The 72,089-nt window shown below is 41.9% G+C and overlaps 1 protein-coding gene across 1 annotated transcript; it reads left to right on the top strand.

The window, feature by feature from the left end:
- The first annotated feature begins 24,130 nt into the window (after positions 1-24,130).
- Positions 24,131-40,592, top strand: SLC38A4 (solute carrier family 38 member 4). Its single transcript, XM_009479337.2, has 15 exons — positions 24,131-24,268; positions 25,140-25,230; positions 26,480-26,595; positions 29,650-29,723; positions 29,848-29,940; positions 31,592-31,673; positions 31,766-31,848; positions 31,954-32,012; positions 32,401-32,679; positions 32,798-32,877; positions 34,001-34,101; positions 35,091-35,215; positions 37,839-37,983; positions 38,976-39,073; positions 40,491-40,592. Exons 1-15 carry the CDS (start codon positions 24,150-24,152, stop codon positions 40,590-40,592), a joined length of 1,647 nt encoding a protein of 548 aa, XP_009477612.1. The 5' UTR covers positions 24,131-24,149.
- Positions 40,593-72,089: the final 31,497 nt, after the last annotated feature.

Below are 72,089 nucleotides of genomic sequence, written 5' to 3'. Positions count from 1 at the left end.
TTTCAGCAATTTGATGACAGTACCCTTTTAATCCTAATCTGTGTCTGTTGGCATGTATTTCTCAGTAAAAGTGAGGACAGTGTAGCCAGGGACATACTGATAGCCTTACTCCTGCTAATTCACTCTACTTCACCTCTGACAAACCAGAAGCCCTAGAGAATAATTTGCCAGAACCTGTTCCAAACAAATCTTCTCATGTCTTTTCTATTTAGGAAGATCCTGATTTCTTTAAAGCACATCCATATATTTTGAAGATATTACAAAAAATAGGTTATACTGCTTGCTAGGACTCATTCTAATAATTATTATAGAACATAGAATTTTTGCATTTTAATAACTGTATTAATTCTTCTGATATTTCTTTATTTAGATGTAAGCAATTGGAGCTGTCTCTGAGCACTACAAGAGTTGTTTGATTTCACATTCTTTTCCTGGAAAAAATACAGGCATTTTCATAATTCTCAGTTGACATTTTAACATATTCATTTGTTTTCATATAGCTCAGGATTTTTCACTCTTCATTCCTGAGACATGTATATTGCTAACACATAATTCAGAATACTGAATGGAAGGATATCAATATAGAATACATCTGAACAACAACTGTTGGATCTTATAATTTCACCTGCTCTGCTGGATTTCAACATTACAGAGAAATTTCATATATTGAAGATATCCGAAAATTTTTGCGGTAACATCTTCTTTTCTCTTCTTATTAGTCCCAAGAACATGGATTTCATTCATTTATTGTTTTGTTCAGGTGGCTGCATTCTTCATGCAATTTATTCTGCTGAAGTTTGGAAGGCTTGAAATATTATTAAAATGCAAATTAGAGTGGTAGGTGAACACCTACAGTAAAAATAATGCTTGTCATTGATTTAGAAAAATAGCAATATTAAATTATGTCATTTTAACATAGTTGCAGACACAGGTCTATTGGTATAGCCCAAGATTCAGTGTCTATTCTCTCATAAAAATAAATAGGTGTTAGAGGGTGGCAGTCTTCTTAAGGGAGGCACCTCTCTGTTGGCCTGACACCAATGTTGTGGGAGAGGTGCTGCTGAGGTATAAAAGAACTACCAAGTGTTGCTCATGTTTTCTGCAAAGTGCAGGGCTTTCTGCTGTGTAGTGTAGAAATTAATTGTTATTGATGATTAAACTGGATAACACTTCAGAGGTTTAGCAGGCAGCTGATTCTGTGGTGAACACATAATGATTTTAAGTTTTGGTATTTTTGTGATATTCTGTATAAGAAACCTGTAGGTGTAAAGCCCCACTGCTTCCATAGACAGTGAGCATCCCGGTGTGTTATGGTTCATTTTAGTATACCAGCTCTAGACAATCAAAAAGGTATGTATGAGTTTGCATCCAGGTGAACACCCAGTGTAATCTCTTCCTCTCTTTAGAAAATAGTGGAGAACTTAAAATACCCAGTTCACTGACAAATCAGGTAGTTGCTCAGTCCATGTAGGCTAAAGTAGACTTGGGAGAAGGAGCAAGAAAAGGCGATCATATTTCATACTATTAATTTAGTAGAACTAGCAGCCTTGTTTCTGTCTCTTCCTTCTCCAGGTGGTCCCAGTGGACTAGAGATGGAGAGGAGGGAAGCTTGTAGCCCTGGAGCTGTGCACAGTTCCTGAGTTGCTCACATGATGCTCCTGTGCTCAAGCTACAGCACATAACCATCAGATTAAAGACTTTGGCATGTGTGTCCCAAGAAAGTTGACCAGCAGTGATGGAAGAACCTACGGAGACAATTTTATGTGGCAAAACAGAATACTGGTAGTCGTCTTTATCAGTCTTCTCAGGTAATGTGAGAAAATGGCTGAGATCTGGGAAGAGGCAATACAGTTGCTTAATATCGGGAAAAAAACAAAGCAGATGTGATCACTTACTTCTCCTTCTAGGAGCAAATTCTGTCATTAATTTTTGGGTAAAGTATAAGAAAGAACCAGCAGCAAGAGCTTGATTGCAGGAGGCATAGCAACCCACTGGATATCATCAGGAACTTGCTTTAGGCACTGCGTAAGTGATTTAAAGTTGATGCATATGAACAAGCAATCTGCCAAGGATTTTGGTCAAGTCAGAGTCAATGGTACATCAACCCAAAAGCTTTTTATTAAGATATCAGTAATACTGGGTATATTAAGGATCAGGCCTCCAACAGAAAAATGCTAAAATTAAATTCAACACAGAAAATGCTTATATGAATCATAGGAGAAGGACTGAAAGGGTGAAAACACTTAAGTAAGAAAACAAACAGTAGCTTTGTAAATAAAATGACATTTTGTTCATGCAAAAGAAGGAAAGCCAACCTGAATAAAGTAAATTGAAAGGACACATATTAACTGATAAAATTCAAGATGAAAACTAAAAGCAGAGGAATGAAGAGGAAACAGTCATATGCCTAAAAGTGGGCTACAAGACTGTTGAGAAAAAAACTTACTTCCAACCTTAACTGTATTCACATAATTCTACTGAATATCTTATGGTGAACAGTAGTATTTTTGCAAAATCTCAGGCCATCAGCAGCAGGAGACCCAAAAATGATGGGTGAGTGTCCTGGATTAGTAGGGAGTATAAGGATTCATAGTGATATTTTGGAGGAGCTCTATAATGTGTTTGTCACTATTTTTGCCATAGTCAGTTGGGGAGTTATCTAAACTTACATTTTTAGTCAACAGTCATGATACAATGAAAATAAAGTCCAGTAATAAATTAGTAATTTACAGAGCATCAAGTTATGCTGCTTTTTGTTATACTGTATGGCAAAGTCTTTTTGAAACACAATTTGGAATTGATAGATGTTTACCTAATATTCATATGTATTTCTTCAGAAACATTTGCCGTATCTTAGAAGCAGCATATCTGTGATGTGATGCAGGGGTTGCTATGGTGAGTTCACATCTCTTATTTAATGCTGTACCTGAGTAAATACACATTATAACAATCTCTGTTAGAGGTGCTATTAGTAAAGTTAAGTCAGCATTTCTATCAAAAATACTTGTTTTCCTGTTGCAACTTGGCCAAAAGACAAAGAAAATTATTCCTAGACCAAAACCACAGAAGTCTTTGCACTCTTCTAGTGTATTTTTTTCACAGCTTCAATCACTTTCTGAAGTCCTCTGTCATAAAAATCAAATAAAAAATCAGTGGATTTGTTTCTATTCTTTAGTAGCTAGTGATTTTGATGACAGTTATGGCACTTTTAATTTAGAAAAATCTTCAGAAAAATTGCGGGGGGGGGGGGGGCATTTCACTGTTCCAATCAGTGCCAGTGGGCATACAGTCAGGCATTAATTGCATTACTTGCTTTACAGACCTTCTGTACTGCCAGAGTGGCATAAAGACACTTTTGTGTAAAGGAGAACCAGGTCCTCAGTTCTTGTATTTAATGACTCAATTTAACTAAACAGCATCAGAAATTTAACTTGTAGACTCCAATGCATTATTTTTGAGCAATTATTTGAGTCACTCTCCAGGATAACACATAAGAAAGGAGTGCATTGCTGGAAGTAATCGAATACATTTATCTTTTTAGCACCTATTTATTTTTCTAATCATTTACTTTGAAAAAGAGTAAGTAGCTTTCTGAGAATATTTTTCTCTATGAGCTCCCCTGTGTATGTCAGGATAGCTCTTGCATTATGCATTTGTATAAATTCATAGGTTGACCTGAATAAATGTTTTCTTTTCATGAATTTTTTTTTAACTAAAATAACTTTTGTAGGAAGAGTCTATATAAGGCAAAATCCCTTATACCAAATAATATTTGTGAAACAGAACTACTACAAAATTGTTCCTAAATACACATATTTTTGCTCAGAATCGTGGGTTTTAAGGACCTGAGTGGAAAAGTCAAAATTTACAGTAAAAAGCCTAAAAACCTTTTCCAACTTGCCTGTAAGGTCTGATTATTATACTGGGACTTGCATATGTGCTTGTATGTTGACCTTATGAAGACTACATATTTAAGTGGAACAGTTTCTTCTGTGCTTCATGTCAGCCAGTAAGAGTGGATACTTATTACTGAATTGGCTGAACAGTAAGGCTGAACAAACACATCTTTCCCGTAAGTCAGGAAGAACATGGTTGAATGGAGAAACTCAAACAGATCATAAATGTACATCATTAGCTGGTAATGAGAAGGGAAGGCTATTTTTTGAGAATTTACTCCCATAGTCAGAAAGAGAGAGAGATGCAATGTGTTTCAGATGTTGCCCTGATATAAACTATAGAACCTGGGTTTTTACACAGCATAAATCAAAGCCCTTCATGTTAAATTGAGTCATAGAGGTCCTTGAAATAATTTTGATAGTGTTTTGGGGGTGACTCTTTTGAAGTGCTACAGTATTTGAATGTTACTGCCTAACTTGTTGCTCAGTTTCTGCAGCACCATATAACAGGATAGATGTCAAGCTCCACAAAATCAAGTATTATAGCACTAGAAGATGAGAAATAGATCATGCACTTTCAACCTCCGGTTGTAAGACATACTTTCCAAATATAAGCCAGTATCTAACATTGCAGTATTCAGGGCCAAAGGCTGCAATACTAAAAAATTTAGAAAATACTGTCCAGTAATATAAACAAAGACATAATAGAACATCATGGATTCTACAGGTCTCATGGGACCTACCTATGAGCAGAATATGACTAGAACACCAGTCTAACCACTTTTCAAAAGAATTATCACCATGAAGCACTAGAAATTCATCTTCTTTTCCCATTAAGATCCTGTATTCATATTTTGCATACCAGTTATGTTCAGTCTTATTCATCAATGTGCAAAGAAACCCTTTGAAGACAGCAAGTCATCGTATTCTTTCTTTCTCTTTCTATCTCTTTCCTTCACTTGTGTGTATAAAACTGGAGCAAGGACTGGAAGGAGAGGACTAAGTTCTACATTTAAGGGTCTTCATCAGAACACAGTTTTCAGACCCCAAGGGTGAATACCCATATAATATCATCAGGGTAAGCCACAGCAGCTCGGTCAATCTTATTCACGGTAAGACACAAATGAGTTTTTCAAATAAGTGGATCTGAGAAAGTAGCATTTGAGCTATCTTGAAAAAAGTAGCTGAAAACAACGTGATGCACCAGGGCAACATGTTAAGAGTAGCCTCCCACCATCCCTTTGGAAGTCAGGTCAGTCTCTGGTTTCCCTATGGACAGTACCAACCAAAATGCATTCAACATATAACCTTGAGATGAAAAAGGTATGGATTAAAAGACCTACAAGAGATGGAAAAAATCTTGGTTCCTGCTTAAAAAGTTGTACCAGTGTGATACCATTTATTGTGTGTACCACTTTTCTGAGGCACAATAGATTGTTTCGAAGTTAACTATAAATTCATTGGTTTTGTTTTGTGATAAATCTAGGACTTCTTAGTGAACCTCACTGGTGGCTAAGACTTCTTGCGGTTATATTCTTTATTCTTAAGAGAGAAAATTTATCGGGTAAATCTGGAAATACGACCTCATGTGTTACATCTTTACCAAAAGTCTTACGGGCCACCAGTGAGTCACAGACTCTATATCTTGAAAGTCATGTGATGGACACCCTTGGTACATAATTTGACATTATTTTAGTCTGTTGTTGTAAACCATTAGCAGCAGAAAGCAAAAATTCAGAACCACAGTGTGATAATTTTCATCATTAAAAGAATCAATAGCATTACCTGAGTGTGTAAAATTCAGAGAAGGGGAAGATTCATCATTTTGTCAATATTTTAAATTTCACTTTCAAATCATGCTAGGTGTAGCTTGTGTAAGATATCAACTGCTAGACCATATCATAGCTAAATAGTTCAGAGTCTGAAGGAAGTAAAAAAAAAAAAAAAAAAAAAAAAATTATGTTATTAATGAATACATTAAGAATATTTAAGAATATTGCATCAAGGACAGATGTCCAATTAAATGATGAGCAGTCATGCAGTGTTTTAGCCAATCAAAACTTTCTACAAACAGGTTTTCACAAAATCAGTGTGAAATAGGGAAGACATTATTATCACACTTTTCCTACTATCAGAACTGAATATTAGGACTTGAAAAAGGTATTGTATGTCACTACCACTGATGAGTTTTGCAAGAAGTAGTAGTCAAAATTACCATCTAGTCTTGATCATTCATTTGATGATTTTGAGTTCATAACCACCATGGACAGTTTCTTTGTACACTGAAAAATGGTTGAGCTAGCCCATTTTGCTTCAAAGTAGAGTAGAGTTTGTTTCAAAGTAAAAAGCAAATTTCATAACATTGCAACAAAAATATAACATCTTCCTGTTTTTCTAGCAACTCACAACCTTAATTTACAGAAACTTTTGATTCCTAATATAGCTCATTTTCTGCTTTTTTTCTTTAATTTATCCAGCAATTAGATTTCAGAAATTAATGTTAAAGACATTGCACAGGAGAAGAAAAGACACGGTAAGTTAACAAAAATCAGAAAATTCCACTATGAAACCAAAGGTTGAAATTTAAGGAACAAACTTTTGCTTCTCAAGCCCACCTCAGGTCCTGTTAGGATTCATGGGTTTACCTTTCTGCTTTTAAACCAGATTAATGGGCAATGTGATTGTTGAAACTGAGAGGAGAAAAATTGCTGGATGCTACAGGAATATGATTTTTTAGTATTTTTCCTTTTTATAGTGAAAAGATTAGGGGATGATAAGGTTACTCAGACAGATCCTCCTTTGCCACTAACAAAAGTTTAGCCTGAATGAGTATCTCAGGATTCAGTCCATGTTTCTGCTTTATCGTTTATTGCCTACAGACACCAATGCAGGTGAAGACACAAAGCAAATGAAAGAGTAAGTGGCTGATGGACACTTTTAGTTTTGTTTGAAGCAGGTGTCACAGAACTCTCACATCTTAAAAGCATGACTGATCTTGTACTTTTTTGTTTCTATTTTACTATGGAAAACATCATTCCTGCTCTGAGAAAGTTTGTTTTTGTGGTACTTAATGTACTCTTAAATTAGCTCAGATCTTCCTCTATGCAAGAGTGAAGTTGATCACATGCATAAATGCTGCCCACAGGAGTAGAAGGGACATTGGATCAAGCCCTTTCTGATAATTTATATCATTGGCCAGTGGTGGAGGAGAAGATGAGTGACATCACCTCAGCCATGGTCCATTGATGACCAGCTTTTTTTTTTTTTTTTTTTTTTTTTTTTTTTGAGCTAGAATAGTTGCAGAAAACAGCTCCAAGAGAGAAGGAGCACTTTGATAAATTTCTTCAGCTAATTAAAGTTAGATGTTGATAGGCTGAAGGGATTCCCATCCAGACATTGGCAGAAGAAAGGTTAAAACAGAGCCCAGAAAGGAAGTGTAAAATGTGACTGGCTCAGGAGACACAAACTTTCCCCTCCAGGTCAAAGCACTGAACTTAGCCCAGAACAGAGGTGATTAAAAAATCTCTGTTATCACTGTTGCTGTTCAGGATGCTGTGTGAGGTGAAATTTAGTGATAGCTAGTCCAGCTGCACACATAGAATCATCATAAAACCCTTGTTATCATTCTCAGCTGTTTACAGTTTAACATAAATCAGAACCAGATCTGAAACAAGTGGTATATCTTGAATTGGACTGATATTCTCTATACAGTAATTCTTGTTTCCCTCTTGCCAAAGTGGTGAAGCTAGAGTAGCCAGATCTTAAATATCAAGCCAAATATGGGCAAGAAGGAGCTCTATACACGCACGCTTCTAGAAACAGAAGTATATTCATTTTCAAATAGAGATGTCACTGAGCATTACACATGGCTATTGCATCTGTACAGGAATATGGAAGTTTCCCACCTTCATATTTATATAGGACCATAGAAGTAAATTTCTCACTTACCACATAGCACTACTTGCAATAACAAAAAAAAAAAAAAAGTTATCTTCTGAGTCTCCTTGTTTTGCTGGAATGGAGGTGGGGAGAAATTCAGCTCAATTCATCAACATGTTTAAATAGTGCCTTTGAGAAAGGATTCAGAAGCAAATATGTACTGTTGCACTGGGCAGCTGTCTTTGCGGATTTCCAGTTAAACAAACATCTATTGCAAGGTATGTCTCGTAATGAGGTTGTTTTCTCTCGACTTTTTCTAGGGTCATGGTCATCACCTGGGAATTGTGGTTTTCAGATTTACGAAATTACTAATCAATATTTGTGCAAAATTACACAATAGGATAATAAACAATAGAGGTGTATGAATGTGCAGCACATAAAAGTAAAAAGTTAATTTCCTGTGAGAATTGTTGATGTCCAGATTTTACTTCAAACTTAACAGAGTCAAGTGGAGTCATTGACAAAACTTATAACATGTTAAATCATTTTCTTAGTTTGAGAAAAAAAGAAAGACATGGAAACTACTGCTGACAAAATATAAATATAAACACAGCTCTGTTTTAGCAATACTTGTATATGTAATTTGTGATTACTTTCAACAGGAAAGAGCAAAGTAAAGAAGTGTGAGTCTTTGCAGGAATGGTGATGGCTCATTGCAGTGTGCTCTCAGTCTTCTCTGGCATGTTCATTCACTCTGCTGAGCCAGGAAAAAGCTTATACTGATCAGATATGATTAAAAGAAATACGAATTGCCTATTGGAAGTCAAGAACCACTTTTTCTTTAATACTTAATTTTTTTTTTTAAAGAAACTGATACACTAACAGATTTTTTATCATTAAGTACCATTTTAACCAGCATGGTAAATACATTTGTTTTCAGCTTCAGAAAGACAAAAGTCTCCAATTTGGACTTCTTTTCTGAGTGCTTTTACAACTGTATGGAGTTCCAACAGGGTCTCAGCTACTGCCAAGACTCTGTACTCACTTCTGAGTTAGGTGCTCAAACTGCAGTGAAGTGCCTGGCTTCATTTGTCTCTGATTTTTAGCAGCTGTGTTTGAATTGAGAGCTTGATTGACAATTATCTCACCTTGACAGAAGCTTGATTACTTGGGCTATGAAAAGATTCTTTATGCTATTTTTTGATAAACAGTTACTTTTTTATCCCACTTTTTGACATTAACTCTTACTTGTTCTTGAACAGCCACAGCTACAATTTTTAAAATTATGCCAAAAACATTAGGTGGTTGTGTCTGGCATGATGCTTCAGTGTCTAGTAATATTACTTCTTGGATTTGCCTATGTCAGTGACATTTTAGCATGAATAAAATTAAAAATCAATTTTTCTCCAAGACTTCTACTGAGCAAGGATTGTGATAAACTCTTAATTTAGGATTAAAGAGAGAATGAAAATCCAGCAATAAAGGCCCTTTGATAGCAGTGAGGGATGAGGAATGGAAAATGTTCTTGCTGTGGACTAATCAGAGTGTAATTGCTAAAGGAACCAATCTTTCATTAATTGGAAAGGCAGTAGACTCAATCAGTCACAGTGCCAAAATATTGTAGTTCAGTTAAAGAATTTTATTGAACTAATTGATTTAATTGTTTTAAGTAATGCTGTTATAAGAGTCATTATTCAGAAACATTATTCTCAATATAATTTTCTGAAACATAAAATTTTTTTATGAGGCAAGTGATTTTAATTTCAAAAAAAGATGAGACAACGGTTTTGATTTAAAAGAGCAACTTTGACTAGGTTATGTTTCATTAGAAATTACCCGTACGTGATTTTGGATGTCATCATGGACAATGCGAAGCACTTTGTAAGTGAAGGATGCTTCAGCTATGTTTAGACTAGCTTAAACATTTCTGACAGCATTTTCTTGGAGTCAGAAAATTGGTTTCCTCTTATCTGCCTAATCCAGATATAACGGACCAGGGAAGTCTGCCTCCCACTTTTGCACACCCACCCTCCACTCCTCTTTAGCCCTGAGGGAACATTGTACAAGTGCTGTAGGTTACTCACTAGCTCCGCAATCAGTATAAACTGGAATAAGCAGTCCTGGCTTACCTTCCACTCCTCTGCCTGCTTATTGCCACTTGCATCTCTCTCCCTTCTGCTAGATGTTCATGCAGCCACATGATGAGTGGGAACAGGGCAACGCTCTGGGTTAAAACTAGTCTCTTTTTTTTTCCCTCCCATATGTATTTATGACTATTTGCAGTCACTGGTGAAGCAGAGAGAGTGAAAACAGCGATTGGGTCAGTAGGAAGCTGGCACTGCCTCTTTTAGCATCAGCATTTGCTTATGTTGACTTAAGGGAGTTGTGGTAGTAGTAGTAGTAGTAGTAGTGTTAGGATCGCTCCTCTGGGGTTCAAACCCAGCCGGGGTCTGTGGAGCAAGAAGCAGGAGCCTAGATACGTCAGTCACTGATTCTCTTCCTTTCCCAACAGTGTTTGGACTGATTGAAAAACTCGTCTCATTGGCACCAGTTCTGATGCAACATCCTTTAAACTCCAAAGCGGAGGGAGAGTGCTTTATGTAACCCTATATGAACTGCAAGCGCAGCATCCCGGCCATGTCTGTGTAATCTTTCTGGGTCTGTGACAGTGACAATAAATATTGACATCACTGCAAAGCCAAGCAAACTCTTTGGGAGGTTTTCATGCACAATGAAACTTTAGTGCGTTTCTAGCAACATCTCATTGGTTATCCAATCACAGACAATCCTGACAGCACAAGATTTGTAGGGGAAGGTAATGTAATTCATTAGATCCAATGGCAGAATTCAGGAGGGAGCATTCACATTTCCAGACACCAGGTCAAAAAGGCAGAGCTTGTTAGTCTTTCAGACATGGCCCACAATCAAGGAGTTATCAACAATGACTGAGTTCCCATAAGGTGACTTTCTTTGATTGCTATTTGTGTTCAGAAAGTTGCTTGGCAGACTTCTTGCCATCAAGCTGTGGAGTCAGTGTGGCTCAGGGGTCCAAAAGGCTTGGTTAAGTGCCTGGAAAGCCTCTCAGCCAAGGTTCTGCACAAATTCATTGCAGCTGCAATATGAAAATAGGGTTGGTATTATTGTTGCTTTATCACTGTTATTTTTAGGTATTACATATGTCTCCTGTGGCTTCTCCTCTTGATCAAATGCCATATAGACAGGCAGTACATGACCATTTCTAACTCACATTTTTTTAGGAGAGAATAGAGCTTAAAACTCAGGAAATCTCACAAATTAAGACTGGAATTCATGAAGGCATCTTCCCCATGGAGTGCCTCCCAGGATTAGGTGTGGTACTGAGAGGTGGAGGACAATCTGCTGGGTCAGATACTGGCTACCATCACATGAGGCTGTTGAACTTGGTGGATCGATGGCTTGATCAGAGAGGGCAAAACCTTGCAGAATTTTCACAGTTTGGTCAGAGCAAAAGTATGTTTTGCACAAGGTAGCAGGAGGGATATAAAAACATGACAGTGGAATAAACATGTTTCAGCTAGTATAATAAACAGAATTTGGAGCCTTCAGAGCTGAGCCAGATTTCTCTTTTAAAAGAGGAAAAATGCACAGCCAGGCATTGTCTCATATGACAAACGATAATAATGAGCAATAACAATAACATGAATCATTGTTATAAGTCATCTGGTGAATTTTTTTTTTTTTTTAGAAACTAATAAAGCATTTAAAAAGTCACTGCCATGGGGTGAGGAAGACTATCAAGAGAAGTACGTGGAACTGACAGAGACAAAGTTTTTCTAGATATGAAGTTTCAACAGAAAAAAGTAAGAACAAGAATGTTTTACATAGAGTATAGTTTTGATGGTTTTTAACCCTTTTTGCATCTTGTCTTTTTTTTTTTTTTTTGTGGCTTACTATATCATTAATTCATTAACTAGCTGATAAATGGCAGCCAGTTTGCCTTGAAGGCCTACATGCTCCTTTGCAAAGCTAAGCATAGCCTTGAATATACTTATCCCTCTGATGTCCAAGTGAAATAGGGATGTACTACACCCCCAGTTTTGCAGATGAAGTACTGGGGAGTAGAGAGTTGATTAGATCCATTAAGGACATTGGGACATTTTAGTCTAGTCTACCCTTGATTGGCTTAGGGTAGACTTGGTAGTGTAGGTTAATGGTTGGACTGGATGATCTTAAAGATCTTTTCCAACCTAAATGATTCTATGATTCTATGATTCTATGATCTTATTCTGAGATGCTATGAGTTTATCTCCAAGGTGTATTTTGGGCAGACATGCACTGACACTTCCCATACTCAAAGTCAGTCCAACCCACGGAACTTTTAGGAGTGCAGCAGAGGAGAACTGAAGCTTTGTTAGGCTGCATCTCACACTGGTAGGTGTGTGTCTGATGTATTTCAAACAGATTGGGCAGATTGAACAGTGAAGAAACTTCGACTTCGTAGAACCTGCGTTGCCCAGGTCCTGAGCTGCTCAGCCCTGCCCAGGCAGTAGCTGCACCAGACAGGGCTCTGTGCACCTTGGGGACCTCCCCAGGGAAAGCGTCAGTGCCTAACACATTGGTGTCAGCTCTGAAAAAGTCTGCAGCAGAACCAGGAATTCAGTTTTATGCCCTGGACTAACTGCAGAGCACCTGGGGAGATCAGGACTCTCTGTAAGGCATCTCTCTCTCACTGCCAGAAGAGAGTAACAGACTCACGCTCTACCAGACCAGGAATGTATTGGTTTCACTTCTTTTTCATTCATTTTAATAAATGGGAAATCCTTGTAAGCTGTCAACACCCATAGGTCTCCGCAGGCATGCTTTTCCCCTCGTGTAAATATAAACATTTTTAAGAGTGGTATCTCATCCTGATTCCTTCTAAAGAGCTGACTCTGCTTTCAGGGTCTAAGTAATGTTAAGTGCTGCAAAGTATTATACACTGCTCAGACAGCACAAATAACAGTATTGCTCTCCCACAGAGTCTGCTAATGAAAGGGAAATCTGATTGTTTTCACCAGCTGATTTTAATCACATACGGTTTATATGAACACGTTGTTATTTTTATAAACAGAAATGTAGTCACGAGACCCTAACAATTACTGGTGAAACTAAGTTATTAGTGGCTTTTTCACATGTTTTACAAAACCTTGATGATTCCTAATGTAACAATGACCAAAATACAAATGTCCAAATCATGATTAACACAAACACAGTCAAGGACAGACTAAACAAAAGCCTGTTAGGAAGAGCTTGTCCACTTCTTCCAGCTAGGTCAATGGTCTGATAAAGGTGGTGCCTTATCCCCTTGCCTGCTTCTTTTCCTTAGTTCTCCATGGGAGCTACAACTATGCCTGTGGTCTCGGTCAGGAAGGACCCAGGTGCTGCTAACCCTACTGTGGGTCAAGTGTGTTCAGTGCGTCTCTGCCTCCAAGGAGAGCCTGGTTCTCTCTTCTCCATATCCCCATTAGGTTGTTGCAGACAGCAATAATATCTCTCTTTAGCCTTCTTTCCTGCAGGCTGACCAGGCTGAGCTCCCTCAACCTCTCTTTGTATGCCTTGCACTCCACCACCGTCCTTCTTTGGAGGGGGCAAAACTCAAAAGTGCCTTCTGAGGGGAATAATCTCTTCCCTGCCTTTGACCTGCTGGCTGCACTCTAGCTAATACAATCCAGATGGTTTCATGAGAGCTCTTCCAGGCCCTCACTCTGTGACCCTGAGGTGAGTAGTAGTGGTGGTCAGCTCTTCTGTCCCAGCACGTCATGCTAGCACATATGGAGGCATTTGAGGGCTGTACACTACTAAACAAATATAGGCTTCCTGGCTGACTAGACATGAACAAAAATGTATGTATGTGTTCCCTATTAAATGAGGAATGGTGAGCTCTCCCCAGCCTGTGTGACTGGAAGTGTATTTATCTCATGGTAGATAACCATGGACACAAGCCATGGTGGACACATCTGGTCATGCAATGGGACAGGCATTGGGCCCCAGGGAAGAGGGAGCTACAAGCAGGCTCACCTAGCAAGTAATCCTGCTGGAAACCTTTCCTTACTCATATCTGAAGGGCCTCCATGAAAAGCTGGCAGCAGACATGGGGACCACCTGGATTAAATGTTCTGGCAGGTTGGATCTGATCTGGGTTGCTTCTGATGCATTGCTCAGGATGCAGGGGTCATTGCAGCTGCTGCAAAAATTAGTCTCCTCAAATGAGGATGGAGACCAAAATATCAAACTAGGTTTAACTCCTTTTCACCCAGCAGATCTGGACCTGCAAGTTTTCCAGATCTTAAAAGAACCAGAGGTCCCAAAGACATGCCTAATGTGCAGCTCTGGATGCTCCCAGGGCCCCAGAGTCTCAGCACCACTCACTGCCCAAGTCACAGGTGTCAAACCAGTGGTACATTTAAGAGCCTGAAATTACTTGCTCACATTTGGGCAGAACATGGCAGCAGGTATAAGAAAGCACAGGAGTTAGTCACCTGAAGGGTCAGTTCTCTACATTTAGCAAATGGCACAGTGTAAAGAGATTGGATAAATTGCAATATACAGCTCCAAACAATCAGGGATGTTAACACTTCTTATATATATCAGTATAGAAAGGGGCTAGGCTAAAGTGATCTAGCATCTCAATATTCCTCAGTGAGCTATAATATTTAAAAACATATAAACCTGCAGTATTATATTGCATGTTATCCAGCAGTGGCTATTCACTACCTAGTGAATTCATCATTCCTCTGCCCCGCAGCTTTGTTTGCTCAGTCTCGTTCCATGTAGAGCATGGACAATATGTTCTTTCTAGCACACATGGGCACTTTCAGAGCAAACAATAGACACAGGCTTGCAGTAAAAACCTCCAGGTAGCCCCTGCCTTTGCTCAGGCACAGCTTGAAGCCAGGAATAATTGTTCTGACAGTGCAAGATGTTCCCAAATGTGTTCTGAAAATAATGGAGGGGGGATTGACCCCACTGAAGTAATCTTTGTTATGTGAGGGTGTGGAACAACAGAAGACCTGGGGGAAAAATCTAAAGAGGATGTTTTTGTCAATTTCTGACATCATTCAAATAGAAAGAAGGCAAAACAAATTTTGCATGGTAAGTTCTTCCTCTAAATAGTATAAATAACACATATACCCTTTCCAAAACCCAGACTCATACCATCAACCTTTAAGCACCTGACTGAAGTGTATTAAAGAAGCTGGCTGGTGACCACAAGCCCCTTCTAGGTGGTCTGAACCATTTTCTGAGATGTTCCTGTCTCCCTCCATTGAGATTATACAGACCCTAAGGCAAATTTTCTCCTTTCTTAGTCATTGCAGTAGAGTGCCTTTTGTTAGGTGTTATGAACCTGAAACTCTCTGTCTTTCCCTTCTTCTTAAAAATACTTGGCAACAATAAATACTTACACTCTTCACTGCAGGAATCATTACAATAGGGAGATGTGGTAATGTGGCAAAGAAAATATCCTGTCCCATCTGTAGTCATACTTAATGTTATAAGCACACCAAGTCAAAAAGCACGGTAGTAAAGCAATTAATATATTGTAAATTATAGCAATGATTCTGAAACTGGTGTTTATTATAGAGAATCCTGTTTCTTAAAATGAATCATTTGAGTTTTATTTAATATTCTATTTTAGCTCTTCCTCAGTTCACTGTAACCAATTGTAAATGCAGCTTTTCATACTTGCCCTGTGAAGTTCATTATTGCCAGAGAGACTGGAATAAACTTGGGGATAAGAAGAAATTACATTTTTGGAAAGGAAAAACAGGATGTTGCAGCCTTTTTTCAGAATATACCAGCTATCCTGCTGCAGAGAATTTAATACATTTACCAACTCTCCTCAGTTTTGTTTTGCAAAATTTGTGAATATTAATATTTTAAAAGAACACTTTGAGCTTTTTTGTGGGTTGTTATGGATTCACAGTGTATGTGTGAAGATGAAAAGATTTCTTAAGCCAAAACTTGCTGCTCTTTCTCCAGCAAATCTCCTCAAGAAATCAATGGACTATTGAATTCCTAACTCAGTCTTTTTTTTAACTTGCTTGATGCATGGAGTGTTGTTTGCCTAACATCTGGCCATGTCTCACCTAATCGCATTGTTGCCATGAGCAGTTTTGAGAGCATCTTTAATATCTTTGTGTTCCTGCTTGTGGCACTAAGCAGTTTCACAGACCCATCAGAACACTGGCTGGAAGGGACCTGTGGCAGACAGCTGGTCCAGCTGCCTCCACAAAGCAGGGATGCCACGAACACCAGGTCAGCTCAGACATGGCTTTGCCTTGCAAAGTCTCAAAAACCTTCAAGGACAGTGACTCTTCAGCCTCCCTGACCAACGTGTTCCCAAGTAGCACTACCATTCTCCTAATGTCCAACCTGAACCTCCCACCTCTGGTACGTGGCTCTGCCCCATGCCTGGGCTGTCTGGCACTACTGAGAAGAGTCTGGCTCTGTTGTCGTTGTAATTACCCTTCAAGTAGCTCTAGCTTGCTCTCATGGCCCCCCACCTCCCACCCCCCTTAGCTTCTTCCCCTCTGCCAGCTTAAACAAGCCCTGCTTTCCCAACCTTTTCTATTCTGAAGACCCAAATGTTTTAGTCCAGCTGAAGTCATATGGCTCCTTGGATTTGCAGGATCTGGGTGAGAATTCAGGGTGTTTGAGATGCAGGAGGTGATATTATCCCTCTTGGCCTTAAACTTAAAATCTGTGAAATAACAACTAGGGGTTTTGATGTGTATTTCTAAGGATAAAGCACAGCAAGAGTCAGCTAATACTGAAATGATCCCTGCAAATAGCATTTTAACCCTTTTAAAGTGTGGATTTGGACCTGTGTGTAGAGGTGTGTGTAGCAGCAGGTGCTTTGATTGCAGCTGGTTTATCATCACCAGGATTACTTTGTCTTCTAGTGTACTGGTGAAAAGCAGATAGCCACAACAAAATAGAAAAATACACTTTGCTTTCCTCTGCAGACTGGATGCATCAATGACAATGGTGATGAGTACAGAGTGAAAACTAAACTCAGAGCTCCAACAAAAGCTCCTGCAACTTCAGAAGACAGTATTTAGGCAAGAAGCAAACACAGACAGACATAAGGCTCTTGTACCAAGAGGGAGGTAGTATGAGTCAGAGAGCAGCAATTACTTCAAAACAGGCATATTACCTTTTTTTTTTTTAGTTTATAGGTGAGAACAGGATTTCCTGTTTATAGAAAACAGAAAAATGTTAACGGAACATTAAACACAACCTCACATTCTAAAAAAAACAAAGCTAAAATGCAGAAAAAATGTGCTTAGCATTTTGGTAAAAGCATCTCCTGCCCCTTCAGTACCAACCTTATTTCACCCTATAACCCTTCAGTACCAACCTTATTTCACCCTATAAAGCCTTTCTGCCAACCTATAATATAACATCTACCAAATATCATAGTTCTAGCTGCAGTTGACCTGGCTTCCTCAGGGAAAGGGTAAACAGGATTCTGGGCACTGCGGGGGAAACACTCCCTGGTGGGCTGCAGGGAGCTCCATAGGCACTGAGGTGACTATTGGAGCTTGTAGTATGATCCCACGAATTAACAGAGAAAGAAGAGATTTATTTAGCAACCTTGGGGGGGGTGGGGGGGGTGGGGGGGTGGGGTCAAAAGTAGTACACTTGGCCCTTCTTTGAATGTAACAGAAGCTACTCTGGCTGCAGAGGATCTGTGGCAGAGACGTGTCTCACAGAAGCTAGTGCCAGCTACAAACAGGCATGGGTGTGATGACTATCACAAGGTTGCGCTTTCTTTTGTTCACTGCTTCCAACATTATATTCAAGAATTGAATCCTGTTCTTTGCTAGAAAACAAGAAAATATATTTTTTCTTTAAACTCTTGCACAATCTCAAGTAATCCTAGCAAATACAAAGTTTTCTGTAGAAATAGTGAAATCAAATACAGACATGCTGAAGACCACATAGAAAGAGCTCTGCAGTCGATGTATCTCCCTTCAGCCTGAAGACTGGACGCTGGCATTTGCTCTGCTGAGGAGAAGTCTTTCCTGGTGAAAATTAAGTGCTTTTCTAGTTAGGGATTGGCAGAAAGAGCTGGCAGTGTCAAGAGACCCCATGTTAAAACAGCTGGCTCCTCCTCTGCAGACAAAATTGCCTACAAGCATGTGGACAGTTTCTGCCAGCCCCACCTGCCTGTATACCTTATGCTGCCTGGCATCTCTGGAGCATCAGGTGCTGGGGCAGGGGCACTGCTGAGCACCGTCAGTCCCGATGACTCCATCCCTCCATGCACTGAGGAAAGACCCACCCAAATACCCTGATGTGGCTACAGAGAGAATTGTGCCACGCTGCTTAAGCCTGATGGGTATCAGACATAGACATCGATATCTGTGGTATTTGAAAAGGAAATGAAGTCTAATCTTGATTATTTTTTTTTTAATCAGGTTCAAAAAATATGTCAGAAGTAATTTTCACAGCTGTTGCTGATTTGTTAGTACATCTGTCCCCAAATCTCCCTGCTGTTTGCTTTATAGTTTACAATCGTATTTTCATTTGTTTAAAGAAATGTTTTTCTCTCCCCTGTCGTTACATGAGACATCCACATGAACAGCACAATGAGGAAACTGCCTATACCCACAGTCCTGTCAAGTGTGCAAAGCAAACAGGCGCAAACAGAGCAGGACGGCCTTCCCCAGCCCCTCCTGCAGCTCTGCTCCTCTCACCCTTGCAATGGCATAGAGCGGTTTGGTGCCAAACTGCAGCTGAGAACTGTTTTAATTCATTAAGGACACCTATTCTTTGTCGTATGCTTTAGAGGGAGAGCCTGTTTCCCTCATTAGACCAGCTGATGCAATGGAAAACACGGGCAGCTTTCAGCTTCTTCAACCAGTCTAAGCCCAAAAATTTGTTCATTTTTCCACCTATGTCATAGGTTGAAAGCCACATAGGACCTCCAGATCTGAACCTTGCACCTCTTAATCTTTGGACTGTACTACTTTTGACTTTGCATGGCATGATGGGCCTTACGATCAGTCGCATTTTCATGGGAATGAAGAACTGAGGGAGACAGAGCTTATTTTTGTTAAACTATTTGTCTGAGTCTATATCGGAACTAGGATTTTTTTGGAGGGGGGAAACCATGAAATGGCACACCACAGCCAGTGCCGGCAGCAAGCAGGCAGAGGCGGGGTTGGGTGCCCACAGGTTGTCACCCAGCCTGAGCTAAAGCAGTCTGAAGTGCTCCACAGGGAACTCTAAGAATTAAAAAATTACATCCCCTCACTTGCCTTCCTGCCTTCACAGTCAGGCCAGTCTGAGGGCTTTAATCACAAAGCCTACATGGGAGGAAGGGCTGAAGGGTTGTTTGGGTTTTTTAATTATGGTCATTGTGCAACTGGATAAAAGGTTGTAAATTCTACATTATTACAGGCACATCACAGGTAATGAAATACTTCTCCATAAGTCTATATTGCCGTTAAATGAATGTCACTTGACATATGCCTCCACAACTGCAATTACAGTAAATATTTCAACTGGGAAACTAAGGCACAGGTCAACCAGCCTATCTGAAAGCACACACTCCTGACCAAGTCCTACTGTGCACACCTCACTGCAATTGCAAGATGTACCTCTGCAGGCACAGAGATAAGAGCAGTGGGGGAGCCCTTAGTTATTTGTCCCAGATCCTATTTTCCAGGCTTATTACTATTGTGCTATTGCAAGTTTAATGCGCACACATTGTTCAAAAATTAAGACTATCAAATGAAAGCATGATCAAGCCTGGGTGAAGCATTCTGCAGATATGCATTTTGTAATAGTGCTAAGCTCAGAAAGCAAATAGCTCTGGTAACTGAGATGTTTGCCCTCAGTGTGCTCCAATAAACTGATTTACCTTTCTTCTTTTTTTTTCCCTTTTTTTTAAAAGAGCTGACGCAAGTTTGTCAAAGGGAGTTGTTGGGGTGTAGCAGCTGTTGATTGGTTCATCTGATACACTCCCATTTGTCTTTAAATCACTGTCCAACTGCTCTAGATTGCACATGAGCAAACTTTTCATTACAGGTGCAATTCCTAAAAGACATAACCTGCTTAGCAAGTGAGCAAGAGAACCTGCTTGACTCAGAGGTAAACCTAAGACTTTTTTTCTTTATAATGTTTGATCAATGTATTTTAGTCACTGGCCACATCTTTAAAAACTGAGAATTAGAAATGTAATTAATCAGTAAATATAAGTGCAATATGAAGGATGGGCTCCTTAAGATTTACTAACATGGTAATTTATGTTGGCAAATATCTTTGGTATTTCTTCAGGAATGAAATTTAGTCTTTTTTTTTGTACAGCAAACCAAAACCTAAGCAACCAAAGAAGCAGCAAAAGGTGTTTAAAATTGACCAGACAATTAAGAAATGAATGCTTGTTTTCTTTTGCAGCCCTTGGCTAACTTCTGAGAATTTTTTTTAAGGCTCTTGATTTACTTGGCTAATATTTCTGTAAATAAATGAATTTGTGAAAGCAGGCTTCACATTTTAATTGTTTGTTTCACAGTGACAACACTTATTTAATTTTGAAATAGCTGCGCAGACAATAATATAAAGTCACTGTCATGAAGATGAAGAATCTGGCAAAATCTGCTACATCAGATACCACAGCGGAGCTTACAAATCTTGATACTGCAAAACCCATGAAAATGTTAGTCATATCTGTGACCTGGCATTATTTGCCCAATGGTTGTCCATTCTCTTAATGTCCTAACTGCAGACTGGACAGAAATCAATAACGTTGTGAAATCATATGCCAAAAATGTAATCATTTTCTGAATCATTGCTGAAAACTGTTACTTAGTAAATGATGCAGAACAGTACCCTATACTTGAAGAGGAAAAGAGTTTTACAGGGATAAATAACTTCCATCTAACAATAGGTGAATCCCTTTTGCAACCAGTATTTCCATTTTAATGCCATACTTTAAGAAAAATCTTTTCTATTCAGGCAAATGCCACAGAAGGCAGCAAAACCATCGCCGTGTTGAAGCCAAGTTTAAGGAACACTGTAAAGCTAAAATATTTTTCTTGTATGTAAATATAAGGGGAAAATGTATTGATTTTGCATAAAGGGAAGGAAAAAGAAGTGGAGAACTTTTTGGTTACTTCCAAACTTACAAAGTTCTTCTGTAGGGAAAGGAAGCTGGGCAAGTCACGATGGGTTTGGATGCCTAAAACAGGGTTTAGGCACCAAATTCAGAACTTTGAAGCAGAAAGCGTTAAATCCCAGGAAAGCTAAAGCAGATGAACTTTGGTGTTTCTCCTCCAATATCATGTGCTAAGCTTCTGGCAGGGCCCAGGCCTGCCTGACCTTGGTGGCCATGCTCTGTCACGCCATCACTGCCCTGGTGCCTGGCCACCATCCAGGAGCAGCGGTCCAGCCAGCACGAACCCCTGCAGGGGTGCAACCAGGTACCCGCCTACCAGCCCTGGCAGTGGGCTCGGGCATGGCAGAGCATGCAGCTGTAGCCAGCATTTTATTTGAAACAGAGCTGGCTAGTGCATCCCCCTTTTCCTAAATAATACCTGGCAGGTCGAGCAGCGACCCAAGAAGCACAGGGCTGCCCCATTTGCTCCTCAGGTGAAGGGGTGGCTGCTCTGCCCCTTCTATGTTGTTTGTGGGGAACACACACTACCAGTACCTCAACATCTTCCCAAAGCCTTCAGTACCTGCAGATTTAGGAACCTGAAGAAATGGATTTCCACCAACTAAGGACCAGCTCTGCAAATTTCTGCTGAAGTTCAAAGGCACCTTTGCTTGTAATTACAGTTACTAGTGATTGCAGGATTCAAATCTAATAGCGAGCCTGTTTCATGGGTCTCATCCTGCCCACATTTCTGCCGTTGGCTTTCAGCTCATGGTTTGCAGACCCGTTAAGCTCTACCCACCGCTCCTTAAAAAGTGACAACTGCAAGAAACCAAGTTCTCAGCAGATTTGATTTTGCTACCCAATGCTTTGCACCTTCAACAGAAGACATCTAGGAATTCACAAATTAAAAAAAAAAAAAAAAAAAAATCACTGCTTTATGCAGTAAGTCCACAGCCTCTTGAGATGACAGCCATAAATCAGATATACTTGTGTAAATGTTTGACAGGACAATGTCCAGGTGATTCTTACACTGTAATATGTACTTCCAGTCAATTTTTTTCTCCCCTTTCCAAATTGTGTTTGCTGTGCTGCACAGACTTTCCTCCTCAGCCTAATCTCTGTGTAACTAAACTCCTGGCAATGTTTTTGCTTACTTTTCCTCTGTTTCCCAACTCTTTGAAGATCTGTATTTTTTGGATTGCCACTTCTGGAAAAGATGTTTCTCTGACAAGTGTTGGGCAGTGCACGCAGCAGAGATTTTACTCTTTACCAGAACAGGGCTAGGTGCAGTCAGAGTTGTCCGCCTGACTTTTACACCACAGATTAAAAATAAGCATCAGGAATTGGAAGGACTCTGCTCCTCAGACAGGGCAGCGTCTGCATTTGAAGACAGTTCTGTGAATGAAACCACAGTTGGGAGGGCTCCGTTGGGGCTTTTTTTATTATTTTTTTGTCTCCTGGAGTTATTCATATCCTGAGCGGGCAGAACCCCCTGGCCGCTGGAATGCGAGTGCGGGTGGCTCTGCCCCAATGCCTGAGTCACTCGTCCCCTCACGCACACTCCCCGTGCAGCAGCTGGAAGGAGTAAACACAGCCGCTCTCTCTGGTAGGAAATCTCCTAATGCACTGTGATATTGTTTTTCCTTTTCAGTTGTCTGGTCTGGGTGAATGTGTTTAGTAGGTAGCAAGGAAGCTGGCTTTAATTTCTGGCCTGCGGTCAGGTTTAGCCTCCCGGATGGTACTTAAAGTTTACATTTACATTTTAAGCCCATGCACTCTAACATTTTGCCACTACAAATACATTTGCAGATGTTCTTAAGAACAGCATGTGATCAGTAGCAGAGGATAGTGAAGGTCTGGTCATCAAGCGAAGACCCATACTTCCATAAATGCAAAACCAGGAAAAAGACTAAATAATTGCAGGTTTAGTATTACAAAAGGCCAGACATAGAAACTATTTGTTGCATTGTTTTCTGATATTGTTATCACGCAGTGCTGGGCTGCATTTAGCATGTGATATTTATGAAAAATGTAATGGATCCAGCCAGTGTGCCTGATTGCAAGGTAGCAGGTAAAGTGCCAGGAGTCTGCAATTCTGGCCCCAGGTGTGCCAGCAATGTGCTACCTGGTCTGTGCTTGCTCCCTGCACCCGTGAGCCCCTTTGTCTCTTCAGCTGTGAAAGGGAGGTATAAGATGCCTCAATGAATATCTTTGGGAAGGGAGAGGTATTGTAAAACTGCAACATTTCCTGCACAGTGTTTTCCTCTTGAATCTGGGAATGAGCAAATGAATGTAAATGTGTATCTGCAGATGAGACTGTAACATAAAGCTACTGAAATCCCAGAGCTGAAGTCCTCTTTGTATCTTTGGTTTGTACAGTTTCCTTTGGTCCATATGGAAATAGAGTTGAGCATTTATTCATATGATTTTTAAAAGGCAGGAATTTTTCTAACAAAGGTAAAGACAGTCAGTCTTATATCCTTGTAATAATCCTGTGTGAGACAGAGCTTCTAGTCATGGGACAAGAATTAAACACAGATATACTGAAAACCAGAAACTGCTATATCAGAATTAAACCTTTTAATTACCAAAGAAGTGATCATACAGAGATGCTCACCTCTCGGATCCCAGTGAATGGAACAAATCTTAAAAAAAATAAAATCTGTGACAACATTAATCTTACAACAAATGATTCAAAACACTGAGCATTACCCTTAAGAGTATGTACTTTTTGAAGCAGTGGTAGGAAATCCCTGATATACTCCATTTCTAACAGCAAGCACTTCCACAACACCATCCCCTAGAAATTCAAAAGCAGTAGTTCAAGAAATTCTGAAAAGTTCTGTTCTATTCTATTGCATTCTATTCTAAATTATTTTCTGCTGGCTTTGTAACTTTGCTAGATGCTGGACATCCACTGTGCATCCATTGGTCCCTGCACTCTTTACCGTTTGAAGGGAGACAGAAGGGCCAAGCGCTGGCATATAAAGGGACATTATGCTTGCCCAGAATTTTCCCAGTTTGCAACGGTTTCCCCTCTTAATGCTATTACAAAGAGCAAACACAAGCCCAACGATTCACACTGGTTTATCTAATTTGAGAAAAACTCTAATGAGTTTTGTTGTGTTTTGTTTGCAGAACAGAGTGTTCTGGCAGTCCCCGCATGGTAGAGAGGACCCGCAAGCAGACGGCGCGGTGCTGTTTACCCTGAAGAAGTGAGTGTGTGCTGGAAAGCGCTGACCGCTCTAATGGATCGCATGGAGCTGCAAAAAGTCAACATCGAACTCGATGATCAGAGCAACAGTGGGGAAAGCCTCGAAGACAACTACACGGAGCTGGTTGATTCGGAAAAGGCTGCAATTAGGAGGTGAGCATTTAAACGGGAAGGCTGTTCTGTTAAGGCTAGAAAGCAGTAATCAAAAAACAAGCTTCACTAACGGCATCTGGGACTCAACACGTTTCCCTAGGTAATACACTGAAATTAGGGTGATTGTTCAGCTAGCGTTTCCCACAGCACCGACCCTCCCTGCTCTGCACCCCAGAGGATGCTGTGCCCAGCACAGCAGGGGCAGCCCGGGTCCCCCCTTGCCGGCCACCACCTGGAGTGACCTCTGCAGGCTCCCAGCCCCGAACACCCACTTGGCAATTTCCAACCACTCCAGTCAGAGAGTACACGTGTAAATTAATACGCTCTCGGGGCAGTGCAACCTGAGCACGCTGAGAAGGCAAACGCTTTCCAGGGCAGGGTGCGGAGGGCAGCGGCTCAGTGCTCCCACAGGCACAGCCCACCTGCAGGCATCGCCAGCAGGACCCACCATAGCACCAGCGGCTGGGTAGCGTGAGAAAGACATCTCAAAACCAGCCACCAGCCTCCTGAACCCCCCAGTATGCATCTGCAACGGGGCAGTTGCAAGGCACTTTATTCCTCGGATGTGAAGTACGTGCTCAGCTTTAGCACATTGCTGGCAGTAAGGAATTGTTACTTTCCAACATCTGCAATCGGATATAATTTGAAGATTACTGGTTTTAAAACTAAATTCCAAGGCAAAGCAAAGACCTATTAAACATGCCATTGGACATGAGAATCTTACAGGAGAAAAGAGGGTTTTTTCTGAAGGATTTTTAAATATTCATTGCAATGTCAAAGGAAAGTTTCCACTAATGACAAAAGGCACTGCTTGAACATAATGTGTGTCATAAGCTTTATCTCATATTTTCTTATTTTTCTTTGTGTTCAGTCCATTTGCTACTGATGATGCAGAAAGTCAGAAGTTCCTTACAAATGGATATCTGGATAAAAAGAAGCTGGAAGAATATAATGAAGAATATGTAAGTTTTATTCATTTTTAAGGATAATTACAAAGTAAATCTTAATGACCTGAATCTTTTTCCAAAAGTTTCAGTAAACAAAGTTACTCTGGAGCTTGATCAGCATAATATTGGCTTTGGAGGAGTAAACACATTTTCTAAGAGTTAATGCAGCAAACCCTTTCTGTTGTCTTGCAAGTAAAACTGGGTCTTTCCCTTCACAAGTAATCAGAAAAATTCCTCAGATCATACTTGGACCTCAGTAGCACCCTTGTCTTCTCACTCAAGGTGTTCAGCCAGGGGTGGGTCTGCACCCATATTTCTGACAGGAGACTATATCAAGGTAGAGCTGGGCCTTAGAGCGTGCATGCTTGTATTGTTTCCAGCACCAGTGTAAATGAATCCACATCCCTTTAAAGAAGGGACATTCGTGTTTGGCTTTACAGTGCTGAGCATTACATGCTCAGCATGATTATTAGGCAACTCCATGTGCAAATGGAAGCACAGCACCGGTTCCTAGGGTGTGCTTGTGGGTATCTCTCTGCTCAGGATTTAGCATTATTCAAAGTTTTCCTGAACTTGATGCAAAGAAAGGCATTGGTTTATTGGTCATGTTACAGGTTTTATTAGGATTGTTCAAATAAAACCAAAAACTATTATTTGTGATTGCAAGCTAAAATTAAAAGCCAAATACCCCTCCCTTCCCTGTCCATTTTGTGGCAGATGTGACTCCCTCACACACCATCCCCACTCTCCTAGTTTTTTGTCCTCTCCCACTCTCCTGCCTCCATCCCAAGCCACACAGCACTTCCTTCTTTTCTCCCCTAGACACGCTTTTAGTTCCTCAAAGAAAGAAGCACATCCTACTTGGAGAAAAATTCAATAATCAGTTGGATTAATTTAAAAAAAAATCTGAATTTTTTAAATCAATAGTTGGGAAATCTGTTAGATAACAGCATGTATTTCTATAGAGGCTGGCCAACACAGCCAGTTGTGGCTATGTCACTTCCGTCGGCTGTCAGGGATGTAGCCCTCCTTCCTGCCGAGACAAGGGGAGAGTGGCAAGAGGCAAATGCCTACTAGCACAGCTGGTTTTGGGAGTAAAAAGACTTCTTAAGTTGGCAAGAACCTGTGTGCTCAGGAACCTTGACAAGGCTCCACCTCTAAGGATCAAGAGATGAAGGAGGGAACACCAGCAATGAGGACAATTAGTCTGCTGTGCTCAGTAAAATGCAAATTAATTGCCATTTTCTGTTCTTGCTCCCAACAGCACCGGGGCAGAGCTTCCTTTGGAATGTCCTCGTTCAACCTCAGCAACGCCATTATGGGCAGTGGCATCTTAGGGCTCTCCTATGCCATGGCCAACACGGGAATTATCATTTTCATGTAAGTAGATAGAAAGAAAAGCAAATAGAATATAAGCAGTGAGCTGGAGCTAAAGTTTTTGTGGTTAGAGAGGTATGTTAAGCTTGTTTTGTTAGCTGAAAAGTTTTGTAAGATCATCTGTAATGAAAACATTTTAGCTGCACCACAAGGAACCGTCCACTGCTGACAAACCATTTTTTTTTTTAACCTTGTTTTGTGTCAGGAACACAACTGTGAATTGATACTATGCAGTCAAAAACCAGAGGGGAAGAACAGTATACTGATCCTAAAATAACAACAGCAATCTTGCTGGTTCAGTATGGGAATTCAACAAGGGAAATAAATCACCCATAAAGTATACATTTACATCATCCCAGCTATCTAATCACTATGTAGAAATGGAAGAAGAATATTCGATACAAGTCTGAAATAGCAGCATGCTTTGAATGCAAAGACATTCATAGATTTATTCAGATTTAATGTTGCTCCTTCAAGTCTATTTGTACTCAGTGTGCACAGATGACAGCAATGGTATGTGGCTGACATACAGTATCTATACAAAATGAGTTTTGATAGACAGTAACAGCCATGTGAATTTTTTTAATCTATGGATAACTTTGTAAAATGAGAGAGACTGTACAAAAAAAAAAAAAGTTGGTTTTCTTTTTTTTAACAACTGGTTTTAATTTTAACCGAAGCTTTAATTTTAATCCCCCATGAGGCTAGAATAAAGCATGACAGTACTGTATGACAATAGGCCATTGTTTTACATTACTGAAATCTAACAAGCCTTTAAATCAGGTTGCATGGCTATCTTTATACGGCTTCTTTCTTCTGGAGATTGTGTAACTACGACAGCAACAGCATTTTAAATGCTACATGTAGCTTCCTGTTGCTAAGAAACACCTGTTTTGCCAGTAGAATTTTTAACCGAAAATTAATTGTAGATGCAAATGCTGTCCTGGATAAGTACTTCCCAGCACCTGCACTCAAATATTTTAGGTATAGTATTTGCAGATACAAAAATGGAAGGCAGCTCTAAAATTGACTGCATTAGAAACACGGGGGGGGGGGGGGGGGGGGGGGCGGTCTTCAACTTTCTTTGAGCACTTGTGCTTACTAGTATGGCCATAAATTATCACTGGAAAGAAAACTGATACATCAAGCCTCGCTAGGGGAGAAAAAAAAATTACCTTTGTAGTATCTTTATTTTTAAGGCTCTGTTTATTCACACAAGTGGCTAAAAAAAATCTGATATGAGCCTAATGACATTAGCTCTGTTGGCAGTGCTAAAGCAAGGAGTAATGCTAAAGCAACCCTATAGAGTCTTATTCAGCAAAAACAAGGATGTCTCCACCCCACAGCTCATTTTCTTTTCTGTCATACTTCCATACTTTCTGCATGAGAACATTCTCCCTTCTGGTAGAGGAAGGAGTTTTATTTAAAAATACAGAACTCTGTGGGGATATTGTTACCCCCATGGCATGCATCCACTTGCCAAAGGTTCCTCTGTTTTCACAGATCATGATGTTAGTGTTAACGGGACAGAAAAATCCCATCTACTAAGTGGAACTGCTGGACATTAATTCTCATTTAGATGATGCTTGCATTATGATCTAAATTTTTGTAGTTTACTGTTCTCATGTTGCCCAAGTGCTCTCGTGCTGGAAGGTGTTCTACAGGGTGAAGGCAGAAGGAGGGCTCCTAAAACTCAGAAGCTCTCCAGAAGTTCCCATTACATCCTCCTCTCCCATGGGGGAGGTTTTCAATGGTACGGAGCACACATCACAGCGTCTCTTCTTCTGCCTGGTGTGATCTAGCAAGTGCAACCAGGATGGCTTTGGTTTACCACACCTCATGCATCAGGAAACAGAGGTCATGTCTCTGAATAGCAGCTGCATGGGTGTCCCTGATCAAGAAGGATGCCATCTTGGCAGGATACACTGCAAGCTCAGACACAATCCCCCCTTACCATATTGCACAAGCCCACAGCACAGGAGATGGCCCTGCTTACATGAAGTCTGTAGCGTTGTCTGTCTCTCTTGGAGAGCTAAACTTGAGAGAAAAGTGGCGGTCTGGTGGCCATCACCTGGCCCCAGGGCCTGTGTCTCTTCTTAGACTGTAACTCTTTTATGAACTTGGCTGTCAGTGTCTCCTGTATCTATACCAAACTGCGTATTCAGTGGAGTGGAAAATGTGGGCACAACTTCCTGTTCAGCCATGGAGTAAGGCACATTGATATTTCCTAGCTCTGTCATGTTATCATCGCATACCCTTCTGCACCAACACTTGTGCAGGCTGATGACAAGACGGTTATGGTGATAAGATATGCTGCCCATGGTGTTGTGCCCTGAAAATGTCATACAAAGCTACATTTTTCACCAGCAGTTCACAGGATGCAAGTGTTGTGTGGAAGGAACATAGCAGTAATCAGAATTAACAAATTCAGGCACTAGCACCTTCAAGCAGACTAGGCTAGAAGGGTATGCTGCAAGTGCTCCCAAGAGCAGGTTTGCCAGTGTCATGCCACGCTTTAGCATTATGCAAGATTTCTAATGTACTTTGCAAAATAAGCATCTCAAGTTAAACTCCACAACTCCACAACGACATGGCAGAAGTCAAAAGCAGTGACTAGCAAGGAGCTGGCAGTGAAGTCACAATCATGGTTTGGGGTTGGTTTGGTTTTTTTTTTTTTTGATAGCTCTGAGGAAGGAGAGAGATTGAAAAGAGAGGTCAGTGAGCAGGTAAAAGACCCAAGACCTGACACTTGCATAGAAATCTGTTTACTTTAGTAGGGTCTTGTTAAGTTGTAAGATTCTGTCCTTGTGGAATAACAAAATTTGCACCTACCTGGACTTAAACAAGCCTTGAGGGGCTTCTGGAGTGTATAAGGTGCAACTGGATTCACAAGTAAGCTACAGTTGACACTTATGTCTGCATTTAGCACTGGCAATCTAAAGCACAAACTTGCTGAAAACTATTTACACGTTGAACTTCATGAGAATGAGCAAGCACGCATTCAAATTAACTGAGTGTCTCTGATGTCCTGATTCTGATTTCTGTTTTGCCTTGCAGAGTTCTGCTGCTCAGTGTAGCAATACTGTCGCTCTACTCAGTCCACCTCTTACTGAAGACATCAAAAGAAGGAGGTATGAGGATCAGGCTGTGACTGACAGAGTCCTGCTGCATGCATGTATTTTACCTTGGAATGCAATTCATCAAGTGTGTCCAATGGAGTGCCCATGTTTCTTCTTTGTTCTGTTTTTTTTTCAGGATCACTAATATATGAAAAACTGGGAGAAAAGGCATTTGGCTGGCCTGGGAAGTGTGGTGTTTTCATTTCTGTTACAATGCAGAACATTGGAGGTAAGGGGCAAAGGTTTTTAGAAGAAGTTTTCTAACTTCCAATGCTTTTCTGCAAAACATAAGTGGTTTCTCTCCTCTGTCAGGCTAAAAGGCATCAGAAATGAGCTAGGTACAGTACACACTATATTGTAATAAGGAAGGGCAGGAGGAATTCTTCTTGCTTGTTTCAGCTATCTGACACTTCAGTGTCTGGTGAAAGCTAATTGCCTGGGATCTCACCATGACCAGCCTTCAGTGATGGCTAAAATAGCTTGGCTGACTGTCCTCAAGGAGTTGGCCATTTCTCTTCACTGAGTACTGCTTAGACTAGACATCATCTGCCTCAACTTGGAAAAGATGAATCCCACCTAAAAGAAAAAGCACATGGTTCTGACTTCTCCATAAAAGAAAGGCTTTTCAGTAGTTCATTTTCCAGCTGAATTTTCTCCTTGAAATGACAGCTGGGTTGTGATCTCTCTAAGATGTTGAGTGTTTAAGAGTGATTGTTGGAAGTATTGATCCACACAGATACTTCCTGTGAAATATCTACCAAGTAACCTCCATCCTCTTAGAACAGGAGACTCTTGACTTACCGATGTAAGCAGTAGGTGTAGGACTGTGCCTTCATGCAACAAAACTTATTTCCTTTTACTACCCTGGGAGAAGCCTTTTAGGAGACTGGAGAACACCATATCTGAAAGCTCAGGGGATTTTGTTATTTTTTACAGGTTACTTAAGGAGAGGTAGTTGAAATATAAATTAAATGCATTGTTGGTCAATTAAATGTATGTAGATTTTTTTGTGATCTCTCTCTTGGAACTTGGTATGTTTCGCAAATCTCCATCGTTAACTTTTCTACCCAGAGTGGTTCACATATGTCTACTGCAAGACACTTTTTGATTTTGTTCATAAAAGTTCCTATTGCATGGTCTTCCTTTCCTTCCTCAAGCCTGGATATGAAATGTGGTTGAATTCAGGAAGTACACTTCCTTCCTGAGAAGGAAGGAAAAAGTTAGAGAGGAATAGCTGTTGCTCTAGACCAGTGGTTTTCAGCCTCTTGTCTAGATTGATCCATAGGCCTCCAGAGACTTCTCTGTGGCCAGCGTAAAATAACTGAAAAAAAGCATGTCTTCAGGCAGTACATTTACATAAGATATATAGAAGTCCATCCTTCCATCAGGAATCTTGATAACTTGGTATCTTTATATCTTTTTTCTATATATGGGTAGAGTATTGGAAGAAAGAAGCTGAAAATAGAAGGGATAAAGTCGATGAAGAGATTTAGAGGCAGTAACAACTAAAGTTGCTACAGAATGTGGATGGACAGTGTCCATTGGAAAACCAACATTTACAACAGAAAAGCAAAATGAAAAGTTAAGAGTGTAAATTTCATCAGAACAGTGATTTGAGCATGTTGCTAATTCTGTAATAACTGTATTGTGTTCTAATACTGAATGCTAGATGCCATTCAGAACACGCTCATAACAGTATCAAGGGAACATACCACCTATTTAGTCACACTGTTATTTGAACAAAACTCATTTCTCTATTTTAGCAAAAACTGGTTTCCCAAAACAATATGTTCTTCATGCAGCATTACTGGTTTTTAAAACAAATTATTTTTGTTGGAACTACACTGTTTTCTCTGAAAGTGTTTGTTTGTTTGTTTCAGCAATGTCAAGCTACCTCTTTATTATTAAATATGAACTTCCTGAAGTGATCAGAGCATTTATGAAACTTGAGGAGAGTTCTGGGTAAGTACCTTTGCCCAACCTGAACCTCAGATGAAATTTTTTCACTTTGATGTCAATGATAATGATTGTTATTCTTTATTCCTCCTCTTTAGAGAATGGTATCTAAATGGGAACTACCTTGTCATACTCGTAACAGTTGGGATTATTCTTCCCCTCTCCCTTCTAAAGAGTTTAGGTAAGATTAATGCCCCACTTAACCTCATTTCTTATTTCTACTAGGACTGTGAATTTATATGTAGCTGAACTGGTTTGTTTGGTTTTTTTTTTTCTTGCTTTACAGGTTATCTTGGATATACAAGTGGTTTTTCGCTGACCTGCATGGTTTTCTTTGTCAGTGTGGTAGGTAACTGTTTGTGTATTGTATCTAAGCAAATACAGAGCCTGTAAACTGTGTGACACTTATATTTCTTACCATTACAATTTAATGTGGATGTTAGAATAGCACCTGCAAGTGAATCAAGTCAACAAGCCTATTACTGAATGAAGACAGAATAAAAAAGATCAGCCTAAAAAACAACACTTGAGAATAAAAAATAAATCAGAACAGCAGAGGAAGAGTAACAACAAATACTTGCAGGAGAAGTAGAAGTGACAGCACTCAGTTTCTTGCTCCCACCCTTTCCCCTGTTGTCTGTGCACCTGTTTACATTTCTGTTGGCATATCATGGGTGTAAGTGTAATCTCATATGGTGGTACTCTTCTGACATCATTGTCTACTCTTTTGTAGGTAATCTTCAAGAAATCCCAAATACCTTGTCCTCTCCCCATCATGGACCATGGGGTTGAAAACTGGACCGCCACCAACAACACAGTGCCAATGCACCTGGTCATGTTACCAAATGAGTCTTTTGGTTCTGGTGTGAATTTTATGATGGATAACACAGCTGGGAACTTGCCGGGCCTTGAGGAGCCAAAAGATACCTCCCCCAAAAGTGGTGTAGAATATGAAGCACACAGCGACAGTAGTGACATGTGTCAGCCAAAATACTTTGTGTTCAACTCACGGGTAAGGGAGATTCTGTAGAATTTGTCTTTAGCCATTCACACCACAGCTAAACTGCTGCCTGCCAAAAGTCCAAGGTACAGCAGTGACCATTCTTACTAATGGGAGCTTTATTTTACAGACTGCCTATGCAATACCCATCCTGGCATTTGCATTCGTATGCCACCCTGAGGTGCTACCAATATACAGTGAACTGAAAGAGTAAGGTTCTTAAATTTTGTCCCATACTTCCAGTTAACCATAGCTAGAAATCACTTTCTATGTCTTCTGCCTTGATTGGTCGTGTGTAGACACCCACCCGCTAATGATTTATTGCATTCCATAGTAAGCAGATATCGGCTTTGCTTTGACCTAATAGTCAGATACTGGTGACAGCAAACCACTGTTCAGATACCTGCATTGATCAATATTTACTTAGGAAAGGAGGAATCTGGACAGTCCTTCAAATGATGTGAAATACACTGGGGAACTTGGTTGCACTGAAACAGATAATTCTCGTTTCTAAAAATATCTTAATGAGTTCTGTGTCTGGGTCAGCTGCTGCTTAAAGTTTTTTGGGACGCCATTTTTTGGGGTGCATACATAGGTTCTTAACCCAGACTAGTTTGCTTATCAAATATCAAAAATCAAATACACCTGCTTAAATCTGCACAGAGTTGACAGTTGAATAGGGCTAAGAAAATGCATTTGTTCAACAGCAAGAATTACATTACAGGAGGTTTTGCTGCAAAACTCAAGGAGGCCAAGACCCATTACCTCCTATTTCAGCAGGTTTAACCTCAGAAGAAATAAAAATTCTCAGATTACTTGGGAACCTGCTTCCAGGTCCTATATGCTGAAGATTTTCTTACTCCAAATCTTTAACCAAAGGATTTATAAAGAAAGGATTTGACCTGCAGGAGGTTCTTGAACCTGCAGAACAGGCCTACGTAGATATAAGAGTATGTTCATATAGAGCTGACTGAAAGCTCTTGTGTGTTATTATTACCAGCCCTGTAATTGTTGCCACACCTTTTTTTATTTAAAATACACCATTTCAGATTCATAGTATATGAATAATGACATACAAAATAGCATGGCACATTTATATGTTGTCACTAAGTAAGCAGTAGAAATGGAGTTTCAACACATTTTTATAAGTCTGTGCTGTTCTGCATAGAGCTACGAAGCTTCATGTAAAGAGTTCTGTATAACTAATATAGTTGCTATAAACTTACTAGGCAGTGAGGGGATGTCAGTAGAGCTATGACTCTTCAGAGTACTTCTTGTACAAATAGAGGCTTTATAAGAATAGCACTGCTACTGTCTTTTTCTCCTACTTCAGTCGTTCCCGAAAGCGGATGCAGAATGTCTCAAACATCTCCATCAGTGGCATGCTTGTCATGTATCTTCTGGCTGCCCTCTTTGGATATCTTACCTTCTATGGTAGGTCAAAGCCCTGTTCTCTGCAGAATTTTCCCTCTCACTTTAAAGCAGGCGAGACGGATTTATCACACTGAGGCTCAAGTGCTCATGTATTTTCTGTGGGCCTGAATCCCGGTGTAACCATTATTCAATCATAATACGTAGCATGTAACCTCCTGAGTAAGTGGTGGGACTTACCCAGTTGTCAGTTGTCGGGCCACAAGTTCCTCACCCATGAGAGACTCAGGGGCACCTACTAGGGAGACCAGTCATTTATCTCTTGGTTTTGTGAACTCGGACAACAAGCTGATGTAAACTTGGCTCTTGGCAAAGGCCAAGAGTGGCCGTACTAAAAATACTCTAGTGCTCAACAGTTTTACATGACACTATTAAGTGCTACTCACCCTGGCTCTGACACCACTAATGCAGCTTCACCTATGCTGAAAAACAGGTGCAAATCATTCTAGTGTAAAAAACATATGGATGAGCTAGACTAACCGGTAGGTAAACAGAGTAGCCCCTGTATTAGCACACCATTTTATGCAAACGCCACCTCTTTTTACCTCGTTAGTTCCTCCGTTACAGCAGAGAAGTGAATGACACAGCACAATCTGCTCTCTATCGCTGGGGCAAGAGGGCTCTGTCCGAGAGCTGGGACACCTGGGTGGAGGTGGAGAGATCTGTTCCCAGTTCAGTCAGTTGGTTCCTATTTCATATCAAAGAAAATATTTTTACCTCAGGTTCCACGTCCACTTAATGACATTGAGAAAGTAATTTGAGATAGTGGAATACAAAGCATCACCTCAGAGCTATATTACCCTCATCGTCTCTGAATGATGGACTTGTATTGGTCATGCTGGGAAAATTCCTCTTTCATACCTAGCCCATAACATGTATCTGATGACAGCAGCTGGGCCAGAGCTAATCTCATCTGGCTGCAGTATAAAGATTCTTTTGCATGTGCAGATAGTGCTTAAGTGATTTAACTCCTTTCTGTTTCCTTTTCGTAGGAGAAGTTGAAGATGAGCTACTCCATACGTACACCAAAGTGTACACCTTCGACACCCTTTTGCTGTCAGTTCGCCTGGCAGTGCTGGTGGCTGTAACCCTGACCGTGCCCCTTGTCCTTTTCCCTGTAAGTAACACAGCTGCTGAAGCTGAAGTTGGGGCTGGCCCGTATACGCTGACTGTATGTGCTTAGCACAGACAGTCCTTAACATTGAGGAAAAGCAAGCCTGAGTTTTCATTTGGGAAGGTCTGTTTTCTCATATGCAGTTTGACCAGAGCAAGGACTTTAGGTAGTTAGGGCTGCAAACTTTGAAAGACTGAAATAAATCAGTCTTTATAAATAAATCAGAAATAAATCAGGAACAACTGCCCTGGCTCTCTCTGGCTCTCTCTGTACTATATATAACAGAGCAGCAGTGGAAGTACTGAAGACTTGGGGATGTACTGAAACCACCTACAAGATTTCCTAATACAGACATAGGCACCTACTGTAGCATCCAAACTCAAGAAAGACACATGGAGCTCAGGCCATGCACTGTGCAGGACTGCCAGACCTGGCTGCTCAGGTAGAGAGGCAGAGGCCCTGAGCACATCTTACATGCTTGCGTCTACGGACGGGGAGGAAGCTAAGTGCCAGGCAAACAGATGCAGTCAAGACCCAGCCACGTAGTCGGATGTGTGAGCAAAGTTTGGAGCTTCTAGGTGCTGTTCACAGGGAAAAACACAACATCCACAGTAGCAGGGATAGAAAGGCACAGCTAAATATACCGCCCTGCAGGGGGACCAGCCCTCCTCAGGGACCAATCCCCCACCTGAAGAGCAGACCTCCGGGCTCCTGAATGTACAGAACTGTCCCTCATGCCTTACCTGAGCTGCTACGCAGCAGGGGAGAAAATAGTTGATCCTAGTCTGTAAGTTTTGGGAGGCTGGTGTGCCATTTGTATGGCACATACAAGCCCAGCATCATGCTGTCAGCTGCTTCCTAGTAATCTGCCTCACACTGTAGTGTTTCCCTCTGATGAGGGCAATAATCCCAGGGTCCTGTTGCTCGGGAGGAAAACATGAGCTTTGTGTAGGTACTGTTTCCAGGCTTGCTGACAAATACCTAAGAGCAGGGATTCAAGGTTGTCTACAAAAAAAAAATGTTCTGGTATAAAGCACCTAGAGTAATCAGTCCATCTAGCTTACAGAGCGCTCCAGTGCTCTGTCTTAAATGTCGTGTCTAAATGCTTAAATTAGTCTTAACTAACTGATCACTATTCATGGGAAAACAAGCTAAGGGCATTACAAAAGCCTCTATCTGTCAGATGTAGCATTTTGCACTTCTAGCTTTCTGTATAATCAATTTTATATCTGAATAGTGGGCAAAGGCTTAGCAGTTACATCCACAACACTAACTGCTCTATTAAAAGAAATCCCAAGAAAATATCATTTGTTTTCAAGCCAGCATATCAAACAATTTTATATCAGGACAGCCAGCTCAGCAGATCAAATTAGTCCAAATAAGCAGTATAGTTCTATCAACTACTTTTTTAATGAACTACCATATTTGTGCTTTCTTAAAGTAGTCAGTTCATTCTTTAAAAAAAAAAAAAATCATTGCATTGCTAAAAAATAAAATTAAACATAGACCTATGTACCATTAGTCACTGTAAAACTTCAGTTTGATAGCTTCATTTTAAGGACAATGTCACAGCAGGAATAATGCACAAGATGCTGACAATAAGTGAACAGGAATGCAGGCAGCAGTTCTTTGGTGGATTAAAGCTGTTTTACACCAACTTAGGGACTGGGCAAAATTTTTGCAACCTGTCTTCCTCTTCCTAATATTGGCTCACATCAACCTGAAAAACATAAAATGCAAATTTCATGCTGTGTTTTCAAATGATGAGCTCCAAGTCTGACAGCACTCCATACATTTATTGAATTGCCAAACTCATCCAGAAACAGTTATCTGTTATTTTAAAACAACAAAACAGGGGTGGGTTTTGAGCTTTTTTCAGTGTAAAAACATTTTTTTTCAACTTCTACATTTAAAATCTTTTAAGTTAATCATGGTACTTCAGTGTAACACTATCTCCTGCCACCAAAGGGATTTGTTGTTGACCTTTTTCCTACTTACCATCTTTGCTGATGGAAAAAAAAAACCTCTCTCTGTGTTGTGTGAGAAAGTCAGCAGAGCAAAAAGGATCCTCTGCAATAGCTTTTAGGTTTATAATTTCCAAGCGGCATTGAAAAATATGCTTTTGTTTTGAGAGAGATATATATGTATATGTATATATTTAATGGAAGTAAAACAACAGCTTGCTCTTTCTCTCACAGAAGTAAATGACAGAACTCCTGTGGGATTTTCAGAGGGATCAGGTTCAGCAATACAGCAACTCATATTTCACCCATGCATTTTTTGCCTGCTGATTAGTATTCATAGTGGGGGGTTCTTGGGGGGAAGCGGGGGGTGTGCTGATATTAGCATCTTTCAGTTGAACAGATTTCATGTCCCTGATTTTACACCCTATTTACTTGACTCTCTTCTACACTGCAAATATTTGAGTTTCTGCATTAAACTGTGAACCCAGTTCCCAAAAACCTACATCAGAGTGAGATTACATTAAGGGAATCAAAGACTGAAAACACATTTCTTCAGTCAGAATTTCTCACAGAAAAGTAACTAGCATAGATCATTTTAAAAAGCAAAAAGCAAAGACAAATTAATTGCTGTTTTACTTTCCTTGCTGGTTTTCATCTTACAGATCCGTTCATCTATCAGTGCATTGCTGTTTCCCAAAAGGCCATTCAGCTGGATAAGACATTTCCTGACTGCAGCAGTAATTCTTGCTTTAAATAACCTGCTTGTAATTTTTGTCCCGACTATTAAAGACATCTTTGGATTTATTGGTAGGTTTCATAAATATTTTTGTTTACTCTGTTAATCCTTTTCACAACATATTTACATTCATGGACTGAATGACAGTCTCAGTTTGGGTCTTAGCAGTAGAGTAATATAAACACAGATTAAAGTTAAAAGGGAAATAAAAATTCCCAAACAGCTGACAGACAAAGTTAAATGCTACCCTACTTCATTGCTACCTTGCATGAGTCATAAGGAATCCAATAATCCCAGTATAAAAACTGGTAAGGAATTCCCATTTTCACAAAAAGGGCATTTAGTGCTTGTGGGGGAGAGGGAAATCACCTTTGGTTTTCAAGCATCTACAGCCTGGACAAAATGTACTTATTTCCAAACTGTGATGTTAGAAAAAGGAGAAAAGTGAGACATTTCTTTTGACGTTCACAGTTCTCTCCTTACCTCTTTCTTTTGGTCACTTTTGGCCTCTGACCAAAGAGGTCCATGAAGAGCCTCTAATGCTCTGAGCTGCTTGAAGCCTCGGGGATGGAGATGCCTTTGAGACAAATACCTCCATGGGGTTTCTGCCTTTTTCGTATTTTATACTCCACGCAAGCAGTTGGTTTGCACCCCCCTGGCTTTTACACCTGGGCCACCGTGCTGGGCTCTGCTGAAAGGAGAGGAGTAGGCACTTCCAGTGCAGAGCTCATCCACCCTGTTTTCAACACCTGCTTTCCAGGGTCATCATGCCCTGGGAGTGCCTGTTTGTCCCCACTTGACCAGTTCACATGCAGACATCCGTATCACAGGCAGTCACACTGGTTTGAAAAAATCCTCTTGGCAACGAGTGCCTTTTCGGGCCCTGAGCACTCACATAAGTGTTTGGACACCTACAGCTCTGCATGAATGCGGTGTACGGAGAGAGCCCCTTGTGCAGCTGGGCTTGGAAGAAGAGCTGCCTCCCCACATGCTCTCTTTTGCAGGTGCACCACGTTGCTTATGTGTCAGATGGCACAGTACTCAGCTCTGCTTTCTCTTCCAGGTGCCTCTTCTGCTACGATGCTGATTTTCATCCTCCCTGCTGCCTTCTACCTGCGGCTCGTTGAGAAGGAGCCCCTGAGGTCTCCCCAGAAGATTGGGGTAAGGGAGCTGGCAGCAATTGCAAAAGGAAGGATGGGGGGGGGGTGTGCTTTCCACTGGTCACAAACACTCAGCCCTGTGACGTGCAACACCCGGCAGCTGATCACAAATGGTAGTGTCTCACTCAAAATACAGGTCGGGCAACGCAATTCACCTTAGTGTGGAGAACGAGGTTTCACAAGGCAAAGCCTTTAGCACCCTACTGCTACTAATACACAACAGTAAGAGTCTAGGTTAAATTGTGTCTTAAATCACTAGAAAGAGGCATTTATTTAATCCAATCTAAGCTCTAGTTAACACCTGCACTTATATAAATAACACCTAGACAGTGTATAAGGAGCTATTGGTTCATGTTAGAAAGCCAGCTGTGGATTAACAGGAAGATTTGAGGTCAAGGTTAAGAAGGAAGCTGTACTGCAGAGATAATTAAGTAATAGTGAGTTCCCCACTGAGATAGATCTATACGCCTACAGGAGACATATATGAAGGTCTATCATTTATACACAGTATGTGTTTATATGTCGTGCTGGAGTGCCATAGCAGTACCTTTCATCCTGAATATCAATAGCTATCTGCACATTTAACAATATCAACAAGGAAGTGTCCTTTGAAAATTTAATCAGAAATGTTATTGATGAAATACATATGCAGGCACATAACATAAACAGAAGTACATCTATATACATGTTCACAAAAAACATGGAGGTGGAAGTTCAACTGATGCATACTGCAAGTATAAAAGAAAAGGTTTGTTATCATCAAATGACTTCTGAGAATGACTTTTGGAGCTGCTGTTTTAGAGAGACTGTGAATATTTGTTCATGTCTCTGTTCATTCTTCATGTTGCTGTGGGTTAGGCACATCTAGAATTTCACACCCTGCACTGAGATCACACACAATATTTATCTTTGTGTTGCGAGGTAGAATATTGTTAAGTGTGGACAGATTACAGTAAACTAAAGCCCTGCTAAAGCAAAGGGGGAATGTAAGCATCTGAACACTTGAATATATACAGAAATGCCATCAGAGAAGGCAGATAGGCTTACCTGTTTGTCTAATAACGGTGAAAAGGATTAACTCTGAAGCTGTTCTTGATATCAGAGACAATGATCATTAATTAAAAATTGGTCAGGTTTAAAGAAAAAACTGTTCCTCTGTTATATTTTGTATTATTGTTCATAATAATGAAGTGGGTTTTTTTCAGGTCTAGTCTTGTAAAGCCTGGCTCTCTTGGACTGAAATTCACACAAGACTAACTTTGATTCATTTAGCCCTGTATGATGTTACTTGGGCCACAAAAAATGACCCAAACTCAGGCTCTGGAAGTTATATAAATGCTGTTCCAGTGGGACAGTCTGTGAACTACAGTCTGCTCAGTCACTTGCTTTATTAATACAATTTCATTTTCCAATTGCAGGCTCTACTTTTTCTCATACTTGGCATAATCTTCATGATTGTGAGTATGACTCTTATTGTAATGGACTGGATTTACAATCCCTCAACTGCCAGACATCACTAACCTGTGGAGACCACCGAGGGCTTTTTATACCATAAATATTTGTATTGTGTGCTCCAAAGGACACCTAAACAGGACTGTTATTCCTAGCTAGTAACTGCAGTATTTTGAAGACAGTTTCTGGTAAGGTCACTAAAACCCAATGGAGTCTACATCATCCTTTTCACTAAGGATCGTTATTTATGCATTAGGAACCTGAGCTTAGCATTTCTGGCCAGGTTAAATGAAATGTGTGGTGTGGATGCTTTCTGTTTTTAAAACCAAAATAACTGTGTACATAGTCCTCAAAAATGGCTTGGTGTCACCCTTTTCAACCTCTCCCATCATGCTAATAACCACAGTCCCTAGAGCCCTAGAAAGGTAATGGCCAGAAAACCAGCTAGTGCCTTGTTTTCTATCTGAGGCTCGTGGGACTGGCTGCCCAGCTCCAAGTGAAAGGGTACCATTTCTGTAGGGGATCTGAAAGGTGACTGCTCCCTACCAATCTGTCTATCAGAAAGGTGATGGCTTTGACAAGCCTGTGGACAAAGCCGAGCATCAGATTTGTTGCCCAAATTGCCACCTTGGCAGGTGACCGCTGTTGTACAAAATAAAGCTCGCCGGCACAGACTGTGCTGGGGGGGTGTGCTTGAAGAACAGTTGAGCATTCGCATTTTGTTGTTAAAGATGCCTGTGCCTGGAAATGTCAGGCATTTCTGCTGTGGGTTTTTTTGGTTTTCTTTACTTTTTTAATTCTTGTGTGAGCTTGCATCACTGAACAAGTTGTATCCTCCATAGAAACTTGTCTTCCATTCTCACGGGAATTTAAGGAGACCACAAGGTGTGGCAAAGCACCCTATCCAGTATTGTTCAGTACTTGTGTATTTGATAAAAGTTCAGTGCAGGAAACTGTAATTTGCTATATATAAAAATATATGTATTTATGTACATAATTTTTTTTCCTCTAGTTATAAAAATGTTACCCTGTGGTAAATGATTTTTGACAATTTTTTTATGTGTCACTCTGTTTTCATAGCCACACACTTAATATTGTTTTGAAGAAAACATATTGGATTGGTGGGTTTGTAAAAGGTTCATTTTTATTCAGCAGTGTTTGAAATATACCTGTAGCAAGACCTAACTGTTACCTGTGTAAAAACACATTCAGATGTTTACTACTTATGTTACAATAAATTGCAAGATGTTTTCCTCTTTAGAATTTTTAACACGTGCGTCAAAGTTCTGTATTACCATTGTAAACCACAAATTTGGGTAACTTGCTCTGTTGCTGTACGTTAGCTTGTCTATGCATATGCTAGCATTCAACAACCTACATAATTAAGCTATGCAAAGGAAAAGACATTACTGACAATCTCAAGTGTATCGTGATATGCAGCTGTGCAAGACAGAAAAAAAAAAGGGGTTAAGTCCTGTGTTATTTGGATGTTTAATTAACACTCAGTACCCTCCAGACTGTGATTTTGTCTATGCTATGGCGTACCCACTACATATGCTCTCTGTACACACCAGGGAAAAATAGTCAGAGAAGTCATGTTAATTCCATAGCAGACGGAATGAGTGGGAGGGTGCGACTGTTGGCTTTAACACGCTTACACAAATCCAGGCTCATGCAACTGAGTATTCATTTTCCAACTTAGAAATCTGTTGAGTACACACCTGTGAACTCAGAAAGCCATAAAGCACGCAAAAGTTGACTCTGCTCACCCATCAGCTTCGCACAAAATTCAGCGTGTGTGTGTATAACTGTGCGTCTACTTACAGGCTAACTGGAAAAGCATATCAAATATATATTCCATGCCAACTGCTATGTTTCTGAGCAGTATTTTATGCTCACTTGAGTACTGTATCCCTAATATACTGGGGCACGCTTCCTTGCGAATGCTAAGTCTGGGTTTGCATTTTTATAAGAAAAAGGTGCCAATAATCTTTTGCTCTATTTTAAGCAGACTAATACAAATAATGCTGCATTATTACTGAAGAGACTTTTAACATAGACTAGAGTTAATAATAATACACCCACACGCCTCTCTTCCTGTTGCCATTCCTCAGAGTTACATGTATGGCAGAACTGAACTGTAACTGCATCTTTGCTTCAGAGCAAAAGCACAAATAGTGACTGCAGCTGCAGGTAGAGGCTTAGGAATTCATGTAGCCCACCTAAAATATAGATGACCACAAGAAAAGTAACAGAAAAACTATGGAACAATGGCACAAGTCACTGCCTTTTCATGGCACAAAACTATCGGTGTCCAAAATAGAGGTAGAGAGTCTGTAAAACATCAATTTTTCAGGTTAAAATATGTTCATCACAGCAATATGCAGCTTCCGCACATACTGGGAGTAAGGGTTGTATTGCACACTAACTTATTAGCACTGCTGGGAATGGTGGATGTTGGAGTTTCTTGTTCATTTTGTAATGTTGACAATAGGCCTCGTGACTATTTTTATTACAAAACCATCCATTGATGTACAATAAATGAATTTTTCAAAGACTGCAGAACTTTTTTCTTCTGTTTTAGGCCAGCACAGAAGGAATATTTTGAAAATCAAGCAGAGCCAAACTGGTAGCCTTAACATGAGCATCACTAAAACTGCATTCCCTTTTAGGAGAGAAAATTTGTGTGTCCATGTATCTGCAGATGAGCAAGACAGTAGACAGGGCAGCCCCTTCATATAATAACCCTTTTGCATACCCTGTTTTGTATCTATTCATGGAGCTGCATAGACATCACCGGGTGGAGAACGGCTGGTGTTAAAAGTGGGGTTATCTGCAAGATCCTGAATGCCTCGTTCTCTGGAGCGTGGGATTAGCCGGGATAGACAGTATAGCAGCTAAGTATAGTCACTATTAGGAGCGTGCACCAGATGGTACCACTCTGTATAAATACTTCCTATCATTGCAGCTGTAGGTTTTCCTGCTGTTACATATTTGTCTGGTGTATAATCGTAGCCCAAAATATACTGGTCTATGTGCTACTCCAGCACCGATGAGCTCATGTGAGAACCACGCTTGCAGACCCGGTCAGCCAGCGTTTGCAACCTGCCCACTAATGAGGGAGGCACTGCAGACCCAGACGCTTGCTCAACACCTGCGACATGAACAACCTCCCCAATTTTCTCCTTCCCTTGAGGTTAGGTATCCTTAATTCCCTGCAGCATCTCCTTTGTTCTGTCTTGATGGTTCTTCAGCTGTAAACTTCTTGAGGCAGGAGGTTGGTTTAACTAAACAAAATTGTGGCAAGTGAATGAAGAGAGTTAAAGGAAAAGGCATGTCTTCAAGGACAAAAAAAGAAAACAATTAAAATGTATTAGAAATTTTAGTGATGATAGAGGTGTGTCATTAAATGGATGTGTCAAGAATGCCAGAAGTGATATCAAAAAAAACCCCCAGAAGTACTCAATAAATATTTCAGCTCTGGATTTGGAAAAAGGCAGAACAAGGGACACTCATTAGAGGGCAAAGTCCTCTGTAGTTCATAAATAATCAAAGATGATGTTAAACAACATCTATCTGAAAGAAGGGCAGCAGGCCTAGATAAGCCACAAAGCAGCTGGCTCTCATGTTAATTTTCAGTAAACCCTGGCATGCTTGGCTAGTTCTCAATGGCTAACATAATAGTAATTAGAGCTAGTCAGCAATTACTCACTGAGAGGTCTAGTTGGTACTATAGGTCGAAAAATTCCATTCATTTGACTTTAAATTTCAATGGAAGATTTACTGAAAATGGGTCATTGCAACTAAATGGCAGACCTGAGTGGAAACCTGCCTGGTTTTCCATTAACCCACCTGGCAAGGTGCTGGGGGCTCCTGGGGGTTACAGCTCCTGGCCTCCACCTCCCCTGGCAGCTGAGTCCCCCCGGGCTGGGGACCTGCTATAGGGCCATCCAGCTGACACCCAGCCCAGGCAGCCCAAGTGCTTTGGCTGGAGGTCTAGGGTGAGCTCAAGGTCACAGAGTTTCATCTGGAGGAGCTTGGCCTCAGTGCTGCTGTGACAATCCCATCAACATTTCCATGGTATATTGTGCTGTCCAGTAGCATCCTGGAAAAAAAAAAAATCTGGATAATGTTTTTAGTTAATTAAATCATCACTTACTTCAAACACTTAAAAGCTTGTGCTGAACCTGCCTGATAAAGACTTTTCACAAGAGCATGGGAGGTATGAAGCTGGAAGGGATCTCAAGTAACCTCCCATTCCACACCTGGGTTAGGTAACACTCTTAAGTTAGTGTTTGCAGGCAACAACATTGGCTCCAGCTGCTCATTGCAGACATTTTGTGAACTACATGAAAAAAAAAAAAGAAAAAAAATGCTGTGCTAACTGGTCTCAGAACCACTAATGCCTGTGAAGAGCTGCTGTTTCCAGCTACACAAGAGACACCCTCTGGGCACTGAGGTGCTGGGGGCCCCCAAGCTCCCCTGCAGCTGGGACGGCCTGGTGGCATTCGCAATGCTGCAGAGCTGCCACCTCTGTCAGCGGAGCACAATGCTGAAAGGAGTCACATCATGTGGAGCCTACATACCCCTACCCATCTGGTGAGGCAAGTTCTAAACTCAATACATCGTATAATGATAAATAGCTTTGGAAATCAATACACTGTCCTAATTTTGCTACATAAAATGAGATGGAGACCTTGTTCTGTTACTAACAATAAAACAGAAGGTGTTTATCTCCCAGCAGAAGCTAAACTAAATATAAAAGGACGCTCACTTGGCCACAGCTCTCCGGGACACTTAGAAGTGGACATTTCAAGTTCTGTGTGCTCAAAAGGAAAGTGTTCACAGCACTCATTCATCTTTACATGCAGCATGTGCCTCTCCTGGCATGTTTATCTTAAGGCTTGGGAAAGTTACCCTGCCCTAAGTAACAGATTGTCTACACATAATTTATTACCTAGCTGTTTATTCCCAAAAGGAGGGTCCATACCTCCTCTCAGGGGGAAGCTTGCTGATGGCAAGAAGCGACGACTTCACGCCATCAGCATCAGCCTCCTTTGCCCTCTGACCAAGGTGAAACTTCTGCCTCTTCTTCCACAGAGCACCCAAATATCCCACCCTTTCTTTCCAAGATTGCTGGGTATAGCTTTTACACAAGCAGCTCAAGCAATTGACCCAGTTTCCAGATTGCCATGGTCAAACTAACCCAACAAACAGCTTCATGGGCATGAGTTAATACAAGTGCTAAGACTGACACTTCCCCTTTGATTTCCCACCTTTAACTTGGTCATCCTGAGCAAACTTAGAGGGCTTAGCACAAAATATTTCTGAACTTCCCCAGGAAGAAGCAGCTGCTGAGGCAGACACCTTCACACATACTCCACATCATTTACTGTGTCCTACAGGTCGCTTGGTGTTTTCTCTTTGGCTTGCAACACCACCTCCCCACCATTAGAGGCACTTCAGCCTAATATATCACTAGTGGACAGAATTAGGTTCCCTACTTATGTCCTCAAAGCCCCGCGGCAGGGGTTTGAAGCCACCTAACCACTCCTTCTCCTGAAGGAGCCACTCCTTCAGCTACAGAGTGATATAAGTTACATATAACTGCAACCTGCAATGAAGTCATATAAATCTTCCAATGGGGCCTGGGCTGTGTTAATACACCCTTTTGCTCTTAATAATGCTTTTGCACTCTACAGTTCATTTTATAAACCTTCTGCAAAAAGCAATTCAGACCTTTTTTTAATCCAGACTCAAAGAAAACAAACATTTGAATTACCCCTGCTTTTACACCTGTGAGTAACTGGGCAGATACAGGCTCAGTAGAAAATCATATTCCCTATAATTTTCCCCAGGAAATCTTATGTCAAACCCTAGGCTGTCACAGGGAATGTGGTTCCTTATATTGCTCATTAAAAGTCTGGGAGACCCTGAATCCTGCTACTAACCTCACCCATAGCAAGCTGTGCAAACATCCACACAACGTGCAGCTAAAGGTACAGTAGGCAATTAAAGCAACTATGCTCCTAGAAGCTATTGGGAAATCAAAGACAAGATTACTCAGAAAGGAAGTTTTCCTGAAATTGTCTCCAGTGCCTGAGATCTCATACTACTATGTGAAATATGTCAAATTGCATTCAGTCTAACAGCATTCGTGGTGGGGTGAGTCAGGCAACCTAGTCAGGGATAACTAATTTTCTTATATACACTCATACACACTGCCAGAGCCACAAACAGATATTTTGGTTAAATGGGAATACCTTACCTGGCTTCAGGTACAAAAGAAAGACAAGAACAAGCTCAGCATTTCTGTAAAAAAAGAGGGTATCACCGGCATCCTCTGGATGGGACCAAAACTGTTTCCCTGCCATAGACACTGAGCCACCAGCAGCAAAGGGATCACATCCTTAACTTCAGAAGTTGGGAGCGTGCAGTTAATACCTGTTCAGTCTGTGCTCCAGCCACTTTGAAGCACAACAGCTACCATGAGGACCAGGTTACTTACTTGGTACAGGGGGACTTTTGCTAAAACACTGGACTCGACTAAAGTCTTTACCCAGCATCTTCGAGATTCAATGCCAAATCAGAGAAAGGCCTCACAGCTGTGTGCCCGTGTGAAAAAATTTTTTACAATATTTAGTACAGCCTGCTGGAGCATTTTGATTGGTTATCATGGTAAATACAACGACACAAACTAGTAGAATAAGAAAACTCTCCCACAGTCGAACTGGATTGTTTCCATGCCAAAGGATTTTTTTTTTCAGTTTCACTTTCAGTTTTTCTATTAACCTTATGCCCCACAATCAGTGAATAACATGAACTAACCAGTGTACGGGTACTAGCAATAAAATGTGAATCCTAGGAGGAGAGGGCCTGCAGGGTGTGCTGAGCATTGCCTTCTGGCAGCAGGGAGCCAGACACAGCATTTTCTCTTCTTTAATCAGCAACAAGTGAGGCAGGCAACTTTTTTGCCCTGTTGGACACAACAAATGACGAGTTGCATGAGAAACCATTTGAAAACCATAGCAGGTCACCCCGAATGTCCCAGCCCACCCTGCCTGTCACAGAAGGCTGTGCCATACGCTCCAGCCTCAGCAGGAGCTGCCAGGAGCAACTTGCTCGCTCTGGGAGCTCCAACAAGAAATTGCTCATTGTAGTCCAGATTCCCCTCCCAAAAGATAAAAAGAGCTTTCCTGCAAACCTGCTTGGGGAAAAAAAACAGAAAAATACAGTGAAATGGAGAGAACTTCAGAGTTTTTAAACATTATTACTGAGTGACTGGGGAAGAGAGGGTAGATGGGCACTTTTAACCTATGCCATACAGCATTCAGCACGTGTGAAGACCACCTGTGGTGTTTGTGCTCCCAGTTTCCATGTGCTGAGATTTCAGCTGAGCACTGGAAACTACTCCATCATCTTCTTTGATTCTTATATTCTGGCTATCTTAATCCTTTGATATTTGCTAGTGTCCACACTGGAGGTCTATGCTGGTTACTACAGCTATTCAAACATTGTATTTTAGTATCTATTGTAAAAATCACCAGGGATTAAAAAAAACCACTAGTTATATCTGTCCCCTTAAGGAACAGTGAAGAAAAACTTCTTTATTTGCTCTGATAAATTTACCAGTACATTCACATTGGTATATAGCCATGTTGAAGGTGATGAACAGAAGACAAGGGACAAAGATTCACCAGAATGACAGGTTCCACCATTGCACCCTCATTTCAGAGGGAAGACATGAAAACCTCTCTCTCTCAGCTGGAGTGCAGAAGGTGGGGAACTAGGAAAACACTAACTTTTCTCCAACATTTGCTTAAATATCCCCCGTGTGCTCTGCTCTCCTCATTCCTGAACACAAAAATACTTCGCTCATGACAATTCTCATGCAAAGGGATGGCCTGGAGAGTGCTGATGTGCAAATGAATTCACCAGAATGACTGCTGCCGCTTTGGGGAGACATGCAATCTGTGATGGATAATACACACACATCACTATAGCAACACTCACACTAATATATGTTTGCCAAAGGTCCAAGTCTCAAGGGACTCGTTCAAGCCTTCATGAAAAGTTTCAACTCACCAATGAGAGAGCAGGCGCAATCCCATGAGATGGAGATGGCCAATGCACCATATGTTGTGTGAATTACTAGTCACTTGGGGCTGAAACAAGTGACGGGAAATAGTTTGTGAGAAATCCAGCATCTGACTAAAACCATCCAGAACTAACTACATAACAAATACATTCATAAAAATCCAAGTCTTCCTATGACAATGCACAAAAATCAGTAAATATGGAGTTAACTGCTTGCCCTGAAGAGTTAGATCACCTCTGCTAAGGTATGCAGACTTGATAACACCATATATCTAGTACCAGCTGGCATGAAGTTACTTCAGTAAAAGCAAGTAGAAAAATTCACATGCACCCAAAGACAAGTGGCAACCAAATCACAAGAAGGAACATATTAAACACGTTCCTGAAAAAATTTCCTTCTTCTGCTTTGAGAATCCCCATATATTATCTTTTAACGGAAGGAAATCATTCAAGCACTAATACAGATTAACTCTAAATGTGTGCTTTATTCCATCACATCTGTCACACCTGTATAAAATATCAGTTACAGCATAATCCTCTGGGCTCTTTTCTGGGGTGTCATTGTTCTCTGATATTCATTGAAGTCAGGAACACAAAATATAATGTGTCAGGCACCTGACATACTGAACAAAATGTGCAATATTTCTAACTTCTTAGTTAAAATCACCTTATATTTACATTTATCCCGCATACAGAGAATTCAGTTGAATGTCAAACGATACAGTTGGATTTAGTTTCCACTGATCTACTGATAATATTAATGTGTCCTTTGAAAGCATTCAGCTCAGTTACATCCAAAGTTCAAATAGATTTTAACCGCAGTGAGGTAATAAAATCCCAATCAGAAACAAAAAATATAAGGCAGAAATAGTAGAAGTAGTAGTAGTAGTTGTTGAAATTTTGTGCCATCTTTAGAAAGCATGTTTGACAGCTATCCTCTGTCACATCTGTCCATAGTTATATCCTTATCAAAGGATAGGCAGAAGGAAGGCAGGGGTGCAATGTGGCAGCAGAAAGCTCATGAATCCAGTCCTGAAGTTTATGCAATATAAGGAATTGTATTTTGCATTTTCTTTTTCAGTGTCTCTCATCACACTGATGAGCCTCAGCCTAGAACAATGTGATTTTTAAGACAACCAGCCTATGTGGGTGGCTATTTTAAACATTGTTGGACAAAGCTACATATCAGAGAGGTCACAGGGTTGGAGGAAGCTGTAGCCATGTGCACAGTGTATTGTTAACATAAGGCAAGATGTCTTTGTTTATTAGGCACTGATTAGATCTTTTTTTTGTGTTAAATGCCCTTTCCTAATTGGCACTGCTCACCAGCACGCCTCCACGTGAACTGTTAGCCCCAGCAACAGCCTTTAGCCAAAGGAATCAGAAACAGCCAGACACTTGCCCCGACCGGTGCCTCTGGACAATCCCACTGGCACTTCTGCCTGGAGAAAGCATCCATCCACATATCTCTGACAAGAGTTTTCAGCATTAGCAAAAAAATATAAACTGCTAACAGTCAGACATTAAATCTTTCCACAAGAGGGGAGAGAAGTGACCCTAGCCACAGCAGGCACAGCTGCTCACCAGCCGTCGGGATCACCCACTCCGGCGTTGCACACAGCAGTGCCCAGACATCTTTTCCAGAGCTCGCCGGAGCGGCTTGAACCCAGCAGGCTGATTGTGCTCTGAAACTATGGAGGAGCACTCATGGTGGCTCTGCAGTGGGGACTGCATTTCCAACAAAGGGCAGCCACAAGCTGCAGAGGGCAAGCGATATTTCAAATGCTGAAGCCCTTTCTTCAGTGAATACATGCCTGTCCATCATTGTGTGCAGGGTCACTGAAGGCAGCTGCCTGACACCCTTTAACTTTCAGGTTATGAGTAAAGTCAATACTAAAACAAACCAACCGATACTTGTTCTCTGAGCTAATCTGTCTATTGTAACCAACAAAAATGCTTCCACTTGCATTTGATTCTCTGGGTGAGGAAAGAAAATTTCTCTTTGACATTTCTGGCAAGGTCAAACAACTCTGCACTCAGTAACACACAATGTGCACATGAGAAATGAGCATTTTGGAATAATCTCCACATTGCTGTTTCCTGATTGCTCATGACTCTGTAAACAGTGTAACAAGTTCCTGAGTTCCTGCGGAGCATGACATATACTAATCCTCAAAACTACCACAAACTGAGGAGGAATTTCTGTCATACCCAATCCTGTCCTTTAAAGCATCACCTTCAGACTGATTGAATAAGAGTTAGGGTTAGGGTTAGGCTTAGGGTTAGGTATGGTGACAGATCATACACAGTCACTGCTGCTCTATGCCACCTTGCAGAGAGCAGCGGGTGCTGTCTGTCCAACCCTTTGACTCATATTTTGAGGAAGACGCCATGAGCTGCTGCATCCAGGATAATTTCACATATTTCCTGAGGCATCAGGCAGTCAGCACAGGTGGGGTGGCAGAAGCAAAGTTGACTTTAAAATGACAAATTTTCCACAATAGATGTTAGAAGGAAAAAAAAAAGAGGTTTCCCCAAATATAATTGAGGAAATGCCAGGCCAGTCCCTAGGCTAATATACCATTGAACTGGGAGGGAGCAGGTGCGTCTATCTTGGCTCTACAGGGAGAAGACAGCTTTTGTCTGACTGTTTTCAAGGGGAAAAAAAAAACCAAACAACAACCAACATTTAGGTGGGATTTATAGGTAGAAAAAAAACCCATAGATGTATGGTCCATAAGTTTAAAATTTCTATCATTATAGTTTTAATTACTGCTGCCATGAGTAGCAAGAAAGGTAAGAGAGCATGAAGCAATCACATTCAAGTGCACTAAAATCCTGTCATTGCCTTCACTGGGAAAATGGCAGCACTGAATTGGCTGGGAAAAAAAGCATTGCAAACAGCACTGAATTGCTAAGGAACTGAGGCTAAGCTCATCACAGTAACCATAATAATGGGAGAAATTATTCAAAACCAAGGCAGGATCACCTCATTTGTCCCCCAGGAGAGAGGATTCACTCAGGCACCACTGAGACCTTCCATGAGCTGCATCCTAGGGTAAGTTTGGAGGGGATACTAATAGCCATGCAGATGGGGCAGCAGCAGAAGGGATCCCTGAGCAGTTCACCCCTGAATGCTTACCTAGGGTGCCAGGCCAGTGCTGCAGACCATGCTGCTGGGGCTCATGCTGATATCAGCACCTGAAAAGGTGAAGCCACATAAGGTGCAGCCATACTGTGGAGCAGAGTGGCTCCGCGACCAGGCTTACGCTCAGCAGCACCATCAGTTCAGTCTGCTCTCCGTTACCAGCCAGCAGATTATCTCCTCTGCAGATAACACCTCCCAGGACAGAAATACCAAAGCTGGCTGTACTGAGGGCAGCATGGCTAAGGCTATGCTAGCACAGAAAAGGCATCTGAGCAGTACCACATGGACATGCGGCAGTTCATGTCCACATGGACAAATTTTTTTCCAACCCCAGGAGAGATATCTATGTCCATGTTGCCTCCAGCCCATGCTCTCCAAACTGCCCCTGCCTACTTTTGTCTGCAGGAGAGTTAACTGGCACTGGGGAAAATCATACCAAGGAGTGCGTGAACAATTAAGGGCCACTATCCAAGTCTATACTCTGGCCCTAATATTTTTACTACAGACAAGGTACCCGAATCAGGTTCTTTTGGGTCAGGTACGGCTCTGCTGCTGCTGAGCCAGCTGAAAGCAGCATGTCCGCAGCTCCGGAGCACAGCACCAGGAGTTGGCAAACCTGAGCTGGCTCTGTACCTCCGCACCCGGCTCCCTCCGGCTCCCTGCCCCAGGAGCTCAGGATCGATGCCTCTGATCCTGCCTGAGCTGGCTTCCAGCACCCACGCAACAGCACACGTGAGCTGGGAAGCCCTCCCTGAACAAGTGCGCCTGGCAGCATGATGCAGAAATTCAAGCTGGCTTTACATGAAGCCACCCTGGGAAGCCATAGTACCTGTATTACACAGGTCTTCCAGCCCCACCTTCCCTTGCATAACAGAATGTTGACAGGATATAACAGCAGTAAGGAAACAAACAAAAGCTTAGGCTACAGACTGTCATCCAGGAAAGCACTTACAATAGCATAAATAAAACTTTAATTTGCATTCTCAGCTTCCGTGGCAGGACTTTTGTCTGGTACAGTTTTTTGCCCTTCACATGCATATTAAATTAGGTAGGGCCTGATCCTGAAGCTTTTATGCATTCACGTATTTTGAGTGTCTGCTCCTGCAAGAAGGTGTGGCGTACATCCACCTGCAGGACTGAGGTCTAAGTGACCATTTTCATCTTCTTGTTTGTATAATATTGATCACCTCTTTGTACTTTTGCCTTATTTCCCTGGCAAAACCTTTCAAAGCCAAAGGAAATGAAACAATACTTCCCTCTACTGGAAGACCCAGGAATTCTGGATATTAATGTGAAGTGTTAAATTTTTCTGAGCTACTTTTGCTAGATTGCGAAGACAGACCACAGCAGCAAGGGACCAAGAAGAAGACAGAAGGGAGTTAGAATTTTTTTGTTTGGTTCTTAGCCCTGGATTAAAGCATTGGAAAGCTCCTATATTATATAACTCACTCTTTTTCCTCCAAGTTTTAGTCAATGTGCCATGTTTATTATTTTAATTATCGATGCACCTCTGAAAACCCTCATGCCACTCAGGCTATATGCTGAGATTTTTTTAAGTCTCACTGTCTCAAGCTGCAATTACATGGCTTATTCCGACTCCAGTGAGAAGTTTGAAAAAAAAATCAACCACCATCAATGAACATCTTTGAAACTCCCATTGGGGGTGTGAATCAATGGCTAGCCAAGGGAAGGCTCCAGGGGACATGGAAAATTTCACTTGTGGCTTATAGTTCTTGTTGAGAAGGCTGTTCCACAGGGCTGGAAAGGGTGATTCCCATCGGAGCCATGGGAGCCCTGAGATTTCCAGCTTTTTTTATAAATCAGAATCTTGTAAAGCAAGGTCAAACACCAGCTGTCCCATTCCTGATTTCCAGGCATCATCTACTGGCAGCTGTCCATAAGCTTTTCTATAGATAGAGAGATTTCTACTGGTTGTGGAGGCCACAGGGAAATTTGATAATAGGGGAAATTTATACCGAGTAATTCCCAGATAACCTCTGTTCCCAGTTTCATCTCTGTCAGGTTGTCTCCCAGTCTCTCATGGGGTTCTGCACAATAATTACACTACCTTCCATACCTTCTGATCATGCACAACTTAATTCTATAATCAAATTAGGCCCACAAAAGTATGTCTGATCAACAGGCTTAACATCTACAAATATATCTTCATATGAAATCCAAAGTGTCCTGAATTGCTCTTTAACTGACGAAGTATCATTATCTAACACCTCTTTAACCAATGAGGTAACAGATGAGGTATTCAGCTGCTAGTAAATGTTACCATTTCTGGGCTGAAACACAGAACTACAAAACAGCAAAACTACAGGCAGGAAAACAGCCACAAAACATATTTTTCAACCAAAACCAAAAAGAATTATAGGTAGGATCTCCACGGTCAGATCCTGAGACCATCTTTGGTATGCAACCAGCTCAAACTGAAGGAAAGCTTTTACCGATTCAGTAGTAGCTGCTGAAGGACAGCGGCTCTAATCCAGGGGTCACATTTTGCCAGGGCTCTGGAATTAACACCTGCTGCTTTGGAAATAGTGCTGTGGCATCCCTTGGGGGCTAAAAGAGGTCAGAATGCCCTCCCCTGCCTCCTAAGATCCGCTTGAATCACTGGGTTAGCAAGCTGGCTAAAAAAATCCCAAAAGGTAATAACACAACTTGATTCATGGGTTTGATATGCTCAGCTGAGGACTCCCCCCCCGCTTTTTGTTTGGTTAGTCAGTTCCTCTGTTTCACAAGGGACCTCAGATACTGTGTTTCTTTCCTGCATCCAGGAACATACTTGCCTCAAGTCTGAAAAGGAAGGAAAATGTACTGTTGCTAAAAATGACCATACCGTCACTTCAGGCAGGTCATGAGCTCTTTACACCAACAGCTAAGCAGTCATGCTCAGCTAGCTCCATTCAATGAAATCAGGTTGCATGAGTAACTACTTATTCAGCCTCATACAGAATTCAAAATCTGGTCATTTAAAGTCAGAATAAGAAATGAGAAGACCATGGCAGATCACAAGGCCTAAGTCACATTGTAGGAAAGGACTTTGTGTTCTTAATTATTCAGAGCAGTGGGACCACAAGACTTGGCATCTTGCATCGAGTATCAGAAAGGGGCCTTTTTTTTGTAGGAAAACAGCACACCAACCTCCCAGAAACAACATAGCTAGAAAGAATAGAGCTGGAGAGATTTCCTTTTAGGGCAAATCTCTCAGCCATTCACTGATTTATTACTAACATTCATACTGCTGCTATGTTAAAAGGCTCTGGCTAGCTTGGGCTCCACTAAGCTAAGTGCCACACCAATGACTTTATCTGCCTGTAGCCCAAAGCCCTAGATCACTGATACTCTGGCCATCTGAGAGGTGGCCTGCTGGTCCTTTAAGCCAGGAAACTTGGGCAGAGAAGGAGGGGTTCCCAGGTGAGGGCTGTCCCTATGGATAGCGTGGTCACTGCTAGCTCAACACCTTTCATTCCAGAGTTGGGACTGAATTTGAGAAAAATAAGTGAAAGCCTCAGTCTCTGCAGACTTTCACACCTGCTTCTTCAGAGCTGTATGCCTTGCTGCTGAATACAGGGATCCATCATTCCCCATGTATAAATGGGCATTTGCAGAAATTTCAACCACCTTTATGATACTCCTGAGTGCAACAGCAACTGCTTTTAAAAAGCCTGATCTGTGGCATCAGTCTCACACTGGCTTTGCTTGCTGTGGGTAACAAAGTTGTAAATTCAACCATTGCAACACATGGGGCATTTTTTAAATTCGGTGACCGTTGCTCCCATAAGAACTTGTTGAATCATGTTCCTCAGATGGTTGGACTGACACATCCCCACTGTGACTGGAAAAAAGTTGTGCATCCCCTCCATGGTACCACCTATGACTATCCTGCCTGGTTTGGCCATATTTTACTCCCCAAAAGACACAATCTGAGGCAACAAAGTCCTAGAGCTGACTTTGCTTGGCCACTTGGTCCCTCTGACTGCAAATACCTGGCAGAGTCCTGAGGGAAAGCATGTTCCTGCTGCCCCATGATTCCTGTTGCCTCTTGCACCCTGCAATTGTGCTGCACCTTGGCAGTGGTCAGCCTCACAGAAAGCCATCTGAGCGCACACTGTTCCCCACTGCATTTGTATTTGGCTGGGCAGCTGGTGATTATTCCTTCAGGCTGGAGAGCAGTGGAAACCATGGCTTCCAGCAGCTGGGAACTGCTGAAATAAGCCTTTTCCCGTTTGTGTACTTGAAAGCAAAGATGTAGGGTCTCAGGACTTCAAGGAGAGGCTGCAGCACCTGGAGGTTAGTTAGCAGTATGTGTCAGGGGTGCTGAGCTTCAGCCTTACAGGTGCTGCAGGGTAGCACAAAACAGTCACAGAGAGAAAATTCTAGATGGCTTCATTTTATAGTTCTGCCTCTGGATAGCTACAGCTCACGAGTTTGCTGTAAGAACAGGATTTTGTGGATATATACAAACAATAAGTATGTTTAAAAAAGAGTTTAAGAAAGCAAAGATCAAGCGAATAGCATGTGGTATACTCATAACATCCGTGAAATCATAAACTGAGTGCTTTAAGAGCCGTTCCCCTTTAGTGCCACCCATTTTTTCTGTTTCCTGGCTCCCAGGCCATGAAAGGTTGGCCACTCCAGAGCACGCTATTGCTAAATGGTCTTCAAACAGCACATAATTGCCAAGACAACCCCTCTAGATTTTACATGTGCTTGTGAATTATTAGACTTCACTGCCCAAAGGAGCCTAAGAAGAGCCTTTGAAGATAATACCCCATGGGTTAGCCATGGCCTCTGTTTGCCAAGTCTCTAACAACACTGCCTCGGAAGGCACCCCTTGCCAAAGAGTCTCCATTTCCTGATGTAGCAATATAGCACAATCCTATGAAATCTGCATTTTTATTTCCTTGTCATGGGCACTAGCTTCCACATGCTGCCAGGGGCCACAGGACCTGCCCTGCCCATCCCCATCCAAGGTCTGAAACCCAGAGCCCCACAGCAGTTCTCTGGGACCAAACACAGGGGTTATGTCATCAACAGCAGCAGAGCTGTCCTCCTTCCAAGATTTTATTTCAAGGTGGTATGCCCTTCTGAAACACATGCCCTAGGCAGCCACATGACATCAAACACGAAGCAGGTTTTGCAACAAGAAATTCTGAGGCATGTTCTACCCAAGCTATTTATTTATTCAGTGTAGCTCATTAAAATAGCCACTCTCCATGTTACTTTTTTTCTCTCTCAGCTGTCTTAAACAGAATATTCAACCCAAAGAATCATGTATTCTCCCCAGCGTTATTCACAGGGGCTGTCCTCTAAACCTTCAGGAGTTTCTCTTTTGCCCACCTCTGGTATCCATCTAATTTGTCTGCGTTTTCTATTCCAGATCTTGCTCATATGCTCCAGAATCACACGTGCAGCCTTTAAAAAAGCAGAATAAGCTTTTTACAGCAAGTCCACAGAATGAGAGTATAGGTAAGCAGTCTATCTCAATGCTCAAGTTAGTTTACAGCATGCAGAGAGCAAGGGCAATGCCTCCCCATGCTTCCTACTCTGTCTCTGAACATGGCTGATGTCTATTTGGTTTGTGCTCCATTATAACCCCCAGATCCCTTTTTTTCTTTGCTGCTGAATAAATGCTTGCACCTTACTGGTAATTCTGCATTTGATTTTGCCTCACTAGACACAGAACTTTTTACTTGTCATGAAATCAATCAAATGAAGTTTAATAATGACATTTCCCTGATTGATTTAATTTGGAATTCTCCACTGTCCACAGTAATCCCCAATCCCTCTTAGATTGCTTAGGCCTTGTGTTTCTCCGCTATCTCATGGTAAAGTTCATCAGCCCCTGTTAAGACAACTATTTGCTGTTCTAGACCATGCTTTGAGCCCCTCACAGGTAAAATTGTGTCAGAAGCAGAAGTCTGGAAAAAAACAACATAACAAATATTTCAGCCTCTTCTTGTCCTTTACAGACTGGTGAAAGGAAAAAAATCAGGTGTTGTTTTGGCACACAGAAAGTATTTCATCCTAGTGCAAGGAAAAGTTTTCAGACATGATCAAAAGATTTTAGATTTGGGGATTTCAAACCTGGATAATCCAGCCACATAAGTGTGGATGAATTAGCAACACAGGTATTCTGTTGGGTCTGTTACAGCTCACTAGTCTTCCCCATTAAGAAATTAATCTGCATGTTTCTTCCTATACTTCAAATGTGTTTCTAGAATTATGTCATCTGTAAACTGTCACTCATTTTTTCCTTAAGTCTTCTTTCCCCTCTTATTCCAACCTAACTGATATATTTTAAGGCTAGGAACCACTATCTACCCTCACTTCATGAGAGCACAGACCAGAAGACTCCCTGAATTCTTGTGGGGAAAAAAAATCAAGCCCTGAGGTAAAGATTTCTAGTGCTGGAGTATCTACCGCTGCCATAAGCAAACAATTCTAGTGCTTGCCTTATGGCAGATAAGTAAATAGTATCTTGACGTAAGTGTCCCACCAATCCAACAGAAGTATCAGGAGGAAAGCCCAGCTACCTCATGGCCCCAGCATCCACCTCTCTCTTCAACACCATCACCTCTGAACATCTAGTTCTTTCCACTGTGCTTCTTTGGCTGTACCTCTATGTTTGAAACTGAACGCAATCTACCAAACACTATTGATTGAAACATTATGTTATCATATTACTTTCAACAGCACTCTACTCCAACCCAAAATAGCATTTGCCTTTGATCGTCTGTACCAGATGTTTTTACTGAGGTATCCACAAAGACATCTGATTTCCTGAGTGACTACAAATAATTTCTAACTCAAATTTCTCTTCCCACATGCATATGCAGTATTTAATATGCTATTGTATGCAGTATTTAATATGCTATTTTATTATTGTGTTGGGTGGCTTAGTTTGGTCCGTCTGACTACTGAGTCACACAGTATTTTTATTAACCTAGATAAACCACTATCTGCAAGATTTTTGTCTGATCGTCTTCACTCCCTCTTCCAACAGCTTAAGAAGACATATTTTTTTAAAACATCAGTCAAGACAGATCCTTGTGGTGCCAAGTCAGCTCCTCCTGTTTTCTAACCAGTTACATGATCAGGCCTGACCTTTATCCACTTGCTTACTGTGGGGACTAATTGTGGGGACTTTTGTCAAAATCTTTATTCGGAAAAAGGCATATGCGCTATCATTAAATCACCTTGTCTCTCTAGGAAGAAAGGTGACACCACACTAGTAGAATACTGTAGAAACTTCCCATTTCTTCCTGGGTATCAAACTGTTGTTCATCTCCTCTACAGTACAGAAAAGGTTGGAAGGATAAAACAAGAAAGGATTATTTAGATTGTCTTACATAACTATTTAGAACATAAACACATAAACTTTTTAGATAGCCTGAAGCAGAAGATCACATCAAATGAAAACCATGGTCCATCAGTAGTGTTTGTGGGAGAGTGCCTCAACTCAGTAAGAATTGACTACATACCCCTAGGACAAGGGGTAATAGTTTTAAACTGAAACAAGGTAGATTTAGATTAGATATTAGGAAGAAATTCTTTACTGTGAGGGTGGTGAGACACTGGAACAGGTTGCCCAGAGAAGTTGTGGATGTCCCCTCCCTGGAAGAGTTCAAGGCTGGGTTGGATGGGGCTTTGAGCAACCTGCTCTAGTGGAAGATGTCCCTGCCCATGTCAGGGTGGTTGGAACTAGATGATCTTTAAGGTCCCTTCCAACCAAATCCATTCTATGATTCTATGAATTTCTCACATAGGATCCATTGGAAAGCTTCTCAGCAGCTTCACATCTCTTGAGTTTCCACCTATCCTGCCATACACAAAGTGAGTGGGAGCGAGAGCTGGCCAGAGAACTTCTGCTCTGCAGGCTGGTCCCCTACAAGACCATGGGGACAGCTTTGCTGGCACAAAGGCAAGGGTTGGGTAGGGCGGTAACGAGCAGCAGATGGTGGAAAAGCATGAGGGCATAAAGCATGCTGGAAGTCACAGCCTGCAGTTCCACAGATCAGATTATCTTTTATCTATTTTCACTGCTCAGAGTGGACTGACAGGATAAAGATCTTCACATTAGCCTGGGTTCCCATGGAAATTAAGATTGTGAAATTTCTCTTTCTCTCTTTTTCTGCCAGCTCTTCCTGCTGTTTTCTGAAATGATTTTTGGCCTGTTCTGGTGCAATCTGACAGAACCTTGCAGCCCTCAAGAAATTAATGTTTCTAAGAGTTGCATGAAAATCAGCATCTAGAGAGAACAGATCCAAATCAGGGCCTTCACCAGGGGAAACATTGCAAATTGAGCCTTCTTCCTCTGGCCCATTTGGTCATTTGGCCATACCTCCAGCCAGACACAAAATGTCTTGCCTCTTGCCCAGCCAGCAATTAGGGGAAAGGGCAGGTTGCTATAGATAGGTTTAAGGAACATGGTGGGAAAAAGGAAAGATTGCCAAGAGCTACAAGGAACATTATTTCTGCAGACACAGAGGAGCAGCCCAGCTCAGTTAGCACAGAGGCAGCTGCTCCCAGCTCCCCTGGGCTTCCACGTCCAGCAGGAACTAGGAGCGTCCAAGACAAAATACTTCCAATCAGACAAAACCTCCAGCTGAGCCCTAAACCAACCTCACTGCCTTCCCCCAGTGTGAGCCCTGCTTTTTCCACCCATTCCTTGAGCATGAGTAGCGCGGTGAATGCCATCTGAACCAGCTCCAGGCTTTTAGCTGCAAGGGCAAAGTTGGGTTTTCACACTGTGTTTGAGGGGTTGGGAAGGGGTTATTCCTGCCATGGGAGGAAAAAGAAGGGATGGCGTGGGGCAGAAGAGCCAGGCTGTCCACTTCTACAGCACACTGTGACAGGGTGGTGATGGGGTGACTGCTGCCACTGGCAATGGCCAGACACGAGCTCAGCATCTACCCAAACGCATCCCTGAGTGACAGAAAGCAGCAAACTTGGCTTTCCAGGGCTGTGGCTTGGTCCAAGCAGGTGGTAAGACCAGAGGCGTTTTACCATCCTGGGGATCTGCTGTCCTCAGCCATTGCCTGCCTCACCTGGGTGTAGAGCCAGGTCTGGGTCTCTCCCAGAAGACAGCAGCTGCTGCTTTCCTTCTAGCTGGATCCCAAGAGCTGCCTTTAACTTTGAAGTCCTTAAGCCTGTTTTCTGAAGTGGTTCCACTTTGTAAGGAAACCACTGAGACCAGAGAGGGAGGATGTCCTCGGTGAACTTTGCAGCTTCTCAACACTTAGCAAGGCAGGGGGAAGGTCTGGGCTCCTGTACGACCTCCAAGAACCAGCTCTGCATTTTATCCAAACAGTGTGGATTGTTAAAGAAAAAAATCTGTTGGAGATGTTCAAAACCAGTTTGTCTGATGCAAAATACTGTGCAAACAGAAGTAGAAATAAAGCAATTTTGCAGTCTTGATTTCTCCCAATACAGGGAATAAAAGCAGCCAACCAGTGTCATCTGAAAAACCTCAGACATTTTGAAGAGTTTTCCTTTCCCCCTTCAGGGACAGCAAAAGTAGGGAAAGGAAAAAAAAGCTTTTCTTTTTCTACATCTGTTTAAGGAAAACACTAGATAGGGGTTTTGCAGCCAGTAAAATTGTGTGTTTCTGGTGTGTATAAACACTCCATTATCTGAGAAGCTGAATCATTATTCCTCAATGGTAGTGTTATGACATATTTTTAATTGGGAGCTTGTGTTGATAACAACTAAAAGTGCATCATCTTTTCCAGGAAGCTAGCTTAATGCAGAGATCCATTTGATCTTCTGATTTCCCTATCGACTTTGTGCTGCATGCCAAAATAACAAAGTCATGCCTTCATGTCACCGCTAGAAATGAGCTTAGCCAGAGTTCATCTCCAGACAGAAAACATACCCAGAGTCTGAAGGAATTTGAAATCACTAAATCATAGGTCAGGAAACAGCATCCAACAGCAGAGTCTGGAAGAATTTGGGAGGATGGGAATAGAAGGGGGGGAGGGGGGTGAAAGAGCAAGAAATTGCAACAGAACTTAGAAAAGGAGATCAATGAAAGTGCTTTAAATGCAGTTTGGTTATGATAATTTAAGTCATCAAAGGCTACTCAATGTGACAAGAATTTGTGCCAATATGCTGAAAACATCAAGAATGAGTGTTTTATTCCCAGTGCTTGTGGGGGAGGGATTTTAGGGCTGGTCGATTAGCCCTCCTGAGCACTGCTGCTGCTGCTGCTGCTGCTGCTCCGCAATGCACCTGGCTCCCGGCCAGCTGCAGGGATGGAGAGGGCTCCATCTCACTACTACAGCTTAGCTTTTTTATCTTTCACCCAGGTGAAAGAGTAAATTTTTCTCTTAAGAAAGTGTCTCAGTCATTCACAGTGAACAACCATGAAAAATTCTGGACAGTTGCTCAGCTGTAAGAATATCTTGAAGTATTGCAATAACAGCAGTCTCCAGAAGCCTCTTTGGCACGTCCAACACCAAAGGCTGAAGCAGATGGCAGTGACCCTGTGACTTGGCTAACACACATATAGGTGCTACACATTACACCCATGGTCTGGATGACACGTGCAATAGCCCTCCTTCCACCAAGATATTTACTCCAAGGCCACATTCTGCTGATTCTCCTGAAGCCAGGCAGAAAGGGGTCCCCATTTCCCACTGCTATCGTGCCTGTGCGGTAGGTTTGCCGCTAGAGGACACTGAATCAACATGAGACCTTGCTGGAGGGCTGGACTGGGGATGCTGCTGGGGCGGGGGGGGCTCTGTGGGCCCACACCACTGCCTTCTCCCACTTATGAAAACCCTGGGAAAGCTGGAAACTGGATGGAGGGTTCTCAGCTGCACCAACGGTGGTTTGCCACTCGAGGCTATGACTTTCTTAGATGTTTTGCATCCCTCTGGGATTCTTTCATTTTATATTTGGGGTGCATTTTTTATGCTGCGGGGGAGGAAAACTGGGAAATCAATGTTATTTTGCATTGTGCAAAGCTCGATGTGTTTGTTTATGATGGGCTCTTTACTAGGGAGACCATTCAAAAGGAATTGTGAAAGAAACCAAACAGGAAAGGGTGGAACAATGATCTTGATAAGAAGCATCACAGGCAATGCTCAAACACAATAGTTAAATTTACAGCCTGGAAGATGTGAAGGCTCTACCCCAACCCCAGTGAAACTGTTGTTTTTCTAAGGCTGTAGATCCGGAGATCAAAGGGTAAAGATCAAGCCTGCAGAAGGAGCAGGGGAGAAAGGGCTGCAAAAGCTCTTTTAGGCTCATGAGGCTGACAGAGGCATGAAGTCTGCCCTAGGCAAGTTATGACTTGGTCTCCAAGAGAACAAAGTCTCATCGACTTGTACAAAGTCTCATCTACTCATGGGCATGAAGGGAGTGCTGAGTACAGGATGGCAGCATGTAAATATGTTTCTGCTGTTTTAAATCAGTGTCTCAGAAGTCCAAGTACTTCGGACACATAAGTCATTCTTCGTTATGAAGAAGCTCTTTAATGGTAGGCAGCAACCCCTAACTGTCCACGCACACTCCCAGGAGGGACTAGCTACCTCACTACAGCTGCTGGACTGTGACAGACATCACCCTTCATGAGTGAGGAGCTGGATCCAGGGAATTTCTTGGGGGTGGCTAGTGGGAAGGGGCTGCACCAAATGCCAGCACCAGCACTAGGGCGTATCAGAAGCAGGGCTGGTTTCTGGTATAGGCAGAGCAGGCAGCAGACTACTTGAGGAGAGCAAAATGGACCAGGCTCCCTTGTTACTCAGCCTCTCTCAGGATAGCTAGTGTAGTTGCTGATGGCAAGTGAAGATAAGCCAGGCAGGTGAGTTAGTAGCTATTGCAATGAGCCATGACCCTCCCACAGGAGAGACCCCTGCTTTCCCCCACTGCACGTCTCACAGATCCCCTTGCAAGGAGGATCTGTGGCTTTCCAAGATCATCTTCATGAAGTTGCCACCCTGCTGCACCTTTCCCAACAGCCCTGCCCTCCCAAAGCAGACACAACCTAGTGCTGGTCTGCAAGGGATGGATGCCCTCAAGCCTGCCAAGACCCATCACCGAAACTAAATCACTGTGTGAATGACACCAGGCACCACCACCACCTCTGGGAAAGCAGAACAAAAAGGTTCTCCATCAAAAGAATGACACAGGCCCTGTGCCAGTGGAGAGGGGCAAGTATGTGTGCATGTAGGAGGGGACAGCCACCACACCACGGTGCGGCTATGCTGGCAGTGCTACCGATGGGAGGGAGGATTGTCCCCTTGACACCTTTCATGCCTCAGCATTTGGAAACCCATGCTGAGTTTGTGGGAGGATTCATAGCACCATGGTGGGCACGGAGTGCCTCAGAGCTGATTTTGGAAATAGAAGGTCCTTTATGACACTTCTGTGCCCTTTCCTTCTTTGAACAAATATATTAGGACAGAGCCAACTCCTGTTCTTCACCATTAAGCACAGTACAGCAGTCTTTGCACCAAATATTGCTACTGGTAAACATCTCCAGCTACTAAAATCTGCAGTGGGGAAGGGAAGGGCAGTAGGAGCATGGGAACAGGATTGTTCTTCCCAGCAGTTACCCACAGCCTCTCTCATGATGGGTGGGAGTTGAGGTACACTGAGAACAGGAGAATGGAAGAAGAAATTTATTTAAAATATATATATTTTTTTAATTGCTGACAAACGTTAACCTTTATTCAGTTACCGTATTTTCCATGCCACTAGACAACACACTGTCACTGCAGAAGCTGAAGGAGACCTTCCTCCAAATTACCTATTTCCCGGCAGGTAGGACAAGCTCACAGAGGGGAAACAGGTCCAATTCAGAGGAGGGTTGCAAACCACCACCTCAGGAAGCATCCCAGCCAGGAGACTACAGGATGTTTGATGGGAGAAGGAAGAAAACAGGTTGACTCCACCAGTTACCCCCTAAGCCCTTGGCTTCTTTTTTGAATCTTTCTATGTAGCAGATTTGGTTTATTTCTGAAACATCAAACTAAACCATTCAGACAATTCTGAGAAGTTCTTCCCTGTTCTGTTCATCCACAGTGTTGCCAAGCTTGTCCCCAATCCACGGACACCCACTGCTAAGCTGAAATTGCATTTGCAGAGCACAAACTATTTGATGAGACAGAAAAAAAAAAAAATCCAGCCTGTTTTAATATCCAAACGGATTTTAAGACAAGCAACAGTGATTTATTTTTTCAAACACAGACAAAGAGGGAAACTTTAAGAAACAAGTTTCTGGAAAACTTGCCCATGTCAAAATCCTCACAGCCACCAAGAGGCAAGAATACAGCTCTAAATCACAGCATGAGACAGGAGGGGCTGCACATCCTTGTCACGCACAGCCAAAATCAAGAGCCTGGAAGGAGTCTAGATAAATCCCATATTGACATAACTCATACTTTCTTTCACCTCTCCAGCCCCATCCCTCAGGACTGTATCAAGACAGACTCCTGCTAGGTTATCCAAACTCTGGATTACTCAGTTCTATGTGGGTGCACCCCCTGCTCACCCACCCCTCACCTCTGCTCTCTGGCCCCTGACATCCAGGGGAGCTCAAGGTGGAGCCTCTCGCATACCTCAAGTCTCTCTCCAGCGACTGTAATGACAACATCTAATGCTTGTTTAACTTCTGGGATTGCCCGAAAGAGCTATATTTAGGAGAAAAAGCTAAAAAGTTGCCCCTTTGACTTGTGCTCTCAGGAAGTTCCTGGCTCCTGCAAGTCTCCCTGTACCAAAGCTAACTATTAAGCTCTTGTTATTGCAGCCCATTTCAGTAACAGCAGTTGCCCAGTAAGCATTACATTTAAACTGCACAAACCTTCTGGAATTCACATTAACATATAAAGGGCATTTTGCTCTATCAAAACACTTTTACTTCTTAATTTTCTGGTGTTATTCCCATACCTGAAACAGGGATAATTCTCAGCCAAAAATAAGTTTCACAACTTCTAAAAGGTAACAGTTGTATTAAATATATCAAATATCTTCCTGGAAGCACGTGTACACACTTTTTAGTATTCATTTCTGGCTTATTTAAAAAAAAAAAAGAAATTAGGACACCTGCTGGTATTCACCCTCTACCTAATTTCAATTGCAAGCACAAAATAGAAAAGCAAATACAGGCACTTTCAAATAGCACTAGCATTTGCTATCATATTCCAACTCTTGTTTAAAAGTATGCTAGCTGGAATAGGCTATTTTGATGGAAAAAAAGTTAATTTTATGTTCTGATTTCATTTTTGTTGTGGAAGATAGAGATGTACAAGACTTCAAAGACTCCCAAATTGAACAGTTTTACAACGCTGCAGCACAATTACAATCTCAGCTACATGCATATTCAGAAGCAACGAGCAGCAGATTTTAAAAGATATTCAGAAGTATACACTCCAGTTATAGGATGAGCTTTTGTAATCAAAAACAGCAGCTTGAAGTGATGAGGATTATTTGTTTGCTGCTTGTCCCAGAATTGATGTTAATGAAAAGAGCTGTGAAAATCCCATCCCAGCTGATTTATAGCTGAGCTTTCAGACAGGAACATCAGAGATATTATTTGGGTATATGTTAAAGATAATATAGAAGTCTCAAACTATTTAATTTTTTTTAGTTACTTTTTGTGGAAGTACGTTGTGGAGAATAGACTTGAACAATGGCTCTGGTTGCAAATAAGTAATCCAACCTTTTAGTACCAAACTTCTTGCAGTAGGCTATCTCTCTAACTGGGTTGCCTCACTTAGAAACACCGGTGGGCTGGAGCATAACGGGCTCCAGCTGGTGCCACCTGTCATAGCTCCAAAGGAGAAGAAAGAGAGAACAACCTGGAAGAGCCAAGCTTTAGCTGTTTAAAGACCTTCTCAAACATGCCAAAAGATTTAAATGCACAACATATGCATTCAGATTTTTTCTTTTTTCCTTCCCAGGGGAACTCACCTGTAGAAATAAAAGCTATCTATGGCTGTGCCATTGTACTACTGAATTCAGCCACCAGCCATGCTTTCCTTCTCAAATCATTTTGCAAACTTTCTCTCACAGGGATCAATAACTCCAAGGTTACAGCCCTTCTGATGCCCAAGGTAGCCTCACTCATCTGGAGACAGTCTTAGTCCTATCAGTATCTACTAAGGGGGTCCACAGACGTGTATCAGCTTGCAGTTGAGCTCAGTGTAGCTGCAAGAGTACAAGGCTGGAGCCCAACTTACTGTGGAATAGCAGAGTATGCCTGATCTGTTATATAAAAACATCTGAGCAGATTATACATCTCCTAACCTTGTGCTAAGCAATTTGCTCTCAAATATGGTACAGGTCACGTACATCCAAAATCCCGCCTTTGCAGCCTCTGCCACAAGCCTTTTTCCTTTGGGAAGTAAGTTCAGGGGCAGCTGCAGCAAGCAGGGCCTCCTGGTGCTGATCTTCTGCAGAAGGTCTCCAGCAGGACACAAGCCCACCCTCCAGCACTGGGCTGTGAGACAGACAGCAGCTGTCGGCGGGCACCCTGGAGCTGGGTCTGGCTGCAGAAGAGCAGCAGCAGCAAAGATCTGAGCAGGGGAAGGAGAGGGCAGTGGCTTCTTAGCTAATGAGCTAACAACAAATGAGCACAGAGGACAGGCTGGCAGCCCATGCTGGGGCCGCTCAGCGTGTGGTTTGGACCAAAGGGCTCTGCAGAAAAAAGCATCCAGAAGCGGATGCGGATGGCTGGGAAATGATCCTGGCCACGTCCAAACCCAACGCTGTGGCTCACCAGCCTCACTTTTTTTTGAAATCTCTTCACATTGATTTGATTGTGAAATTTGATTGGAGATGTTTCAAATCCATACATATATTTTCTCATTTAGCAGCTATTTTTGTCCCTGTCTGTTGCATAGCTGTTTGAGAGGGCATGTTAAATAAGTGCAGCTTTAAGTGATTCTACCTTTAACTTTCTAACAGCACAGGTGTCTCCTGTTCTCAGACTGTTGTGAAATGTTATCTTTCACCAAGTGTTTAATAAAAATGTGCTTTATCTTGATGTCAATATTTGTGGTGTGAGCAAGTTCTCCATCCTGACATTGGTAGGTGACAGTGCAGCTACCAGACATGTCTATGCTGAAGGATCTCTTCAAGATTTATTGCAGACCCAATGAGCTTTTGGGCTTGAAAGGGCTTAAACCCTCTGCAGCAGCCAGAAGTCATAATTCAGAGGCAGGTAAAAACACAGCTTTCTACCTGTGGCCTGTTTATATTTTCCCTAAACCAGCAAAACTAAGTTTTATAAGCAGCAGTGGGAGGGGTCAGCTGCAGATGCACAGGGGAGATTCCAGGGTGAAGGTATGCAGCACCTCTCCAAATAAAACTGTGGTTCAAAGTACATCTGCAGTGAGACAGGCAGTCTATCAAAAAAATGCCTGGGCCTTAAGCCTAAAAAGACAAGATGGGCACTGAAATCCCTAAGGCCTTTTAAACTATTTTGAAAAATTATAGATTAAACAGCGGAAAGAATTTTAAGCAGGCTCTTAAACTATTTATTAAAACAGTATAAACCTTCTGGATATAACCATCATTGAGAGGCAGAGGCCTACAGGAAACTTAAAAGGTGATGGGGGAGACAATTACTGTGGGGTTTTTACCACGAAGAGTAGAAGAAAAAAAAAGAAATAAAACCTCCTACTTAATGTCAAAGAAGGTGATGGCAAATATGACAAACTTTTACTGTGCTGATAAAGCTCCCAGTGAGAATGGAAGGAGATGGACCTGGAGTATCTCAGCTCCTGGCTTACAGGGTCTCTGCCGACTGGAGGATGACCTGGTGAAACATCACCTTCTAGGGCTCAGCAGCTAGGCAGCAGCAAGACGTGAATGCCCTCTGTGCCCCACCTCTGCAGCACTTCGCTGCTGCTCTTTGCTGGAGGTTGCCATCTCACAGTTCACAGGCTGGTCACAACCTGCTGCCTACACTCTCCAGAGAGAAGGACTGAAGGAGACATGACGGGCATCTCCAAGCACTAATTTCATGAGAAGTGCAGCTATGTTTGGAAGAGGACATCTGCATACAGCCAGCTCCCCACACAAATGTCTGTTTAGAAAGATGGGCAGGAGGGACAAACCTGTGTTGGGTACATGGTAGCCGCCAAAGCAAAATATGCAAAGAATGACTTGGGGAAAAATGCACTCGGTGCCTCCACAAGCAATGCTTTTAGCAATGCTTTCAACTTCAAGCATTAATTCCCTGCCTCTGAGCAGCTGGTAAATGGGTTCTTGCAGAGCGTTTATAAGCAGTCCTTGGAGATAGGTATCATTTCAGTGGGTCTTGATGAGGAATTAGCCACCATTAGGTCACCAGTTAGGACCAGGAATCTAGGAGTGGCAGTATGTTTTCTGAGGGCTTTACAAGTCAATAGTACATGGGGAAATCTGAGAACATTCAAGAGAGGAGTCAGAGAAGAGACATCTTGCTTCATTATGTACAAAATGTAACACTCTCTAGCTCATGTCTCATCAGTACACCCTTCTCCTGTGATGCCTAATCCCATGAGAACAAATGAAGCCTTTGGAGAGGTTATCCAGTTTAAAGCCAGGAGGTCAGTGTTTTAAAATCTTCTGCAGTGCCTATAAGTGTTGTCACAAGATGTTTGTCACTAGCTAACTCTTTGTGAGACTGTCCGAAGACGAGTTTTGGTTCTCACCATGTTAAAGGCATCCCTCCATTTTTCCTCATTTCCCACACCAGCTAGCTTGCACCTTTCAGTTTTGTTTCTCCAGCCCTGGAAAGGGCTCAAGGTCCTCACAAAGCTCTCAGATGCCTCATCCCTCTGTCTTGGTTAACAACCAAGAACGTGCTGCATATTCTTCCCATTTCAGAAACCCTGATACCACTTGCTTGTACCAAATGGGTAATTTAAGGAAGGCACCTTGTCTGGCCCTCTGAGAAAAATGCTACACAAATGCCACAGTTTTGGCAAACACAGATGCTTTCTTCAAAGGCATATAGAAGTCTTCCATGGGCCAAATGCCAGCATTGTGCCTCTTCTTGTTGCCGCGCACACAACAGGGTGGTTGTGATTTTGAATATGCAAGGCACTGAGGAGCTGGCAGACATCCTTCTCTGAAAGAAGCTCTCCCCTTTAGCGTGTTCACAAGCCCAAAGCCCTTCCAGAAGCACCATGATGGATTTGGGGAAGCCAGGAACACATTCATTTGTGCTGGTTACATTCAGTTTCAGGATGGGACGACACTCTGTTCCTCTGCCTTTAGTTGCTCAATTGGAGAGTCCTGCCAGAGTATTTGACACCCTTGCTGAGTCACCTCTGCTTTGATGAAAGTCTGGGGATCCTCATCTGCTTTGCCATATTCATGACCCCACATTGCTCTTATTATAGACTTCCATTTTCTGAGAAAAATCAGGTAACAGCAATGAATAGAGCCTTTTCAATGGGGCTGCACACCCTCTCACTCTGCCAAGCTCATGGGAATGGCATCCCTTATATCCAAAAGCTCTGGGTTTATCATCAACAGCTGTACAACTTTTTTCATTACAGCATCGCTCTTGAAACTCGTACCTAGGAGGTTGCTGAGTCCCGCTGGCCTCCCTTGTGTCCGCACACCTCCAGAGGCAGTGCTGAGCGAGGCAACAAGTTCTGCTTAAAGATTTGCATCCTTCTCTGAAGTTCACCACCTCACCTGTTAATTCTGCATCCCCTTCTTCTTTCCCAACACCCATTAATGAAAAATAACATTTGCATCACTGCTCCCTGTGCTGTGAACTAAATGTAGCTACACTGGTCTCATAGTCTAAAGCACTTTTTCCATTAGACATGCCACACTTCTTCATGTACTCAGAAACCATCCTTTATCATCAAGGCTTTTTTACAAAGAGAATCAACATCCATTTTACAATAGATGAGGCAATCATTTCTATCCTGGGTCACTGGGGCTCAATTACCTGCAAACAGCACACGTGACGACAGCAGTCACACACTTACACGGCTTTGGCTTAAACAGGACTGTCAGTGAAAATGGCATCTTTTTCAATGCTCCAGTAGTTATACACAGCAGAATAAAAGGCACATAACTCAGGGCACTGTGGATATTCTCAGTCAGTCAAATAAATTATTCTAAGGTACCCACCCAAAACATTTAATTTGCTAGAGCTGCACATTCCTCCTTATCAGCACATACTGTCCCAATAGCAGCCTCCAAGCTCATTTCACTGTGGCTATGGTAATGTAGCTTACCTTTCTCCAGTCAAGAAACACCTTAATTTCTTCAAGGCATCTCCAATCCTAGCTAGGAAGCCTTCAGACACTTTTTTATTGGACTCCCACAAAAGCCAACTGATTGATTGGTTCTCACCCATACCATTAGATCACAACATGCAGAAGCTGCTTGTCTGTTTTTCGTGAATGTAAATAGATAAATCATTCTCCCCACACAGTGTTAATGCCTATCAGAGATTGCCATTCTAAGATAGCATTTGTTTTGCTCACGACTTCAGCTTCCCATTATTTTTAACATTACCCAAAGCTCTAATATTTTAATCACTGCACCTTTGTTCCATGATTTTTTGAAATCTGACGTCTTGCCGCAGAGTTGTTCTCCTGCTCTTATGCCTCTTAGAGTGCGGCAATTCACTTCCCTTTGCGTTATTTCCTCTGAGGAGCTTTGATTCCCCAATGTAAGCAATGTCTCCACAGAGTTATTGGCTTCCTGAAGACAGTTATCCCGAGAACCACTTATGCAACCTGTATATGATGCAAACGCTCCTGGAAGCCTAGCCATTTTTAACAGCAGTACTAACACTATGCCTCATTGCCCCATAAGGCATACCAGGCCTACTTTTGCTGCAAGACAGGACTCTCCTCCAACAGCAGACTTCAACTCCTGTATTTTTCTTTATCCTAATGCTTTGGAAGTGCAAAAATTTCAGGCTCCATCTATTGAGGCCATCCTGTTGTGTTGGACTCTGAAGAACTGAGCCATGTTGTCTTTTAGAAAAGCAAACGCATTCAGCATTTCTAGGCTTGGTGGGTCCAAGGAGAAGCCACGCTCCCTCACCCCTGGAAGCACTGCCTGTGGGCTCAGTGGCAGGAGCCCAGGTTTTGGTAGTCCTGGTGACAGCTCTGTGAAGCTGTGTTGAAGCCTTCAGAAGGACTCCTCTCCCTCAATTAAGAAAACAGAGTTGTTTTGGCTCAGTATCAAGTGTCACCTTCTAGATTTCATGAAGAGCTGAACTCACACCAAAACATGATGAGATTTGCTTGTTTTTTTGTTTGGGGTTTGTTTTTTTTTTTTTTACCAGAAAGAATCTGCAAGTAATGAAGCCTGGCAAGCCACTGATGAACAGTCAGAA

This window comes from Pelecanus crispus, chromosome 1 (genome assembly GCF_030463565.1).
Source record: "Pelecanus crispus isolate bPelCri1 chromosome 1, bPelCri1.pri, whole genome shotgun sequence".
In the NCBI taxonomy this organism is placed as follows: domain Eukaryota; kingdom Metazoa; phylum Chordata; class Aves; order Pelecaniformes; family Pelecanidae; genus Pelecanus; species Pelecanus crispus.
Note: the sequence above shows the minus strand (reverse complement) of the source record. Positions and strands in the feature narration are given on the sequence as shown.

Coding starts and splice junctions, on each gene's coding strand:
- SLC38A4 (XM_009479337.2), top strand. CDS start 24,150: ATGGATCGCATGGAGCTGCAAAAAGTCAACATCGAACTCGATGATCAG. Junction 29,941..31,591: donor TACAATGCAGAACATTGGAG/GTAAGGGGCAAA, acceptor TGTTTGTTTCAG/CAATGTCAAGCTACCTCTTT. Junction 32,680..32,797: donor ACTTTGTGTTCAACTCACGG/GTAAGGGAGATT, acceptor TTTATTTTACAG/ACTGCCTATGCAATACCCAT.